This window comes from Petromyzon marinus, chromosome 44 (assembly GCF_048934315.1).
Source record: "Petromyzon marinus isolate PM22_M1 ecotype Great Lakes invasive population chromosome 44, UKy_Petmar_22M1.pri1.0, whole genome shotgun sequence".
Lineage (NCBI taxonomy): Eukaryota > Metazoa > Chordata > Hyperoartia > Petromyzontiformes > Petromyzontidae > Petromyzon > Petromyzon marinus.
The window spans coordinates 3,031,186-3,102,232 of NC_133710.1; the positions used below are offsets into that span (position 1 = coordinate 3,031,186).

The window sequence follows — 71,047 nt, forward strand, 5'->3', positions numbered from 1 at the left end:
GCGTTGTTGTTGTTGTTTTGCGTCTCAGTGGCTTTATTTCAACTCCCGGATCAATAAAGGTTAACGCAAACACAGCAACAACAAAGCGAATAACAATATGAAATCCAAAATGACGCCGCGCCGCCTTACCTGGCCGGAGCCATTAATCTCGCGACCATTGTCACGGTGGCAACGAGAGCAGCTCTCTCTCGAGAGAGGGAGAGACGGGGGAGACATTGACCGGAGAAATTGAATGATTAAGAGGATCGTGCGCACACAATCCCATTAGGGGTTGCTAATGCGCCCGCGGTTTCGAAGCACACATAGCCTCCGCTGCAATTCTTGTATCAAAGACATAAAACAGGTAATTGCTTAAAGTGTGTCCGTCAGTTTAAGGGGGTTCATAATGGCCGTGTCAGTGAGACGCCGTCTCCGCTGATGAACCAGCAATTCGCTTTTAAGCTACAATGGATTCATAACCGGCTTTCAGCCACTGCCTGCGATTTAACCGGGTTCTCAAGCAGCAAGAGGATGCTTCTAAGCCCCAGTCACTGATGGCTTGCGTAGAGATCCGTTGACTTAGACAAAGATCCATAAATAATTACATGAGAGACTCATAGACTTACAGACACTCATAAACTCACAAAGAGGCCTAAAGGCGTGCATAGGTGACTACAGACTCGCATAGAGATCCAGGGTTTCATATGGAGACCAATTCATTTACACAGAGACCAATTGATTTCTATAGAGACATACAGTCTTACATTGACGCTTGCTCAGAGTGAGTGATGACTCGAATGCAGCGAGTTGATCGTCTCAGCCCGGTCACCAATGACCACTCATTTTTATTTGTTTAGTACTGCTTTTGTGTGTTTGGTTTGTTGTTCTTCCCCTCGCACCTCCGATTAGCACGGTTAGCTACGTACGGCGCGAAAGAAGTTCAACATACTTACACACGCAAAACATTCCCATCCGCGGTAAGTTGAACGTTTAATTTAACTTGCTCAAATTTCATCTCGAAGGACGTAAAACGCCGCGCGTGGCTGCCTTCGTGGCTACCGCCTCGATCGCGGGTCGCGTGACGGGGGGGGGGGGGTGTTCACGATTTGGTGCCACTGCGTGAGCACTTCGTGCGCAACCAGGCCGATCTGAACACCGCGCAACTTCACCGCCTGCGTATTGTACACGTAAACATCTCCGGTGGCAGGTGCGTCCACGCGTGTGAGCAAGCGGCAATTGCACGCGACCGAGCGCTCAGATGCAGCTCCGTATCGCGAACTTCCGCGGGTTCGTATTGAGGTCTCGATAGAACGAGGCGATGACGAGATCTGCTCCTTTGGAAAATATAATTACGAGATAAACAAATAATCAGGCAGAGACGCGGAGGGCGTTACAGAGGGGCAGTAATCCGAACAGCTCCTGGCCATGACCTCTAATTGCGTCAGATCTGTGCAGCGACACCGGAATTAAATATGGCCATGCATAAATGATTAGCACACGCTTTTATGTGCAGATATAGATATGGATGCAACACGTGCCCATATACTACGCGAGGAGCGATGACAATGGTTCGTGTGGATTGTTGTATTACGGGACCGTGAGAGGTGACGGGGAGACTTGGGGAGGTCTTCATCCAGCAGTGGATTGAGTCCGGCTGCCGATAGCGATGGTCAGCAACACTGGGTTTGAAATTCCAAGGGATCGTCGGTTGGATCCGATCTCCCGGCACGGCAGCTGAGACCAACGGGACAAGTTTCTCAAATCCCCATCGCCTCTGCCCAACCCAGCAGCGCGCGCGAGCATCGTCGCAGTAAAGTCTATCGGCACATCGCGTGCGGTGGTGGGGTAAAGTGTGGGGACTCCCGCATCTTCCACGACGCCTGGCAAGCGTGCTAGAGGAGACCAAACACCCTATAGAACACCCCCCCCCCCCCCAGCAGTGGCGTGAGCAGGGAATTGCAGGGCTGCGCCGTTACCCGGTGTATATACGATGCATGTACGTGATACAGCTGTGTTTGTTTCATCTCTGCCGAATGGCCTTGTTTCCTAATCACGTTAACCGAGCGCTGGGTTATTCAACGCTATTTTAAGCATTCAATAAGCATACAACCCACCTCCCCCCGTGAGAGAGAGAGGAAGAGAACACGAGACGTCACGGCGCGTGCCGGGAAGGCATCATTGAATGCAGGAACAAGCGGCTTTATTATCGAAGATATTCCACTGGGAGCCCTGCAGGAGAAAGATGATATAGATAGCACGTTTAAGAGCAGTGATGGGGGCTTAGGCAGATCTCCACGTGTCTGTTGCCCGAGGCACTGCTAGGCGAACGCCTCCTCCCCGCGGCGTGCGGGCGACGATGATTGTTTGACCATACTTCACCGCGCTGGTCGGTGCAGGTTGGTGAAGGCGGGTAGCATAGGGGGAGGGATGGTGGTTTGAGGTGGTGATGGTCAGTGACGGATGAAGCTAGTGCGGGGCCTGTAGCATGATGTTATAAATGGACCCTAAATTAAAAAAAAAAAACTTAAATATTAAAACACAATTTTTTTTATCGCATAGTAAAGTAATTGTATTTTTTCATTTGCTATACGGACAGATAATACGACAAATGGCTAACCTTAAACACCCAGTCGTTCATAAAAGTTGAAGGCAGTATAGTACTATAGTAATAGAGCAAGTGCAGCATCACTGAAACTGAATTGATAGTTTAAAAGCATTTAGCGCGGGCCCTTGAAAGTGCGGGGCCCGTAGCTACATGTGTAGCTACTTGTGCTACTAGGATCATCCGGCACTGATTATGGTATCAGTGACGCCGGGGGTGATGGTGAGAGTGACGGTGGTGGGGAGCGGTGGCGCAGTAGTTAGCGCACTGGCCTACGCACCAGGCGAATAATTGAACTGAGCCTTGAATGAGTACCGGGCGCGGTGTGTAAACATCAGCACTGGGGAGACAAAGGCGGCCGGGCGCGGTGTTGGCCACCCACCCTCTCGTGTGCCCCGCTGTCCTTAATAGGTAATCGCCAACAGCACTTGCCTTAACAGTTTATTAATGGCTATCCGAAGGGGTCTCTGTTATTACTCGCCGCAGATGTTAGCCGTGGCTGGGAATCAAACTCAGGTGGAGCCGGTTCGTAAGGCAGGAGGCGCGACTCGCACCCGATTCCACTGCAGACACGTGCCACCCACCGCTCTCTTGATGTGCGGCGTCAACCTTGCGGGCACGCGCAGTGAGCAGTGCACCGCCAAGTGTCGGTCGAACGGCCCCGGGTTAAAAACGACGTCACGAACCAAAAAACCCCTCGTGCCGGATTCACCTCCAAGTGACCGTTTGTGAAACAACCCAGGGCGCTGCCGCCTGCTCGTACGCAGGGGCCCAAACGAGCAAGTGCGGTTTTCGTCCGATTGAGCATTCGAACATTGTTGGAAGAAACAAAAAAACGAATTTCGGGCCACATGGTGAGGATGGCCCCCCACTCCGCCTGGAACTCCACCGGGCAGCCCTTCCCACTGGGCGAGCACCCCGGGGCCGGCCCAGGCCACGCGGCTGGCGGGACGACGTCGCTCGGCTGGCCTGGGAACGCCTGGGAATTACCCAGGAAGAGCTAGAGTCTGTGTATAGTAGTGTATAGTGTAGTGTAGTAGTGTGTAGTGTAATGTATGGTAGTGTAGTAGTGTATAGTGAGGTGTATGGTAGTATATAGTGTAGTAGTGTATAGTGTAGTGTTTAGTAGTGTACAGTGTAGTAGCGTATAGTAATGTTGTGCTGGAGTCTGTCGCCAGGGAAAGGAAGGCCTGGACCACCACTACTCAATACGCCGCGACCCTCACCAAGACAAGCGAACTGAGAAATGTAAACGAATGTCAAGCCGATGGGCGTTTATTTGTGCAGGCATCGGTTTGTGCCCGGGCTGATGCCCATCACCGCAGGAGCACAGTCTATATGGTGAGCCCCGCTGAACGAGAACCTGGCTGGATTCCATCCCAGCATCTCAGCGATGCCAGATCGGTGTCTCTCATGACGCAGAAACTTCCCAAGGGAGTTGTGTATGGCTGGGGGGGGGGGGGTCCAGAAAATTGCAATCTCTTGAAATATGGCCTCCCTTACATTAATAATACACTCACTGCATTTTCTCGAGTAAATGTCAACAAAATAACCATTTTCGGGGTCTCAAGGGGGAATGGGGAGGGAAGCGTTGCCCCATCCCACCCACGGAACCCACCACCATTGTCTCAGACATCTCTGATACGCCAATTATGGATCGCCCGAGTCCACAAATTCATTCTGCAGGAGCCTCTCCGCGTCTCGCTGGCGTCTCCCGCGAAATCGATTCATTAATTTTCCCTCTCTCTCTCTCTCCCTCCGCCAGTTCCCACACGCGCGCTCCATCATAGTGTGTTTCCTGTGTATTAGTTATATATTATGTATTTATTATGTCGTATTCAAGAGAGGATCCATCTCAGCGGAGAGACTTTTCTGTGCCGTATTCATCCGCGGGTGGCGGCGGTGGTGGCAGAGTGATGGTGATTATTATTAGCAGACACAGGCGCCATGGGTTGACTGACTTGACTGACATCACTGGGCAGATGCCCCACCCGTGCGTGACCCGCAATCTGCCACCTCGCTCGGCCCTGCGCTCCGTTCGTTGTTGTTGCTGCGAGCGTCGCTCCTCCACTCCGCGTTGTTGGAGGGCGACTGCCTCCAACTGCCCAGTGGCGTCAGAGTGCACCTCGCCTGGCAATGCCCAGTGGCGTCGTCGACGAGCCTCCACCACAGAGGTTGATCTTGACCACCGCTGCTACCAGTCATCGGCTCCAGATCCTCCTGTACCACATCACCCCAATCTCTTCCCCAGCCCGCGCCCGTTTAGCCTCCTCGATCCGGCCAAATTGCTTCGGCAAGCGCACGTATCCGAGTATTACCTCCATCAACCGCCGTAACCAGAGTTGGCCTGATAACTTTAATCTGCATTGTCTTATGGCTGTTATTGTTTGACTTGCATCCCACTGGAATTATTGCACACAGCGTTGAAATGCGGTGTTTTCTTCTGGAAGACTTTGCTGTTTTTTCCAGGATTTTTCTGTTGCGCGTAGTCACTTTAAGATGTTTCTTTGTTCGTGTTTTTGTTTTGTTGCGGTTGCGCCAGAGTCAAGAGCCGCATGGCTCACAGGGTTATACCTTCTAATAAATGCAACTGAAACTATCATCATCACACAAAAAAAGATGTCATCGCCAGATGAAATCCATCATCGCACGTTCCCCCCATCGTCGTTATCTTACTATCCTTACCACGACTGCCGAATCATCATCATCATCATCATCCCACGGGGGTCCGCCTACAGGTGCCCCTCTCGCTATGGGGGGGGGGGTCCCCTTCCCCGCGAGGTCTCCAGGCGACAGCCCAGCGTCGGGGGAGCCGTTCAGGCAAAGCCGAGGCTCCATGATTCCCCACGAGGCCTATCGCGGGGGTAGGGGGGTCTAATTTATTTTGGCGACCTCTAGGGGAACAGAGCAACAGGCCCCTGTTGCTCTGTTCCCCTAGAGGGGGCCTCCTGATAAAGGGGACCTCCTGATAAAGGGGGCCTCCTGATAAAGGGGGCCTCCTGATAAAGGGGGCCTCCTGATAAAGGGGGCCTCCTGATAAAGGGGGCCTCCTGATAAAGGGGGCCTCCTGAAAAAGGGGGCCTCCTGATAAAGGGGGCCTCCTGATAAAGGGGGCCTCCTGATAAAGGGGGCCTCCTGATAAAGGGGGGCTCCTGATAAAGGGGGCCTCCTGATAAAGGGGGCCTCCTGATAAAGGGGGCCTCCTGATAAAGGGGGCCTCCTGATAAAGGGGGCCTCCTGATAAAGGGGGCCTCCTGATAAAGGGGGCCTCCTGATAAAGGGGGCCTCCTGGCTCTCCCAAGGTCTCCCGCGGAGACTGGAGGCTGGAGTCTGGCCCTCTCACGCCCTCTAGCGCCCCCTCTCGCCCACTGCCCGTGCCGAGTAACCCCCGACCCCACCTCGTGTCCCCTTAAGGGGCCGTCCATAAATGACGTCACGCACCTAGGGGGTGGGGGAGGGGGTCAGACATTTGTGACGATGTGTGACAGGGGGGGGTGTGAGAAATGTGACGTCACATCAAAATGCGCAACTTTAAATAAATATAGACAACACGTTCTACTCAATTAAATATACTTTTTAAATAAACGTTTTCTCCAAAATCAGAGTGCAGCGGCACATTAATTACGCACTACAATGACAATAGTTTAAAGCGATTTTAAGCATGTTTTATATATTGTTTTGGAGGGGGGGGAGGGGGCAGAGCGTTGTGACGTCATATTCGAGGGGGGAGGTCTGTCTTTTTGTGACGCCGTGTGACGATTGGGGGGGGGGGTCAAAATCGCGTGACGTCATTTATGAACGGCCCCTAAACCCAAAAACCCCACTACTCCATGGAGTCCCTTTCGCAAACGCGCTACATCCCCTTGTCCCCTCCCCCCCCCGAGTCCCCCTGCTCCTGATGGTGTCCCCGAAACTCGAGGGGGCGTGACCTCCCCCCGCCCCCTCGTAAGGCAGCGCGGCGAGACTGGGGGGGGGGGTGCCTCAGGGCGAGTTAGTGCGGGGCCCGTAGCGTGATGTCAAATAAATAAATAAGCACCCGGTTGCTCGTAAAAGTTGAAGGGCGGTATAGTACTATAGTAATAGAGCAAGTGCAGAATCACTAAATAACCGCCACTTTTTTCAAATTTTCTTGTTGCGGTTTTCACACCTGATGATGATTGCTTGTGTTGCAGTCGAAACGTCGTGAGAATTTTATTGTTTTATATTTTTATTATTGTATTGTTTCCCTTCTACGTGACTTTACCGAAAGAACCAAGAATGCGGAATTGATAGCTTGAAAGCATTTAGCGCGGGGCCCTTGAAAGTACGGGGCCCGTAGCTGCTACATAGTAGCTACTACACATGTCGCTACTACATGTGCTGCTACTATGTAGTAGCTACTTTATATGTAGCTACTTTTGCTACTTGGAGAATCCGGCACTGTACGGGGCTTCTTCTTCCCTCCCACACGAAGCTGGACTCTCACCGCGCACGAATTGCGGTGCGCGTGGCCGAACATTCCCCAATGTGGCAGCAGCAGCAGCTCCCTCGGCACGGCGAGTCTCGAGACTCACCACTGAGCCCCCTTGCCCCAGCCCACGTGCGCGACTGTGATGATGGTGATCAGTTGAACACGTGCTAGGCCTTCGCGACCAATATCATCTATAATATAGGCGGGGGGGGGGGGGGAGTTGGTGGGGTTAGATCGCGTAAATATATAAATGTGTCGTTAAACCCGCCACCACCCGACACAGCTAACTAGTAATGGTTTGTCACGTAAACAGAACGTGCTAATTTGTCACTAGTACAGCACACCGGTGTGTTGGAGAGCAAACCCACAACATTTACAATCTGAGTACGACGTTTCGCCAGTAATTACAACTAGCATCATCAGGCGGACATCCAGAATAATTGGCTGTGTCGGGTGGTGGCGGGTTTAACGACACATTTATATTTACGCGATCTAGTACAAAAAACCTTCAATAGTATACATGATTACGCAATATCTGTGTCCACTAGGGGCCACTATCGCCCCACGTGATCATCCCCCAGGGCTCCAATTCCAATTCTCCACTCGTTCGTGGTGATTCTTCAATGGGGGGCTTTCTGCGGGGGTCATGCCCCCCACCACCCTGCCCCCTACCACCCTGCCCCCTTGAACGAACTTCAGTGCCCCCCCTCCCCCACTATGGTACCCACCTCCCCCCACCCCCCCGCCCCCCCCGTTCCAAAATAACAGGTCATCACGGCCCAATGCCGATTGATGCCACAGGTTCACACCATCCATTTCTTCTTTCCCTCTGCCAGCCTGTGCAGCGGTGACGGGTCCAACGCCTTGCCCTCTGAGCCGGGAGTCGCACGCGTGGAGATGCTTCGAGGTGCATTTACGATCACCGTTCCTGAAGGGGCGGGCTATGTAAATGGGCCAAAACGTCAAGCGGCCAGCAACGAACGGCGCGATTTGAAAGTGCAATCCGACAGGAGTGAACGCGTTTCGGAGAAACTGAGCGAGGTCGCGCGAAATTGGGTGAAACAAGAGGACGGGAGAGGGAATTGCGAAGTTGAAGTTGTGCGAGGGAAGACGGAGACAAGAGAAGTGAGGTGACCTGTAGTGTGGTGAGTGAGTGGGTGAGTGGGTGGGTGGGTGAGTGAGTGGGTGGGTGTGTGAGTGAGTGAGTGGGTGAGTGAGTGGGTGAGTGAATGGGTGGATGAGTGAGTGGGTGAGTGAGTGAGTGGGTGTGTGAGTGAGTGAGTGGGTGAGTGAGTGAGTGGGTGAGTGAGTGAGTGGGTGAGTGGGTGGGTGAGTGGGTGAATGGGTGAGTGAGTGGGTGAGTGAGTGGGTGGGTGAGTGAGTGAGTGGGTGGGTGTGTGAGTGAGTGGGTGGGTGAGTGGGTGAGTGAGTGGGTGAGTGAGTGGGTGAGTGGGTGAGTGAGTGGGTGAGTGGGTGGGTGAGTGGGTGAGTGAGTGGGTGAGTGAGTGGGTGAGTGGGTGGGTGGGTGAGTGAGTGGGTGGGTGTGTGAGTGAGTGAGTGGGTGAGTGAGTGGGTGAGTGAATGGGTGGATGAGTGAGTGGGTGAGTGAGTGAGTGGGTGTGTGAGTGAGTGAGTGGGTGAGTGAGTGAGTGGGTGGGTGAGTGAGTGGGTGAGTGAATGGGTGGATGAGTGAGTGGGTGAGTGAGTGAGTGGGTGTGTGAGTGAATGAGTGGGTGAGTGAGTGAGTGGGTGTGTGAGTGGGTGAGTGAGTGAGTGGGTGAGTGGGTGGGTGAGTGGGTGAATGGGTGAGTGAGTGGGTGAGTGAGTGGGTGAGTGGGTGGGTAAGTGAGTGGGTGAGTGGGTGAGTGAGTGAGTGGGTGAGTGAGTGGGTGAGTGAGTGGGTGAGGGTGGGTGGTGGGTGGGTGTGTGAGTAGAGGAGTGGGTGAGTGAGTGGGTGTGTGGTGGGGGTGAGTGGGTGAGTGGGTGGGTGAGTGGGTGGTGAGTGGGTGAGTGGGTGGTGAGTGGGTGAGTGAGTGGGGGGGTGGTGAGTGGGGTGAGTGAGTGGTGAGTGAGTGGGTGAGTGAGTGGGTGAGTGAGTGGTGAGTGGGTGGGTGAGGTGGGTGAGTTCGTGGGTGAATGAGTGGGTGAGTGGGTGAGTGAGTGGGTGGGTGGGTGAGTGAGTGGGTGAGTGAGTGGGTGAATGAGTGGGTGAGTGGGTGAGTGAGTGAGTGGGTGAGTGGGTGGGTGAGTGCGTGGGTGAGTGAGTGAGTGGGTGTGTGAGTGGGTGAGTGCGTGGGTGAGTGAGTGGGTGTGTGAGTGGGTGAGTGAGTGGGTGTGTGGGAGAGTGAGTGGGTGAGTGGGTGAGTGAGTGGGTGAGTGGGTGAGTGAGTGAGTGAGTGGGTGAGTGCGTTGTGGGGTGCGGTGGTGTAGCGGTTAGCGCTACGCTGCGCTACGAACCCGGCGACCCGAGTTCGTTTCAAACTCACGGCCAACACCCGTGACGATTATCTGAACCTGGTCCTGGGCCTCCCCTAGGTCGACTCAGCCTCAAATGAGTACCTGGTGCGGTGTGTAAACATCGCCACTGGGGAGACAAAGGTGGTCGGGCGTGGTGCTGGCCACCCGCCCCCCTCGTGTGCAGTTCTGCCCTTCATAGGTGCTGCTCGCTAACAGCACTTGCCCCAACAGTCTGTGAAGGCTACACGGGGTGATCTTTGTCTTTGTTGTGCCCTGCGATGTGGCGGTTGAACGCTTTGGTGGATGAGACAAAACAGGCGGTCCTCAACATGGGTAGATACATCAATCCGTGACCGTCATGGGAACAGTGAGTTTCAAATGAAAGTTGATTTTGTTGTCGTAACCGGCGTGAAAACGCAAGTTACCAGGAAGAGTCTCATTTGCAAACGGGGGGGGGGGGGGGGGGGGTTGATCCGTGTCACCAAAACGACAAAAGCAACAACAAAAAATACGGACACAATGAACAAAAAAATCCCACAACCGAACCACGTGACGAAGGATACAACAAACACCGTAAGTGCTAAACAGAATTCCCTGCAGTGCGAATCACCTCCAGGCCGATTACAGCACAGATCACAAAACCAAGAAGCTCCACTGCAGTGGTCCTTCTGAACCCGAGATGCAGGCACGACCCCCTGGGGGTGCGAGTTGCCCTCTCTGGGGGTGCGAGATGCCCTCTCTGGGGGTGTGAGATGCCCTCTCTGGGGGTGTGAGATGCCCTCCCTGGGGGTGTGAGATGCCCTCTCTGGGGGTGTGAGATGCCCTCCCTGGGGGTGTGAGATGCCCTCTATGAGGGTGTGAGATGCCCTCTCTGGGGGTGTGAGACGCCCTCTCTAGGGGTGAGAGGCGCCCTCTCTAGGGGTGCGAGACGCCCTCTCTAGGGGTGTGAGATGCCCTCTCTGGGGGGTGAGAGACGCCCTCTCTGGGGGTGTGAGATGCCCTCTCTAGGGGTGTGAGATGCCCTCTCTGGGGGTGTGAAATGCCCTCTCTAGGGGTGTGAGATGCCCTCTCTAGGGGTGAGAGACGCCCTCTCTGGGGGTGTGAGATGCCCTCTATGGGGGTGTGAAATGCCCTCTCTAGGGGTGCGAGACGCCCTCTCTAGGGGTGTGAGATGCCCTCTCTAGGGGTGAGAGACGCCCTCTCTGGGGGTGCGAGATGCCCTCTCTGGGGGTGTGAGATGCCTTCTCTAGGGGTGAGAGACGCCCTCTCTAGGGGTGAGAGACGCCCTCTCTGGGGGTGTGAGATGCCCTCTATGGGGGTGTGAAATGCCCTCTCTAGGGGTGCGAGACGCCCTCTCTAGGGGTGTGAGATGCCCTCTCTAGGGGTGAGAGATGCCCTCTCTGGGGGTGCGAGATGCCCTCTCTGGGGGTGAGAGACGCCCTCTCTGGGGGTGTGAGATGCCCTCTATGGGGGTGTGAAATGCCCTCTCTAGGGGTGCGAGACGCCCTCTCTAGGGGTGTGAGATGCCCTCTCTAGGGGTGAGAGACGCCCTCTCTGGGGGTGTGAGATGCCCTCTCTGGGGGTGAGAGACGCCCTCTCTGGGGGTGTGAGATGCCCTCTCTAGGGGTGAGAGACGCCCTCTCTGGGGGTGTGAGATGCCCTCTATGGGGGTGTGAAATGCCCTCTCTAGGGGTGCGAGACGCCCTCTCTAGGGGTGTGAGATACCCTCTCTAGGGGTGAGAGACGCCCTCTCTAGGGGTGAGATGCCCTCTCTGGGGGTATGAGACGCCCTCTCTGGGGGTGTGAGACGCCCTCTCTGGGGGTGCGAGATGCCCTTTCTGGGGGTGCGAGGCGCCCTCTCTCCGGGTGTGAGACGCCCTTTCTGGGGGTGCGAGACGCCCTCTCTAGGGGGTGCGAGATGCCCTCTCTGGGGGTGCGAGGTGCCCTTTCTGGGGGTGCAAGATGCCCTCTCTGGGGGTGTGAGTCGCCCTCTCTAGGGGGTGCGAGACGCCCTCTCTGGGGGGTGCGAGATGCCCTCTCTAGGGGGTGCGAGACGCCCTCTCTAGGGGGTGTGAAATGCCCTCTATGGGGGTGCGAGACGTGGCCGGATTTTTTTAGAAGGTAAATTCGTCGAACCACGAATTAAGCACGGACAAGTCCAGTACAACTCACTTTGTTTCATCAAACCCTGTGTGTTTATTAACATTGTACTTCTTTTGTTTACGATTGAGAACCAAAGGGGTGCAAGACTGCAGTAAAGGTTAAGAACCACTACACTATACACTATACTATACACTACACACTACTATACACTACAATATACTATACACTACACTATATTATACACTACACACTACACATTACTATACACGACACTATACACTACACTATACACTACACACTACACATTACTATACACTACACTTTACGATACACTACACTATACTACTATACACTACACTATACACTGCACTATACGCTACACTTTACGCTACACTATACTACTATACACTACACTTTACACTACACTATACGCTACACTATACACTACACTATACGCTACACTATACACTACACTATACTACTATACACTACACTATACTACTTTATACTACACTATACACTGCACTATACGCTACACTATACACTACACTATACTACTATACACTACACTATACTACTTTATACTACACTATACACTGCACTATACGCTACACTTTACACTACACTATACTACTATACACTACATTATACGCTACACTTTACACTACACTATACTACTATACACTACACTATACTACTATACACTACACTATATACTACACTTTACACTACACTATACGCTACACTATACACTTCACTAAACCAACGGTTCTTAACCTGGAGTGCACGCACTCCCTGGGGTGCGAGACATGGGCAGATTTTTGTAGAAGGTAAATAATCTAAACAAATTAAGTACGGGCACTTAACGATTCAGAACCAAAGAGGTGCCAGGCTGCAGTAAAGGTTAAGAACCCACTGAGCGATAGACGCATGAGACGTTAAACAGGTACAGGGGACGTTTGCACAAATATGTAATTAAACGAGGATACATGTCAAAGGCAATTGCACGTACAGGTTATCATAAGTAATCTACAGTTTAGCATCGAATTGTGATGTAGATGAGTATACGGGTCTCTGTGTGAGTCAATGGGTCTCTGTGTGTGTCTACCGGTCTTTGTGTGAGTCTATGGGTCTCTGTGTGAGTCAATGGGTCTCTGTGTGTGTCTACCGGTCGTTGTGTGAGTCTATGGGTCCCTGTGTGTGTCTACTGGTTATGGGTCTTTGTGTGAGTCAATGGGTCTATGTGTGTCTACCGGTCTTTGTGTGAGTCTATGGGTCTATGTGTACCTATGGGTCTCTGTGTGAGGCTATTTGAAACGATGGAATTCCAGGTGTTTGGGGCATTCACTGAGTGAGATCCGCTGTGAGTCTTTGTTGTCATCGGTGCAGTGTTACTTTAGTGCTGTGGAGCGTCTCAGACTGAGGATTTTTTGTTCTAAATAAAAAAAACCTCGGATCGGTAAGGATCCGAGTTATGTGTGTGTGTGTGCACGTAAAGATGAACGTGACCCAATTAATCTCTATAACAATAGGTTTTACCCTTTCTGGCAACAAAGCAGGCGTTAAAACATCAAACAATATTTTTTCAAGAAATCTTGTCTGCATTAACCACACGTACTTGTGGTGAAAATACGAACAAAAACATGCTCTGACAGTATCTGCATCGTCTTTGAAACTGATTGGTCCAAACCAGAGACAGCTTTCTTTAGAGCCTCGTCTCAAGCAGCGTTAGACCAGAGGACAACGCCAAAAGGCGGACAGCACAAAGACAATGCCACTATCAGGACATTGACAGCTCGCGGCGAGCAGCTACATCATGGAACCTTATTTGCCAGTATCAAAATATAAGGATAAGTTTGACCCTTTCTGGCAATAAAACAGTTGTGTTACGATGTTAAAACACCAAACAGAATCATTTTTCAAGGAACCCTGTCTGCATGAACCACACGGCACTTATGGTGAACATGCAAAAACGAATCTCCTTTCGAGATTGCAGTAACCTTGGTAGTAGCGATAGACGAGTGATAAGGAGGCGACTGACCGCCTGTGAGCGAGCGACTGCAGTGAACCAGTGGCTGCTGGATCGCCAAATCTCCCTGACTTCTGGAGTTGTCGACATGAGCTCCTCACTCTCAACCCACTCCCCCCCAAACGATGCCCTACCCAGCCGACTCACCACCACCACCTCGGCCTCGAGTGAACCCATGTATCACTCTCAGAATTTTCTCACTGTCGGATTTATTACAGCGCAATGCGCTAACCACTGCCCTACCGCTCCCTACATATACGTAAACAAACACACACACAAAAATCCCCGCATAGCCTTTAACAGACTGTTGGGGCATATGCTGTCAGCGAGTAGACTCGGCAGACAATAGGGTTGTGTGGCCAGCACCACGCCCGTCCACCTTTTTTGGTGCCTTACCATACCAAGTAACCCGTTTAAGGCTGAGCCGACCTAGGGGAGGCACGGTGACCGGTTCAGATATTCGTCACTTGATATTGGCCGTGAGCGGGAAATCGAACTCGGGTCGCCCGGTTCGTATAGTGCGGTGCGCTAACCACTCCCCACACATATCTACACATACATCTGGTACACACACACACACGCATGCAGCTGGGAAATGTATGAAATGTTAATGCTCGATTTCCGAGTGCGTCACGCTCTGTTTTAAAAGTACATTTACAAATACAGAAGAGTTTTTTTTTTATCCGGGCAGTCGGGGTCACGGAGAAGCGGGGGTGGGGGGTTGATGGGGGGAAGAAAGAAGGGAGACGCATGGAGGACTGGGATGAGGAAGTGGTGATGTGGAGTGGTGGATGTCACATTGTGTGTGTGTGTGGAGCGGTAGTGTAGCCGTTAGCGCGCTGCGCTATGAACCCGGGTTCGATTCCCGCTCACGGCCAACACCAGTGACGATTATCTGAACCGGTCCCGGGCCTGCCCTAGGTCGACTCAGCCTCAAATGAGTACCTGGTGCGGTGTGTAAACATCACCACTGGGGAGACAAAGGCGGTCGGGCGTGGTGCTGGCCACCCACCCCCTCGTGTACCGTTCCGGCCTTCATAGGTGCTCGCTAACAGCACTTGCCCCTACAGTCTGTTAAGGCTATACGGGGGATCTTTGTCTTTGTGTGTGGAGGAGGCTCGTGAAGGACGCTGCTGGGCAGTTGGAGACAGTCGTCCTCCAGCAACAAGCTTAGGGCGGATGAGCGACGCTCACAACAACGAGCGGAGCGCCGGGCGGTTAAAGCGCAGCGAGGTGACACAGTGGGGGAGCACAGGTGGTGCATCTGCCAGTCATCTCATACCCACGGCACCTGGGTCTCTCCAGTGACCTCCCGTCAGCGAACCTTCCACACTTAACGTGGCCTCAAGGTGCACCTAGCCTGGCACAATCGCTGTGGTGACATCACTGCCACTCAGTGACGAATTGCGGCTTTTTTTGTACGAGTGTGTGAGAGAGCGTGTGAGTAATTACTGCTGATTGTGAGAGAGTATGGGAGCGTGTGAGTAATTACCGCTGTGTGTTAACGTGTGAGGGTGTATATGGTTGTGCGTAGCTATGTGTGAGAGGTTGCTGGCGTGTGTTTGTGCGTTTGTGTGGCTCTGTGTACCAGTGAGTCCGGCTGCGCACAGTGGTTAACGCACTGCCTTACGAACTCAGCCACTTGAGTTCGATTCCTGGCTACGTCCATGCATGCATATACAGGGTTCTTCAACATTTTTTTAAACACTTCTGAGAATTTGCAACAACAACACCACGTGACATGTGCTGCCTCCTCCGGGCTCTGGAGACCACGTGGAGAAGATTCCAGGCCACGTGTTGACAACGATGGCGAACAAGTGGGAGACGCTTTGACTTTTTGAAGCGATTAACATGACACTTGTTATCATTCTGCAGTGTAGTATCCGTTCTTTTTTTTCCCCCATATAGTGTTAACAATTTATTTTGAAGCACCCTGTATATGTATATTGATCTTTTTTTTGCCCCGTACATAACCAACCGTGCTAATCGGAGGTGCCGGGGAAGAACAGTAAACTGAACACGACACATCAGTGGCGAGTGACATTTCCTGAACATCTCCAGAATCTTCCCCGAGGTAAATGCAGACTTAAATGAGTACCCGCTGCAGTATGCAAAACATCACTCCTGCGGACACACCAGTCAGAAGCGGTAGGCTGCAGGTCTAACAGCCTCCTTGCCGCGTGGAGGAAGGGTTGGCAAACTTGCCACCGGGGAGACAAAGGCGTCCGGGCGTGGTTCCGGCCACTATGCCCCCACCTCTTCGTGCACCGTGCAAGCCTAAATAGGTGCTCGCTAACAACATATAGGATCAGGGGGTGGGAAAGCGGTCTGTGCGGGGGGATTGTAAACACAGCTTGCTGAGCGCAGGCCCAAAGGCCGGAAACGCCAAGCGGCCTGCAACAAACGGCACGCTCAACAGTCGTAATCGATACGCGTTCAGACCTCTTTTGATTTTAACGAAGTTACTCTAAGACGTTGGGAAAAGCGACGATGGGAGGGAATTCTCGGGTGGAGCAGCGCGAAGGGAGAAGCAGAAAGAGAATGGTGTGTGACCTGCAGTGCGATGAGTGGGTGAGCGATTGAGTGGATGAACGAGTGGGTGAGTGAGTGGGTGGGCGAGCGAGTGGGTGAGCGATTGTGTGGATGAACGAGTGGGTGAGTACTTTTGTGAGTGAGTGGGTGAGTGAGTGGGTGAGCGAGTTGGTGAGCGAGTGGGTGAGTGGGTGAGCGAGTGAGCGGGTGGGTGAGCGAGTGAGCGGGTGGGCGAGTGAGTGAGCGAGTGGATGAACGAGTGGGTGAGTGCTTATGTGAGTGAGTGGGTGAGTGAGTGGGTGAGCGAGTTGGTGAGCGAGTGGGTGAGTGAGTGGGTGAGCGAGTGGGTGAGTGGATGAGTGCTTGTGTGAGTGAGTGAGCGAGTGGGTGAGTGCTTGTGTGAGTGAGTGGGGAGCGGTAATGAAGTGGTTAGCGCGCTGCGCTACGAACCTGGCGACCCGGGTTCGATTCCAGCTCACGGCCAACACCAGTGATGATTTTCTGAAACCGGTTCTGCGCATCCCCTAGGTCGGCTCAGCCTCAAATGAGTACCTGGTTCGGTGTTTAAATATCGCCACTGGAGAAACAAAGGAGGCCGGGCGTGGTGCTGGCCACCCACCCCCTCGTGTGCCGTGCTGGCTTTCATAGGTGCTCGCTAACCGCACTTGTCCCAAAATCATGTTCAGGCTATACGGGGGGTCATTGTGAGCGAGTGGGTGAGTGTGTGGTTGTGACCTACAGCGTGGCCGTGGTTGAACACAGAATGGTGGATGGGACGAAAGCGACAGTGTCTGCTGAACCGAGTCCTCAACAGAGGAGAGGTGGCACGGGGACAGTGGGTCACGGTCTGCGTGTGTGATGGCACTGCGGCGAGGGATGGATAGGGGCGATCAAAACTTTTCCGTGGGCGTTGATCGACAGCATCATCGTTACCACCGCCACCTCCATCAGCACCATCATCATCACCACCACCGCCGCCACCTCCATCAGCACCATCAAGATCATCATCGCCACCGCCAACCACCTCCCCATCAGCAGCAGCATCGTCAGTGCCGAGAGCCAATCACGTGCGCGGGGCGCTCGGAGTCTAAGCGCGCGGATCGCTCCGCTGGGGGCGCGGAGCGCCGCGTGCGAGTGGAGGAGGGCTTCGAATCGTCGCGCAGCCGCCCACGCTTCGAGGGCACGACAGGAGGACACCCACTCCCTCCGCCTCCTCCTCCCCCCCATAGAACCACGCTCAGTTGTAGACACGTGGTGCACTCTTATTACAACTTAGCACAACTCTGATGGTGCTGTTTGTTGCCGGACGATTATTCGTGTGCTAGCCATTAGGTTTGTTTAAATATATATATACACACACACATACTGGTATATACTAGACACGCAGCTATAGATACATACGCACAGATACCCATACACACCGATTATATACACACACACGCCGAAACATCTACACCGATATACATACACCCAGCCGGACGCGTAAATACACTCACACACACACAGCTGCCGCAACCTTCAGCCGACGCGACTTTCCAAGTAAGTCCGCGCAAACACACACACACACATTTATAGATACGGATTATATTTTGTTCAGCAGTCTGGTTCGGAAGCTAAACGCCAATGTCGATGTCTGCTGGCCACGACGAGAGGGCTTCGTGAGAGAGAGAGACAGTTCGTGTGGTGGTGCTGCTGTTCATCCTCCGTCGAAGGGGGGGAGGGGGGTACAGGCTGCGGTGGGTTTACTCCGTGGTCCAATAGTTAAAGGTCACCCGTGCAGCCTACACGGGCGCTGTCGGGGGAAAGTGCTGTTCGCCGGAGAAACGATCATTCGGAGCGCAGCGAGGCTGGAGCGTGAGAGCGTGGATAGATCACGGATTGTGATGATGCTGGCAATGGTTAATGATGAAGGCACTGCATTGTTACTGTTATTTGTGTTTGGGTGCCACTGTAGCGAGATGTTAACTACCTCGCCTGGTGTGCAGGAGGTCGTGGATTCGATGCCGCACCTGACGCCTGCTGAATATTTGGAGTTTGCGGTGTCTTTCTCCCCGTGGTCGCGTGGATTTTTATCCGGTTTCTCCGGGGGTTCCCTTCACATTTATAAACATCACGCGCTTAGAGTATTTGTCTGCTCAGAATTCCCACGCGATAAGCCACTTCGTTGAACTATCATTTGTGGCCAGGTCGCTTCTGAAAAATAGCTCCGTCCAGAGTGGGCCCTACCCGGTAACGTAAAAGTAAAGTTTAGTTTGTTCATCTCTGCTCACACAGTTCCGTGAGTTTTATGGAGATATACCCAAGTTTGATAACTGTAGATTTTCCACACTGCTGTTCATTGTTATGCCCATTCGGGGAAGGCTGAGTGGGGTTAGCGCGCTGCGCTATGAGGCACGGGAGGCGGGAGAGAGACCCTCACAAAGCCCGTGCCAGCATCAACCACATGCCTCGTCTGCCTGATCACTATTGGCTTTCACGTGCGTATATTGACGACGATACCAATGCGGTAGAGCGAACGATCGCTGCTGATTGTTACGCTCAACGGGTAACGTCAGCGGCGATTGATATCCGAGTCGATCCCAGGCTCGTCTGTTCTGCCTCGTCTCTCCGCTCAATCCGTCTTCGTTAGCGGAGTTTCATTGTGTACGTACGGTGCGTTGAACTTATTTCGCACCGCACGCAGTCCACCGCGCAAATCGGAGCTCCTGAAGGCCGAGCCGCTTCTGCTCGAGTTCGGCGAGCCTGGAAATATTGCCGCACCACGGCACACCACATACAGCGATACCTCTCGCCATGGGGCTTGTGGGCGACTGAGAGCCGCGTGCCACCTACTCCCGTCTACCAGTCTACCCGCAAATGATTTCGACGACGAATGGAGCCCCGTCCTAAACGAGATGAAGACGCAGAGAGAGAGGTCGCCTCCTCGTGCCCACCACACCCGTGCCTCCGCACAACAACATTTTGTACGCATCCCGTCAGCCACGTTGGCTCCTCCGAGAGTGCAGAGAGAGAGAGTTCCACACGAGCACAACTCTGGGCCGGTTTCGACCATTCAGTGTCTCGTCAGCAGAGCCAGGCTTGCTTGCACCAATGCTGGCGAACTGTCAGAATATTGACGTGGGGTCTTAAGTTCAACGCGAAACTAAAAACTACGTCAGGCGCGTCGTTCATTCATCGCGTACGTCGACAACACGTTCAGGAGCTAGATACCAACATCGATGTCTGCTGGCCAAGACGAGAGGACTGCAGTAAAGAGTCCGCGTCGTTTTGCTATTCCGCCTCCGATGAAGAAGCGCAGACTACAGTGGTTTTACTGTCTGCTCGATAGTTTGGGTTGCGTGGCCACAATCGCACTACTCTGGCTTGTCTTTAATGTATCTCGGTGGGTCTCTGGGTATGGCTATATGCATCTCTATGGGTCTCTGTGTGTCTTCCGAGTCTCTGTGTATCTCTATGGGTCTCTGTGTGTCTTCCGAGTCTCTGTGTATCTCTATGGGTCTCTATGTGTCTCTGCGCTATCTCTACGTGTCTCTGAATCGTTGTGTATCTCTATGGGTCTCTGTGTATCTCTATGGGTCTCTGTGTGTCTCTGCGTATCTCTATGTGTCCCTGAATCTTTGTGTATCCCTATGGGTCTCTACGTGTCTCTGAATCGTTGTATATCTCTATGGGTCTCTGTGTGTCTCTGCGTATCTCTATGTGTCCCTGAATCTTTGTGTATCTCTATGGGTCTACATGGGTTTACTATACGGGTCCACAGGTTCGGTAGCATGGTCACAATCGCACTACTGTGGTTTGCGTCTCTTAATTTACCATTCATGAAGGAGACGCGCGCATCGGTCCCGTTGGTTATTCTAAGCACGTAGTTGGCATTAATTCTACAAAGTTGACAACGAATCGATTCGTTTACCGAGTATCGGAAGTCGCTTTTGTGTAAGCGATGCGTAATTGGTGCCGTCCCTGGCCAGACCAGCGCGTGTGTGAAAGCGATTAACGCCAACCCCAGACACGTGGCTCGGTCTCTGCCCGGTTGCAGAGGCAATGAACGCGGTATTTACTCAGACAAAAATACTCGAGTTCTTTGCAATCGTTAATATTAAAACCCCGGTTGAAATGGGTTACCGGTTTTCGGCAAGTAAAGAAAACTCTCTTAATAGATTTGTGTAAATATGAATGTGTTCGTTAAATCCGCGACCACCCCGACACTAGTCAAATTAAAAAGGTTCGTCACGTGAACAAAACGTGCCAATTTAGTTACTAGTTCACCAAGCACCGACGTGTTGGAGAGTAAAACCCACAGCATTTAAAATTCGAGTACTCGTATGTCCAGCAATAAACTTGACACGTTCACTTTAAACACAGGGGGCCTGAGCGAGCGACTTATTGTCCAGGGCTGCTTCTTTGCCTTTCAACAGAGAACCGAGGAGGGGTAGAAATCGACCACGCGGTGATTTCTGCCGCCGTGCCGTGTGTACGTACGGATCGCGCGATCCAATCGGTGCGTTCATGACAAGCGTTCCACTGGAAACGGTTACCGGTTCGCGGCGATCGAATTTGGTTTTGTAATTGGGCCAGTGCCGGATTATCCTCATAGTAAAAGTAGTATATTGTGAAAAGTATAAGCGTACACGTATGTGAATAGCTTATTGTGTATTTTGTGATTGTATCTGTGAATAGCATGTTGTGTATAGTGTAATTGTACACTATGTGAATAGTAGATTGTGTGTTTTGTGATTGCATCTGTAAATCGTATATTGTGTTGAATAGTATATTGTGTATAGTGTCATTGTACACGTGTGTGAATAGTTTAGTGTTTTTTGTGATTGTATCTGTGAATGGTATATTGTGAAAAGTGTAAGTGTACACGTGTGTGAATAGTAGATTGCGTATTTTGTGATTGTATCTGTGAATAGTATATTATGTATAGTGTAATTGTACACTATGTGAATAGTAGATTGTGTATTTTGTGATTGTATCTGTGAATAGTATATTGTGAAAAGTGTAAGTGTACACTGTGTGGATAATTTATTGTGTATTTTGTGATTGTATCTGTGAATAGTATATTGTGAAAAGTGTAATTGTACACGTATGTGAATAGTAGATTGTGCATTTTGTGATTGTATCTGTGAATAGTATATTATGTATAGTGTAATTGTACACTATGTGAAATGTAGATTGTGTATTTTGTGATTGTATCTGTAAATAGTATATTGTGAAAAGTGTAAGTGTACACTGTGTGAATAGTAGATTGTGTATTTTGTGATTGTATCTGTGAATAGTATATTGTGAAAAGTGTAAGTGTACACTGTGTGGATAATTTATTGTGTATTTTGTGATTGTATCTGTGAATAATATATTGTGAAAAGTGTAATTGTACACGTATGTGAATAGTAGATTGTGTATTTTGTGATTGTATCTGTGAATAGTATATTATGTATAGTGTAATTGTACACTATGTGAATAGTAGATTGTGTATTTTCTGATTGTATCTGTAAATAGTATATTGTGAAAAGTGTAAGTGTACACGTGTGTGAATAGTAGATTGTGTATTTTGTGATTGTATCTGTAAATAGTATATTGTGAAAAGTGTACACTGTGTGAATAGTTTGTGTATTTTGTGATTGTATCTGTAAATAGTATATTGTGAAAAGTGTAAGTGTACACGTGTGTGAATAGTATAGATTTTGTATTTTGTGATTGTATCTGTGAATAGCATATTGTGAAAAGTGTACACTGTGTGAATAGTAGAGTGTGTATTTTGTGATTGTATCTGCGAATAGTATATTGTATATAGTGTAATTGTACACGTGTGTGGATAGATCGTGTATATTGTTCTTGTATCCTGTATTAGTATATTGTGTATAGTCTAATTGTACAGTGTATTGTGTATAGTGTAATTGAACAGTATATTGTGTATAGTGTAATTGTACAGTATATTGTGTAATTGTACACGTGGACATCTGTGAAAAAAGAGCTTCATAGCTCATCGGATTCCTCCCAGTATGAAGACATTCTGATTGCTTAATAGTGTACTGTGTACGATGGTACTCTACGTGTGTAGAGTACCTTGTGTATATTGTGTTTGTTTATGATGAACATAGGAAACATTAAGTACTGGGCGCCGCGGTGGTGAGATGTTAACTCCCTCGCCTGGTATGCAGGAGGTCGTGGGTTCTATCCCGACCTTGACGCCCGCTGCTGCTGTATATTTGGAGTTTGCGGGTTCCATCTCCCCCGTGGTCGCCTTGTTTTCTCCGGCTTCTCCGGTTTCTCCCTCCACAATTAGAATCAACATCACGCGTTTCGAGTATTTGGCTGCTCAACATTTCCACGTGATAAGCCACTTGCCTTGAGCTGTCATCTGTGACCAGGTCGCTTCTAAAGAAGAGCCGGTGTAGCTCAGTGGGGCCTTAACTGGTAAAATAAAAAAAATGTTTTTTTTATTTACTCGAGGGGACGATTTTCGATCGTGCAAACTGCGTTTTTTTCTGTTGCTGATCGCACGCAGCCACTGCTGAGCTGTGACAATGATCGTTGTCGCGTTTACCGTTTGCACACGCGCGACTATTTCTTTGATTCGGAATCACATGTTTTTGTTGTGTACACCGCATGGAGGAATTCGATGAGCTGTGGACCCTCTTTTTGCACAGATGTCCAGTGGCTTTTGGCTGTGTCAGGTGGTGGGAGCGTCTTACGACACAAAGATGTGGGCAGCTAATTGCGAGTTGATGTTTTTTTCGCGAGCATATTTGTAGAGTCACGGGGGATTCTGTGACGGGGGGGGGGGGGGGCATTTAAACCGACACGCGATTGGCTCACAAGTGACGACGTCACACTTACACCCCCCCCCCCCCCGTCTATTTAAGACCGAAACAGGAGGGGAGGATTTCTCCCCAACTCTGGCTGTCCCCTGATGATGCTCGTTGTAAACTACTGGCGAAACGTCACGCTACTTAGTGCTGTACCAGTAACGAATTGGCACGTTTTGTTTACGTGACAAACCTTGCTGATTGGCTGCGTCGGGTGGCAGCGGATTTAACGACACATTTATATTTATGCGATCTAACGCCCTAAAAAAAAACCCTTATGGATATTATTCGTCGCGAAAGCGTGCTACGTGGGAGAAGATCCCGGGGCCGGCCCAAGACACGTTGCTGGGGGGACGACATCGATCGGCTGGAACACCTGGGAATTCCCCAGGAAGAGCTACACAGTCTGGGTATCGTAGTGTATAGTGTATAGTAATGTATCGTAGTGTAGAGTGTATAGTAATGTATCGTAGTGTATAGTGTATAGTAATGTATCGTAGTGTAGAGTGTATAGTAATGCATCGTAGTGTATAGTAATGTATCGTAGTGTATAGTAATGTATCTTAGTGTATAGTAATGTATAGGGTATCGTAGTGTATAGTAATGTATCGTAGTGTATAGTGTATCATAGTGTATAGTGTATCGTTGTGTATAGTAATGTATCGTAGTGTATAGTGTATAGTAATGTATCGTAGTGTATAGTAATGTATCGTAGTGTATCGTAGTGTATAGTAATGTATCGTAGTGTATAGTGTATAGTAATGTATCGTAGTGTATAGTAATGTATAGTGTATCGTAGTGTATAGTAATGTATCGTAGTGTATAGGGTATCGTAGTGTATAGGGTATCGTAGTGTATAGTGTATAGTAATGTATCGTAGTGTATAGTAATGTATCGTAGTATATAGTGTATAGTAATGTATCGTAGTGTATAGTAATATATAGGGTATCGTAGTGTATAGTAATGTATCGTAGTGTATAGTAATGTATCGTAGTGTATAGTAATGTATCGTAGTGTATAATAATGTATAGTGTATCGTAGTGTATAGGGTATCATAGTGTATAGTGTATAGTAATGTATAGTGTATCGTAGTGTATAGTAATGTATCGTAGTGTATAGTGTATAGTAATGTATCGTAGTGTATAGTAATGTATAGTGTATCGTAGTGTATAGGGTATTGTAGTGTATAGTGTATAGTAATGTATCGTAGTGTATAGTAATGTATCGTAGTGTATAGTAATGTATCGTAGTGTATAGTGTATAGTAATGTATCGTAGTGTAGAGTAATGTATCGTAGTGTAGAGTAATGTATCGTAGTGTATAGTGTGTAGTAATGTATCGTAGTGTATAGTAATGTATCGTAGTGTAAAGTAATGCAGTGTATAGTAATGTATAGTGTATTGTAGTGTATAGTAATGTATCATAGTGTATAGTGTGTAGTAATGTATCGTAGTGTATAGTAATGTATCATAATGTATAGTAATGTATCATAGTATATAGTAATGTATCGTAGTGTATAGGGTATCGTAGTGTATAGTAATGTATCGTAGTGTATAGTAATGTATCGTAGTGTATAGGGTATCGTAGTGTATAGTGTATCGTAGTGTATAGTAATGTATCGTAGTGTAGAGTAATGCAGTGTATAGTGTATAGTAATGTATAGTGTATCGTAGTGTATAGTAATGTATCGTAGTGTATAGTGTGTAGTAATGTATCGTAGTGTATAGTAATATATCATAATGTATAGTAATGTATCGTAGTATATAGTGTATAGTAATGTATCGTAGTGTATAGGGTATCGTAGTGTATAGTGTATAGTAATGTATCGTAGTGTATAGTAATGTATCGTAGTGTATAGTGTATAGTAGTGTATAGTGTATAGTAATGTATCGTAGTGTATAGTAATGTATCGTAGTGTATAGTAATGTATCGTAGTGTAGAGTAGTGTATAGTAGTGTATAGTAGTGTATAGTGTATAGTAATGTATCGTAGTGTATAGTGTATAGTAATGTATCGTAGTGTATAGTAGTGTATAGTAATGTATCGTAGTGTATAGTGTATAGTAATGTATCGTAGTGTAGAGTAACGTAGTGCTGGAGTCTCGTCGCCAGGGAGAGGGAGGCGTGGACCGCCACTCCTCAACACGCTGCCGCCGCGACCCTCACCAGGCCAAGCGGGCCGAGAAACGAGCGAACGACCCTCGCCCACAAAAGCTCTCTTATCGATAACATCGGTCGCGAAAGCTGACAACCACGCGTTCAAATCACTTCCGCTGCCACCTTTGCCCCCTACCCACCCCGCAGCCCCTCCCCCATGGAGGGCTCCGGGCTGGGCCGCGTGGCCCGCACCCCCAAGTGCGCGCGCTGCCGCAACCACGGCGTCGTGTCGCGCCTCAAGGGCCACAAGCGGTTCTGCCGCTGGCGCGACTGCGCATGCGCCAACTGCCAGCTGGTGCTGGAGCGCCAGCGCGTGATGGCCGCGCAGGTGGCGCTGCGCAGGCAGCAGCAGCAGCAGCAGGTGAGGGGGGAGGGAGGGAGGGAGGGCGGGGCCCTGGCGTGGGAGGGGAGGGGGAGTCTAAAGGTGATACGGGTCTGGGGTAGGGGGTGGAGCCTAAAGGTGATAAGAGGCGGGGCTTCTGGGGGAGGGGGCGGTTCCTAAAGATGAGAAGGGACGGGCCTGGGGGAGGGTTGGAGCCCAAAGGTGATAAGAGGCAGGGCCCCTGCGGGAGGGGGCGGGGCCTAAAGGTGATAAGGGGCGGGGCCTTGATGTTAGGGGCGGGTTCTGGCGGGGAGGTTGAGGAGCTGGGACTCATGTTAATAGGGGACTTGACTGGTGAAGGAATAGCAGCCAAAGGAGAGAGAGAGAGATAGACCGACCGACCGCTGTGCAAAGACAGCCATGCAAACGCGCGGGGGTTGGATTGTGGCATCGCGACACCGCCCAGCGGTGGCGACGGCATGATGGCCCTCGTCCAGCATTGGATAGACCGCGGCTCTCGCGGTGTTGCTAATGCTGCGGCGTTTGTGCTTCAGTCGAGAACTCGTCACGTGGACGCGGCTGCCGGTGGGGTCGTGACCTCCTGTCGCTCCGCGGGTCCCGCACGCGCGGCCCGGACCCCAGGCATCGTGGCGCGGAGCATCCTGGAAGGTGATGATGGCTGCTGATGATCATCATCGTCATGATCATCAGCAGCAACAGAATGTAAATGCATCCTCATCAGCAACATCATTATACTCGTCACAGTAAACATCAATAAGAGCATTGTCACCAGCATCGTCTTCATCGCCATCACAGTGAACATCAGCAACACCAATTGTGCTGTCATCATCACCACCGTACAAATGAAGAACCCAACGGTCACCATCCTCGACACTGCCAACATCACCATCACAATTTAGCTCCACCACCGCCGTCATCGCCACCACCACCTCCTCCTCCTCCTCTCTTTCTCACCTTGCAGGTTATCGTCCCCCTGCCCCGGAGGCTGACTCGCATAGTGGCTGCTCCGGGGCTTCATCCACCTCCTCCTCCTCCTCCTCCTCCTCGTCGTCGTCCTTCCCTCCCGCACTCAGCGAGAGGATGCGGAAGCGCCGAGCGTTCGCCGACAGAGAACTGGAGTCGGTGATGATGGAGCGAGAGAGACTCCACAACCATCATCAGCATCACCTGGTGGACAACCAACCCTGCAGACCCATCGCCCACCTCCTCCCAGCGATGTGGCCACTTGGGGCTTCTGCAGTATCTACGGCCACCTATTTACAGTCCTGCTTGCACGAACATTTTCAACAGCAACAACATCATCAGCAGCAGCATCATCATAATCAGCAGCGCCCATTACCTCTGGACCTCACGATGCCCAAATCGTGTCCTAAAACGCTCAGTGCTCCTCCGATGGAGCTGTGTCCAGTGATGCACTCGTTACCACTGACATCATCAGCAGCAGCATCATCAGCAGCAGCATCAGCATCATCACATGTGTTGATGTCAAATATTCAACCTCTGCCGCGGATCGTGTCAAGTGAAGCAGACACAAGGAACGCTTACTTCTTACAGCTGGAACGTCACCTTCATCACCACCAACACCACCTTCATGATGCTGGTCACCACCATCATCAGCACCAGCGTCAAGATGATGATCGTGATGGTCATCAGCAGCAGCAGGACCTCGGTGTCACCTGCACCTGCCCAAGCGCGCGGGATTTGACCACGCTTGACGCGTGGAGGTCACAGCCACTGGGTCATCACGACCTCTCCTCGGCCTTCAAAAGGTTTCCGAACTCGCAGAGCGCGACGGTCAAGTCGCCAACGGAGCGCGACAGAGATGAGGAGGAGCAGCATGATGACGCAGATGATGAGGTGGCTGTGTTCGCGACATCTCAAAGCAAGAAGTCGGCCTCTGTCCGGCGGCCTCTCCCCTTCTCTGTGGAGTCTCTTCTGCAGGCGTGCTAGCAGCGTGCTGGCAGCGTGGTGGCCTCGTGACGGCCTCGTGACGGCCTCGTGCTGGCCACGTGGTTGGCACGCGCTAGCAGCTTGGTGGCCACGTGGTTGACACGTGGTTGGCACGCGCTAGCAGCTTGGTGGCCACGTGGTTGGCACGCGCTAGCAGCTTGGTGGCCACGTGGTTGGCACGCGCTAGCAGCTTGGTGTCCACGTGGTTGACACGTGGTTGGCACGCGCTAGCAGCTTGGTGGCCACGTGGTTGGCACGCGCTAGCAGCTTGGTGGCCACGTGGTTGACACGTGGTTGGCACGCGCTAGCAGCTTGGTGGCCACGTGGTTGGCACGCGCTAGCAGCTTGGTGGCCACGTGGCTGGCACGCGCTAGCAGCGTGGTGGCCACGTGGTTGGCACGTGGTTGGCACGCGCTAGCAGCTTGGTGGCCACGTGGTTGGAACGTGGTTGGCACGCGCTAGCAGCGTGGTGGCAACGTGGCTGGCACGCGCTAGCAGCGTGCCGGCCGCGTGGTGGCCGCGTTACGACCTCGTGCTGGCCGTACGCGAGCTGTGCGATGGCCGACTCTGGGCGCGTGCTGGCCACGTGCTAACCCGAGCGCGCCACGTCCCCCTTCCTCTTGTGTGCGACGCCGCGTATCCGAGCGCCACATATCCGCCCTCACAGAGTAATTGACCCCACCCCCCCTCGCCGCATAGGCAGTGCTGCATCAGCTACGGTTGGTGTTAGCGTCGCTCTGCAGAGATGTTCACAGACCTGACCGCGTCTCGCCCAGCGATGTCTCATCTTGCGTCCGTTCGCTGACTTCCAGAGCACGGTGGTGTGCGATGCACAGCACGGAATAGTAATCGTTCGCGGCGTCCCTTTGCGGAGAGCATACCAAGATAACGCAGCAGACAATTCGCCTGCACACACCTGTCTCGCCACGTAAAAAAAATAAAATTATCGGGCCTTCTTTGAGTACTTTTCTTTTCAACAGCAATTTGTTTTTAACGCGAGCAAGAAAAACTATGGACCAATTGCAACCATTCAGTGCCTCGTCAGCACTGTCTGACTTTCTTGAATCAGTGCCTGGTAAAGTGCCAGATGTGCATGGGCACGGGTCCTCCCCTTTTGTCTTCGATACGGGCCCTATATTTAAATCGATTTGCTCTTTAAATGCGTCCAGTAACCTATTTTTCGCACGCGGGCTGGGTGGGGGGGGTGTAACTATCAACGTGTACCACCTTAACCCGACGAGTGTTTAACATTCCTGCGGGATATATTGCGCTCCGGGCCGCTGGTATGCACCGCGATAGGTGGCACGTGTCTCGCAGTCGCCACAGCCCATCGCGAGGAGAGGGTACACACACACACATACCTGTCAACCCATACGGTTTACCCCGTATTGGTGTCCAAACGGCGTACGGCCGTTTCAATACGTGTCTCTTTGTGTTTCTCCCATGTGATGGGATTTTGTAGGATGAACATTGAGACTTATAAAAAACCAATAAGGTCTGAATTTTGATTTAAAGCTTTCGTGACTGCAGTAATTCATATTCTTAGTTCTTTCGGTAAAGTGACGTTGAAGGGAAACAATAAAATAATAAAATATATAAACCAATAAAAATTCTCACGACGTTTCGACCATAACACAAACGGTCGTCTTCAGGTGTGTCGGTTTGCATACATTTATTTTTAAACGGTGTATTTATTTATTTATAAAAACGTTAGCGCCACGCGCAGCGATTTGGCAGTTTATTTAGAAGGATTAGTCCATCTATGTTCTGAAAAGAGGAGGGGGGAGACGAAAAATTAATGTTTGCTGTCTGAAAGCCACTGTACGCGTGAACAATCAATTAAGACCTAAAATGGTTTATCAAATCTTTCCAATGATTGCTAAGCCAGAATCCATCTTCTCGGTTGAAATTGTCTCTGTGCTTGTATATGTGGATAGCCTCATGAACGAATCTCTCATGGTAGCCAGATGGCTTACAAAGAACCTCTGTCTTGGAAAAGTCAATGTGATGTTTAAAAATAAATAAATTTATGCAAACCGACACACCTGAAGACGACCGTTTGTGTTATGGTCGAAACGTCGTAAGAATTTTTATTGTTTTATATATTTTATTATTTTATTGTTTCCCTTCAACGTGACCTTACCGAAAGAACTAAGATTATAAGGTCTGAATTGGTCTGTAATAAGGTAGGGCACTGATAAAGGGTATACTGGAGGTGGCGTGCCGGATGCAGAAATATTTCCCAGGGTGTCGACACGCACGGAGAGAATCGCGTGCGTCTATCTGCGAGGAGCGGTGGTGTAGTGGTTAGCGCTACGCTGCGCTACGAACCTGGCGACCTGAGTTCGATTCCCGCTCACGGCCAACACCCAGTGACGATTATCTGAACCGGTCATGGGCCTCCCCTAGGTCGACGCAGCCTTAAATGAGTACCCGGTGCGGTGCGTGAAAACATCGCCACTGGGGAGACAAAGGCGGCCGGGCGTGGTGCTGGCCACCCACCCCCTCGTGTGCCGTGCCGGCCTTCATCGGTGCTACTCGCTAACAGCACTTGCCCCTACAGTCTGCTAAGGCTGTTGTGTATCCGTGAGTATGTATGTATATGTTTATTTTGCGTGTGTGTAAGGGCGTAGGTCTACTGTATGCTTGAATGAGTGAACGTTGTACATACAGTATGCATATTTAATAGGTGTGTAAATATCGTTTTTATTCGGTTACCGGTAAGCGAATGAAAACCGGTTAAACCGGTTAGTGCCGGTTTATCGCGCGCATATATGCATGTTTAGAACAATAAACGTGAATGGGGCTTTTTTGTGCCTTTTACGCGCAAGACGCGAAGGCAGCTGCCACATCGGCCAACCACCCCACTGGACGCACAACCCAGACGTCTGTGATCCGTAGTCGATGTCTCGGCACGGCAGTCGAAACAACGGAGAACGCCCCTCCTCAACACCCCTGACCACCCCCCCACTCCCCCCGCATGGCCTCTCTGTCCTCCCCAGCAGTAGAAATGGGTTCAGCAGAGTTGGCTCAGTCGGGAGGTGGGGGTAAAATGTGTGTGGGCCCACGTTTTACCAAGACCTGCGGTCAGCGTGAAAGAGTAGGCGAGCAAGTGGCGGTAACAGGCACTTTCAGGGCTGCGCCTGTACCACCTCTTACTCGTGAGTACTGCGCTAACAACGTGAAAGATGGTCGGAACAATGATGATGAGCGGCAATGATGAGTGTGACGATGATGGCAATGATGATGAGTATGGTGATGATGATGAGTTTGATGATGATCACACCGTCATTCATCTCCGTTAATCGCTCACTGATCGGATTCCTTAAATTCCACGTTGCCATGACGGCGGCCCGTCCATCATGGATGGGATTTCTCTCCGCCGGTGACAGCAGTGGTGAGACGAGGGGGTGGGGGGGGGGGGTGGAAGGTATGCCCAATGACGTCACAAGGCGGCAATTAACCCGGGAAAGTGACCCCTAATTAACGAGAGCCGCCTGAATTACTAGGAACTGTACACACGTACAGACAAAGATAGCCCCTGTAGCCCACACGGGATGTTGGGGCAAGTACCGTTCGCGAGCCCCTATGAAGCCAGCCACGGCGCATGAGGGTGCCGCCATTTGCCACTAAAGTGACGGTGACATTACCACAGCGCTCGTGCCAGGCTAGGTGCACTTTAATGCAATCGCGAGAAGTGTGCACGGTTCGCTGACAACATAAAAGACAAAGCTCACCCGTATAGCTTCAAAGGACTGTTGGGGCAAGTTCTGTTAGCGAGCACTTAAAGGGGTGGTGGGTGGCCAACACCACTCCAAGGCCGTCTTTGTCTTCCCAGCGCTGATCTTCACGCGCCACACTCAAGACACAGACACACCACTTCATAAAACCCCCGAGATCCTCACGACTTCAAGGCGCCACTCACTTCTCCCTCTCGTGAGCCCAACCGGTCGTATTGAGGTGCCCGGAACGCGACGACGTCTCCTCGTGCTCTCTCTGCACGTTCGCCGAGCGGCGCGCGTCACAATGGACACGTGACTGGCAAGGGGGGCGGGGCGGGGGGTGGGGCGCCTTTGACTTTGCCCGCGTGATGTTTGCTGATTGCGCCACACTCGTCCCAAGCATCAGAATATTTAAGATTGGGGGAATCCGATGGGCCATCGAGCTCTCAACCATCGGACGCGTCTCGTACGTCCGCGTCCCTCCACAGGCCATGGAGATGTAGGTATTTGTGTTTTTGTTGCGCGTTTTTTGTGTGTGTTGCGTATTATAATTACAATCGCAGTTTGTGTCAACGTGCAAGCGGCGCGCCCGTCTGCACGGGCGTCGCTCTCACTCTGCCAGAGAGAGGGAGGGAGACGGGAGAGAGACGGAGAGGAGGCACAGACGATCGTGAAGCCAGCAGCTACGCGGTGAGCTGGTGCTGACCAACTTTTGAACCCCCGGGGTCCCGAATAAACGGAAGTCAAAATCGTAAAATTATTGAATTTCTTTTTGGCGACTCCGTCCCACCGCGCACATAAACGCCGCGACCCGCCTGGCGCGGATCGTTCTGTTGTCGTGTCGTGTCCAAGCGCAGCAGGAGCGAGGACGAATGCGCACAAGAGCTGAACACGCGAATGCACTCCACGCTCGGGTATGGGCAGGATCATAACAAGTCTCATCCAAAGCTGCTCAAACTGCCTACACGACCTAAGTCCTTTATTTGTCATCACGGTATGCATAATAATACAGTGAAACTGCTCTCTTATCTTCATTATTATTTGTGACCTACCAATGTCTGCAGCCAGGATCAATCGATGACAAACCTATTACCTGCAGATATTTACCAGATGAGATGCGTTGCACCGTTAATTCCTCCTGTTTGATAATACTTCTCTTGTCCGTATGCATCTGTGCAGATAGGTTTTTTTTGTGGTTAAGCCGTGGTCCCCACGTACCGCTCGTATCAATGCGGATAAGAGGAGCGGCGACCCACTACTCTGTAGAGTAACATTGGTATATACGCTTGTTACAATGTGAACAGCGCATTGAAAACGCGTACTATTTTCTGTACTGTTTACAAAGTGTGTTCACAAATCCACACTGAGAAACACGATGATCGACAGCGGGGTGTAAATTATTGTTTCGATAGTGTATTTAAATAGAGGTACTGCAGGTAAGTAGTTTTCAGTTTTAAAGGCATACTCTTTGGTTCTATTCGGTAAAGTCACGTAGGTAAAAAATAAAACAACACAAATCACGACGTTTCGGCCACAACACAAGTAGCCTTCATCAGGTGAAGAAACAGGACTGTCCAGAAGACAGCGCTTGAGTGAACACTGCCAAGCATGGGCCGCGTCTTTTAAGCTGTGTGGGAGGAACAGAGCGCCTTGACAAAGGAGTTAACATATAAATTAGCATGTAACTGTTACATATAAATTAGCATGTAACTGTTACATGCTAATTTATATGTTAACTCCTTTGTAAAGGCGCTTTGTTCCTCCCACACAGCTACTTGTGTTGTGGCCGAAACGTCGTGATTTTTGTTTTATGTTTTACCTACGTGACTTTACTGAATAGAACCAAAGAGTATGGATCCTTGCAGTCACGAAAGCCTCAAATCTAGAATTTAAAGGCATAGTTTAACAAGACAACACTTGCCACCATCCTTCAAACCCATTGGTGAAAAAGAGCAAAGTTTTAGTTTACATTATAAATATAATGTTTACATTATATATAATATATAATATAATGTTTACATTATAATATAATGTTAATGCGAGAGCCGGGAGCTTATGGGACCCCGGGGTCCCACCATAAGGTTTATTTGCCCAAGCTCTGTGGTCGTCTCTACACTGTATTGAGGCGTTATGGGTCAATCGATTTCGTGTTTACATTGTTGGGAGGAAAACGGAGCACGCGGAGGAAGAAAAAAAACCCGCGCACGAGAGAGTTCAACGTGGAACCGAAGCCAACATCGAACCGAGAGAAAGGGGGTCCTTCGTTTAAGACGCAACTGGCTACTAGACCGGTATTGATTGGGTAAAAGCAAAAAAAGACCTGATCCCGCCAGCGAGGCAATGAATGGTCGAAACCGGTCCGGAAGTTGTGCTCGTGTGGAACTCTCTCTGCACTCTCGGAGGGGCCAACGTGGCTGATGGGATGCGTACAAAATGTTGTTGTGCGGAGGGACGGGTGTGGTGGGCACGAGGAGGCAACCTCTCTGCTTCTTCATCTCGTTTCGGTTGATGCTGACCCGGTGCCGTGTGAGGGTCGCACCCGTCTCTCTCTCTCTCCCTGCCTCTCCCGTACCGCCGACTGTCTCGCTTCCGATCTCACCGAAGATCATCCGCCTCCTCTGCACTTCAAAGCGCAGGGATCTTCTCGAAGCCGCGACCAGAGCGGACTCGGGGTCTCGCGGTGTGAGACGGCGGTGGTGGGGGTAAGGGAGGAGAGGGTGGGATGCGTGGGGATTGCGGAGATGAAGGTCGGATACGGCGAGCTGTGTTTGATCTCCGTGATTTGTGCCCTCTCGGGGTTCCGATCAAATATAGGGGATGCAATGAATAAGTAGACAATCCTGCCCTCGTGCTTTTCCCATATCCGTCTCTCCACATGAAAAGAAAAACAGTTTTTTTGTTTTACCCATCCCATCAGTCGCACCGCCTTCCAGGAGTGATTTACTTCAGCACCCAACTGTGGACCGGTTTCCACATTCAGCGCCTCATCAGCAGCGGAGTCGGGCTTTGCTTGAACCAAGGGCTGGTGAACTGCCCAGATGCTCATAGGCAACGGCCGCTTTCGACATTCAGCGCCTCTCCAGAAGCAGTGGGGCTCGCCCGACGTGCCGCTGCCGGCGAGCGAGCTGCTCTTGTTCCAGCAAGCGGAGACTCCGTGTCTCCTTGCCCGCACGCACGCGGCCCCGCGGAGGGGGAGGCGAGGGAGCTTCCATCCCCCGCCGCGATAGAAGCGATTCCCGCGGGGTTTCCATTCTCTCCTCCACACCCCTCCTCACACCTCCTCGTTAATTCATTACCCCCCCCCCCGCGCGCGCGCGCCTGCCCTCCTCATTAACCTGGCCCTGATGGTGACCTCGGCCGCGTCTGCTGACGCCGAGGGCCGCCCACGCACCTTGAGCGACGAGTCGTGCGCGACCGGTCGCTGAGCGAAACTTTGTCGTGCACAAGATATGACCTGTGTTGTCACCACCATCAAAACAAACAAAGACAAAGATCCCCCGAATAGCCTTCAACGGACTGTTGGGGCAAGTGCTGTTAGCGAGCAACTATTGAAGGCCGGCACGGCACACGAGGGGGTGGGTAGCCTGCACCACGCCCGACCGCCTTTGTCTCCTCTAGTGGCGATGTTTTTTTTTTACAAATCGCACCAGATATTTATTTGAGGCTGAGTCGACCTAGGGGAGGAGGGTCAGGACCGGTTCATATAATCGTCGCTGGTGTTGCCCGTTAGCGGGAATCGAACTCGGGTCGCCGGGTTAATAGCGCAGCGCGCTAACCGCTACACCACCACTCCCCACTATCACCACCATCACCACCACCACGATCACCGGAAATACCGCCGTGATCACCACCAACAAGCATCATCACAACAATCACCATTGGCGTTTTTTATGCCTTGTTTGCAATATGTTCTCCAATCATAATCCTCACTTTCGCTAAATATTTAAAAGATAAATTTGTAATATACTCTACATTGTCATTTGTCGCCATTTGTGTTTTTTCATTGTGTTTGCCAGGGAACCGATGGTTTTGTTGATGAAACTCGATTCAAGGGCTTCTTAGCTCACAGGGTACTTCAAAATAAACTGACCTGAACTGATCATGACCAACACTGCCATCATCATCATCACAATAATCACCATCATGACCAACACTGCCATCATCATCATCATCACATGAATCACCATCATGACCAACACTGCCATCATCATCACAATAATCACCATCATGATCAACACTGCCATCATCATCATCACAATAATCACCATCATGACCAACACTGCCATCGTCATCATCATCACCACAATAATCACCATCATGACCACCACTGCCATCATCATCGTTACAATAATCACCATCATAACCAACACTGCCATCATCATCATCACAATAATCACCATCATGACCACCACTGCCAGCATCATCATCACAATAATCACCATCATGACCACCACTGCCATCATCATCACAATAATCACCATCATGACCAACACTGCCAGCATCATCATCACAATAATCACCATCATGACGAGCACTGCCATCATCATCATCACAATAATCACCACTGGGACTGAATGAAGACGCAAACAGAGCTCACTTAGACTCAGAACGTTGACTTATTTGACACATATGAACTTCTTTCGCAGCGTACGTATCCAACCGTGCTAATCGGGAAGGATGACAAGCTGAACACACAAAGCAATGAGTTTTCAGTTTAGATTTAAAAGTGCATAGCTACAGTGTCGCCTTTTCCCGGTACTTATTCAGCACCTTCTATTTCAATTACGACGTTAATTTATTGCACGCTGCACGCGCCCGATGATTGCTCAAGCAGTCACGCGTGACGCAAGAGCGCCGATTCGCCCTGGCGCTCGTTACTCGATGCTAACCAGCACCACCACCAGCAGCAGTAGCAGCTGCACGTGGTCAAACACACGGAACGAGCCCACAGTCCTTCATCGATCTACTGCTGGATGAGGGCCTCTGGAGCCACGCCGTTTCGGTCGCAGGGGTTATTTTGACCAGACGTTACCACGCTGGGCCACGCACGTTGGTGAGTGCAGGCAGCTTAGGCATGGGAGTACAGTCCAGCACAACAATGGATTGTGCTGCGATGCCCTTTGCTGCCCCCGACGTGACCTATAACACCTGTTATGCACGGCGTGCTACTATCCAAGCCCTGTAGCGAAACCTGCGTAACGTTCAACAAGTTACCCCGCGATGATGATGATGATGATTATCTGGTCCCTGATTTTTACCGACCACACACGGGGCTTGGGCAGACGAAAGCCCCATCCTGCATCTTAATTTCTGCCCTTGTTTTTGTTTAAATCAAACTACAAACACAACACTGCGGAGTCCTTAGCCACGTGCTCAACTCATCAGGCGGGGCTGTCACGGGTTCCGACCAAATTAGGCTCAGGTGTTCGCGTCTCTCCCCCCGACCCCATCTCCCTTTCCGCTCCCCGACCCCGCCACCAATCGCCCTCCCCGTGATTAAAGTCCCGGTTCGATCCTTGTTTTGACATCTGTGTCTGCGCGCGTCGCGGGGGGTCAGTGAAAGAGGAGGGGTTCGCGTTTCCCCCCGCGTAACGAGGGGCTGCACGCCACGTGGTACCGCAGCGGCCTGTCACTCACACTCCCATTCGCCGGTCCACTCTCGTCGCTCAACTCACGCTCGCCCCATTGAGTCGCTCACCGCTCACTCGTCAACTCGCTCATCCGCTCAATCGTCAACTCGCTCACCCGCTCATCGTCTTGCTCGCTCGCTCGCGCACTCACTCCATAGGAATGTTAAAACGTACATACAATAACATTCCAGAAGCCTCTTTACCTCGAGGCATCTGGCATTCAAGCACCATTGGTCCCAGCAAGGCTGCCCGACCATGCAGATGAGACACTGAATCGTGGGACCTCCGCGTTGCCAGTATCAAGATATAGCCACAGGTTTTACCCTTTCCGGCAATAAAACAGTTTGTGTTAAGATGTTAAAACACCAAACTGAAACCTTCTTGCAAGGAATCATGTCTGCATTAACCACACGTACTTGTGGTGAACATGCAAACAATAAACATGCCCCGGTAGTATATGATGAATTTTCATTTAAACTGATTTAGGCTCTAAAGAAAGCTGTCTGGTGTGGACCAATCAGTTTTAAAGACAATGCATCATATACTACGAGAGCATGGTTTTCTTTGCATGTTCACCACAAGTATATGTGGTTAATGCAGACATGATTCCTTGCAAAAAAGTTTCAGTTTGGTGTTTTAACAACTTAACACAAACTGTTTGATTGCCAGAATGGGTAAAACCTCTTCTAAGACATTGAATGTTGAAGCGAGATCAGAGTTTTTATTTTGTTGAACCAATGCTGCTGAAAATGACGTACTCCCAGAAGGCCAACGTGGCTGATGGGGTGTGTAAAATACTTGCATTCTGTGTGCGGGGAGACAGAGAAGCGTAGTGTTTATTCAGTTATTGGTCTCTCGGATCAATCTGTTTCATCGGCATTTATTTAGAAGCAGGTAATCCGTGGATCGGTGTTTTTTCTCTGAGTCGCATCAGCTGCTGTGCGGTTGCCTGCTGATGCCTCATGGCACGAGGTCCTCGCTCGACCCCGCAGGGCCCCCCCCCCCCAGCTCCCCCAAACTCGCTGGCTGAGTGGTGTCGGGGCTGACCCCTCGCGAGGTGACTGTGGGGGGCGGGGGCCTGACTGTGGGGGCTGACTGTGGGAGGTGACTGTGGGGGGGTGACTGTCGGGGGGGGGGGGGTGACTGTGGGGGGGGAGGGTTCACTGTAGGGGGGGGGTGTGGCTTTTCCCGATCACTCGCGAACTTTGGGCGCAAAAACAACAACAAAAAACAATAACAACAAAACAACAACAACGACACAACAACACCACCTCGCGCGCGCGCGGTCACCTCGATCGGAGCGCATCCGCGTGAAGGGGACATCGCGACGATTCGAGAGGCGTTCGACACGAAGACGAAGATCGCCTCCCGCGCATCGCCTGAACGGACTTTTGGGGACAAGTGCCGTGAGCGAGCAACTTTCGGAATGATTGCGCGGCGTACGACCAACACCACGCCCAAGGCCGCCTTTGTCTCCCCAGTGCTGCTCTTTACCCACCTCACCGCACCGGGGACTCATTTTGAGGCTGAGTCGACCTATGGGAGGGCCACGACCGGTTCAGATAAATCGTCACCTGGTGTTGGCCGCGAGCGGGAATTGAACTCGGGTAGCTCGTAGCGCACTGCGAAAATCGCTGCACCACCGCTCCCCACACAAAGATTAAGATCCCCCGTATAGCCTTTACAGACGTTTGGCGCAAGGCTCAGTCAACGTATTGGATATAATTGGGATAAAATAAATACAAATTTGGAAATAAAATAAAACCCCCCTAAAAAACACAACTCTACCCCTAACCCTAACCCACGTGTGCGGGAATGGTAAGACCATCTGTAGATGCCACGTGCTCCGGTTCGCTCTCACGAGTCCCACGGGACTGGGGGCTTCGGGGAGGGAGCCCCGGGGTTCAAAGAGACGGGGGTGGGGGGGGGGGGAGATGAGGGGTGGAGGAGGGGGGGAGATTATCACTAAAGGATACATTCACACATGACACACAGACAGATACACACTCTACACGCACGCACGCACGCGCGCGCAAAGACAAAGATCGCACGTGTAGCCTTAACGGACTTTTGGGGCAAGTGCTGTTCACGAGCACCTGTGAAGCCAATACGGCACTCGATGAGCTGTTGTGGCTATCATCACGCACTGCCTTTGTCACCCCCGATGGTGACTTTTTCACATCGCACCGATGCACTCGTGTAAGACTGCGTCGACCTAGGAGACACTGAGGACCCGTTTAGATATTCGTCACTGATGTTGGATATCCGTCAGAGGGGTGCATGCGTGTGTGTATCTCGAGTAGGTGCGTGTGTGTGTATATCTCGAGTGGGTGCGTGTGCGTACTTCGAGTGGGTGTGCGTGTGTGTATCTCAATTAGGTGCGTATGTGTGGGTGTATCTCGAGTGGGTGCGTGTGTTTGTGTGTATCTCGAGTGGGTGCGTGTGTGTGGGTGTATCTCGAGTGGATGTGTGTGTGTATCTCGAGTGGGTGTGTGTGGGTGTATCTCGAGTGGGTGCGTGTGTGTGGGTGTATCTCGAGTGGGTGCGTGTGTTTGTGTGTATCTCGAGTAGGTGCGTCTGTGTGTGTGTAACCCCAACAGGGGAGCGATAGTGTAGCGGTTAGCGCGCTACGCTATGAACCTGGCGACCCGGGTTCGATTCCCGCTCACGGCCAACACCAGTGACGATTATCTGAATCGGTCCCGGGCTTCTCCTAGGTCGACTCAGCCTCAAATGAGTCCTGGTGCGGTGTGTAAACATTGCCACTAGGGAGACAAAAGCGGTCGGGCGTGGTGCTGGCCACCCACCCCCTCGTGTACCGTTCCGGCCCTCATAGGTGCTCGCTAACAGCACTTGCCCCTACGGTCTGTTAAGGCTATACGGGGGGGATCTTTGTATTTTGTAGCCCCCAACTGAGAAGTGTGCAACGTAGCACGGACGGAGATGTCCGCTTTCCAAAAGAGAGACACGGGGAGAGGAACCCGAGGAATGGAGAGCACACGCAGATTCGAGAAGACGTTGGCTGCTGAGAACAGTGAGTGGGGCTTGGGCCGGACGCGTCGCGGCCAGGAGGGACGTTGGCCGATGGTCGAGAGTAATAACGGAGCGGCAGCCAAGGGATGGAACGCGTCCTGGAGGAGGTCCACCGAGGAGATGCAACCACGAGAGTGCCGGGTGGCTGGGTTGATGGTCACACCGCGGGATCGTGACAAGTGGTGGCTGCTTGAGCAGGAGGCCTTAATCCAGCAGTGGATGAAACATGGCTGACGATGATGGATATGTTTGAGCGCATTTGAGAACCCGCTTTGATCACGATCGGCCACGTGGATTCGAACCGAGGTTCTCAGCGGTGATGCGAGCCGCCCAGGACCAATATCCTCCCCAACGCCGCGCCCTCAAAGGGGCTCACGGAAGACGAAGACCCCCTTTAACCCCCTGGTAGGGGCCCCCTAGGGCAGCTGTAGAAATCCGGGCAGCCAGACGCCGCGGCTTGGAGAGACGGGAGAAATCCGTGGACAGCTCGCAGCAGGGGTAAGAGCCCCGCGTGCGTTTCCTAGATGGATGCAGCGACCCCCCCCCCCCCCCCCCTCCTTGTCAATTCACCGCTGGATGAGCACGGGTAAATTTGCCGGTTTCAGCTATAACTTGCCACTGATGTGAGCCGTGAACGGGATCGAACAACTCTGATCGCTGAATTCTTAGCACAGGGTGGCAACCACGTCGCCATAATTCAGCCACAGTGTTTGTGAATGCTGGAACTTCCAGGATTTCTAATCTCTCTCTTGGAACTTCCCCGGATTTCTAATCTCTTTCTATCTCTTTCTCTTGGAACTTCGCGGATTTCTAATCTCTCTCTCTTTGAACTTCCCGGATTTCTAATCTCTCTTTCTCTTGGAACTTCGCGGATTTCTAATCTCTCCCTCTCTCTTGGAATTTCCCGGATTTCTAATCTCTCTCTTTGCACTTCCCGGATTTCTAATCTATATATCTCTCTCTCTCTTGGAACTTCCCGGATTTCTAATCTCTCTTTCTCTTGGAACTTCCAGGATTTCTAATCTCTCTTTCTCTTGGAACTTCCAGGATTTCTAATCTCTCTCTCTCTTTTGGAACTTCCCGGATTTTTAATCTCTCTCTCTTTTGGAACTTCCCGGATTTTTAATCTCTCTCTCTTGGAACTTCCTGGAATTCTAATTTCTCTTTCTTTCAACTTCCCGGATTTCTAAATCTCTCGAGCGGAACTTCCCGGATTTCTCCGCCTGCACAGTAATGCTCGTCAGATGTGCGGGCACGGGCCGCAACTTCACAAGGCTCCGGAGCTGTCATGACTAATTGGGGGGAGGGGCGGGTGCTTGGATGGAGGATGAAGGGGGGGAGGGGAGATGCGGTTGTGGTGGGGGGGGGGGAATTGAGGGTGGGAGGAATGTACGGGGGGATTCCTGAAGGCAACAAAGAGACGTGGTGGCGATGGTGGTGGCGGTGGTGGTGGCGGTGGTGGTGGTGGTGGTGGTGGCGGCGGTGGTAGTTCCGTGCGAGATCCTTCCAGACCGCAGGGCGAATCATTGCACCGGCCGACTAAACGGAGCTCGCAAGCCCCTTGGTCAGTCCACTGCTGGATGAAGCCGCGGTGTAATGGTGAGCAGCGCGATGGATTTGCTATCCAGAGGGCTCGAGTCTATCTCCGGACGCGGCAGCTGAAACAAAGGGCCGCGCGGGGGGGGGGCGTTTATTAAATGCCCCCCCCCCCCCACCCTCTACTTCTATCCACCCAGCAGAAGCAATGGTAACGACGAAGGCGCCTGGTAGGTCACACGTGGTGGGGCAAAGCGTGGTAACTCCTTCCTCTTTCAAGACTTGTGGTCAGCGTGGAATAGAAGAGGGTCCCGTGTGGGAGGAGACGACGGCTCGGCATTGGATTATGAGTCTAAGGGTCACGCGCATAAACGCGCACACACCTGTTCCACGTGACCCCTGGCGTGAGCCCCCCTCCTCCAACCCCCACCCTCCATCCCTCCCCCCCCCAAAAAAAACCCCTGACCTCATCTTCCCGGTTCGACCCCTGACACCGACACACAGCGGGTGCCGAACGCTGAATTATCAGCATCATCATCTGCATCGCCGGCAACAATAACACCACCACGTGGCATCAGCATCGTCACCATCGCCACCATCGCCATGAACCATGTTATAGCCAATGCTGGATGAGGACCTCCCACACACACACTCACACACAGACACTCACACACACGCTCACACACACTCACACACTCACACACACACTCAATAACAACAACCGCCATTCGTCACTAAGTGGCGGTGACGTCACCACGACGCTTGTGCCAGGCCATGTGCACCTTGAGGCCACGTGAAGTGTCGAACGCCCGCGGGCAGGAGGTCACTGGACAGATCCAGGTGCCACGGGTCGACTGACTGAGATGACTGGCTGATGCACCACCTGTGTCCCCTACTGTGCCAACCTGCTGTGCTTTAGCCACCCGGCGCTCCGCTCGTTGTTGTGAGCGTCGGTCCTCCGCCCTCCGTTGTTGTTGGAGGGCGACTGCCTCCAACTGCCCAGTAGGGTCCTTCACGAGCCTCCTCCACAGAGGCCGATCTTGACACAGCTGGTACCAGTCATCAGCAAGTCCACTCAGCTCCACGTCCTCCTGTACCACATCACTCCATCTCTTCTCTAGCCCGTGCCACGCCCGTTTAGCCCCCTCGATCCGGCCGAACAAAAGCTGTTTCGGCATGCGGTGGCTGGGCATGCGGGCTACATGACCCAGCCAACGCAGCCTTGCCTGCCGGAGGAGCTCACCGATGGGACCTTGCTCAGATCTTTCAAGGATTTGTGAGCTCCTCACACAATCCAGCCTGGTTAAACCCAAGATGGATCGTAGGCAAGCTAGCCTAAATGTTTCTAACCGGCGAAGATGTTCCATTAGGGGGGGTCCACGTTTCGCAAGCGTAGAGAAGGGAGGGAATGACCGTGGCCGAGAAGACCTGAAGCTTAGTGTGGAGCGACAGACCAGGTAGTTTCCACACAGCGTTACGCAACCGATGAAAAGATATTGCCTCTCGACTGATTCGGAGTGAGACCTCTGCTGTTAAACTGGAGCCGGTCATTAGCACACTGCCCAGGTATGGGAAACTCTCCACTCTCTCCACAACTGCCCCATCACCGATTGGGAGTTGTGGGGGTGGAGTGTCCGATGGTACAAAATACCCAGGCAGGTGCTTAGTTTTGGTGGGGCTGATGGTAAGGCCCCATCTCTTAGTGGCACGCTCCAGTCTCAGCAGCAGCGTCTCCAACTCCTTCTCTGAATGAGCAGCTATTACCAAATAATCGGCATACATAACGTGGTTGAGCAATAGGGAGCCATCCCTTGCCCGCACCCGGGCATCGATCAGCCTCCCATTATATCTGTACCATATGGAGATTCCCCTGGTACAGCTATTGAAGGCTTCACGAATTACGTGGTCAAAATAGATGTTAAATAATGTGGGAGCCAGAGGACATCCCTGTCGCACCCCAAGGTGTACAGTGAATGGCTCTGACTCACGGCCACGTAGTTTTACCCGGGCCTGCTCACCATCATGAAGGTCCTTAATGATCGTGAGCAGGGGGTCAGGGACTCCAAAAGCACGAAGAACAACCCAGAGCCCAGGCCTACTGATGGTATCATAGGCCTTGACCAGGTCAATAAAGCAGAGATATAGGTCTTATTGGAATTGCCTACACCTCTGCTGTAGCAGACGGACAGAAAATTTGGCATCTGTGCAGGACCGCCCTTTCCTGAAACCGTATTGGGGCTACACAAGCCTCTCCTCAGCGTGCCTGGCAAGGCGATGTTGAATAATCCTTGCCAGGACCTTTCCCGGCACACTGAGGAGTGAGATGCCCCTGTAGTTGTTACTGTCTGTGCGGTCCCCCTTCTTAAAGAGGGGGACCACCAGGGCATCTTTCCAATACTGCGGAACCCGTCCAGTAATCCAGACTGTTGTTATGATGTCATATAGGGTAGTCTGTGCACAAACGCCACCCTCCCTCAGCATTTCGCTTGGGAGATCATCTCTGCCCGGTGCCTTTCCTGGTCTCAGACTCCGGATCGCCTTCAGTACTTCCTCAACAGATGGCACCTCAGCCAGCCACTCACAGGGGGTGACTTCGAACCTCCGAGCGAAGGCTGCGGTAAGCCTCCTCATTCTCTGACGTGGGATTCTGTAGCCGATGACAGTGGGCCTGTCGCTTTTTCTCAACTATCCTGAACACCTCCTCTGTCAGCCAGGGTCTCTGGGGAGGTCTGGACCGCATACCCAAAGCAGCCATTGCAGCTGCATGAGTCACAGTCCTAAACCTCGCCCATTTACCCTCAACATCAGGAGGAGTGGGGGACGATGCCAACCCCAGCCGCATGCGATGATGAAATTCTCGCTTGCAACTTTCATCAGCTGAGACCAGGCCTCTTTAGGTTGGAATGGGGTCCTGGGTGTACACCCACCACCGGAGTGGAAGAATTGCAGGCGCATCTTACAGATGAGTAGTCGATGGTCAGAGGGCAGATCAGCTCCACGGTAGGTACTGGTGTCAAGGACATGGGCTCGCATCCGCTGGTCCGTCACTATGTAGTCCAGCAGATGGTCTTGCCTGGACCCGGCATGCATCCATGATGTTGTGTGGATGCGCCGATGCCGGAACAGCGTGTTGGTAATTACAAGCCCATGGGCTGCACACAAATCTAGCAGCCTCCTGCCGTTGTTATTGAGCTGATCTGGTCCATGCCCTCAAATCACTCCAGACCAGGTGCCAGCATCATGACAAACTCGGGCATTGAAGTCACCCAACAAGATGACTCTATCCCGAGGGGCCACTTTTGCCAGCACCTGTGACAGGAGGTCATAGAAGGCATCTAACTCATCGGCTTTCCCTGCATCCCTCCATCGATTTGCGTCTTCGGTGGGGGCATAAGTAACCACGACCACCACTCCTCGCCTCCGGTTGATGGGAAGGCGAGCCCAAAGTAGCCTGGGGCTTACAGCTTCCCACACCTCACCGCCACGCTCCCACGCCCCCTTCATTCTTTTGTTCAAAAGAATAGCCACACCCTTTTGTTTGGCAGTCTGCTGCCCCGAGTAGAGGACTGTCCACCCCTCATGGTGGCAGGAACCAGAACCGGTCCACCGGACCTCCTGAATGCCACAGAGATCCAGGCGGTACCGGTCCAGCTCCCGACAGGAGTGGCAGCCTCTCCTCCGCAGTGAGCGTTCGAACATTCCACGTGGCCACACGAAGTAGCTTTTCGTTGTTTCTGGAGGAGCCCCAAGGGTAGCGATTCAATCTCCTGGCTCCGCCAATTGGGGTTTGGCCAGGAGACGTCATAGACGCCTGTCCCCCCGGGGTCTCCGGCACAAGCTTATTAGTTACATATTTAATTTGACCACCACAATCACCACCACCACAACCACCACCACAACCACCACCACAGCCACCACCACAACCACCACCACCACAACCACCACCACAGCCACCACCACAATCACCACCACCACAACCACCACAACCACCACCACAGCCACCACCACCACAACCACCACCACCAACACATCCACCACGGCTTCTGCTAAAGGAATAACGCGGGTTCCGTGACACCTGATCCTCACCCCTCACTCACTCCGCTCACAAGCCCTCACTCTTCGCCTCCTCACTCACCACTCACTCCCTAACTCACCCCTCCTCACTCCACCCTGTTCACGAGTTCTCACGACCCCTCACCCTGTACCCTCTCACTCACCCTTCAGCCTCTCACTCACCCCCTCACTCATCCCTCACTCACTCACCCTTCAGCCTCTCACTCACCCCCTCACTCACCCTTCAGCCTCTCACTCACCCCCTCACTCATCCCTCACTCACTCACCCTTCAGCCTCTCACTCACCCCCTCACTCATCTCTCAGCCTCTCACTCACCCCCTCACTCACCCCTCACTCACTCACTCACCCTTCAGCCTCTCACTCACCCCCTCACTCATCTCTCAGCCTCTCACTCACCCCCTCACTCACCCCTCACTCACTCACTCACCCTTCAGCCTCTCACTCACCCCCTCACCCAACCCTCACTCACCCCTCACTCACTCACCCCTCAGCCTCTCACTCACCCCTCACTCACCCCTCACCCCTCACTCACCCCTCAGCCTCTCACTCACCCCTCACTCACCCCTCACTCACCCCTCAGCCTCTCACTCACCCCTCACTCACCCCTCAGCCAACCCTCACTCACCCTTCAGCCTCTCACTCACCCCTCACCCCGCACTCACTCACCCTTCAGCCTCTCACTCACCCCTCACTCACTCACCCCCTCACTCACCCCTCACTCACTCACCCCTCAGCTTCTCACTCACCCCCTCACTCACCCCTCACTCACTCACTCACCCTTCAGCCTCTCACTCACCCCCTCACCCAACCCTCACTCACCCCTCACTCACTCACCCCTCAGCCCCTCACTCACCCCCTCACTCCAACGATTAGCAGGGTTGGCTACGTACGGTACAAAATAAATTCAACATACATACCCCCTCACCACCCCTCACAACGAACATCTTCCTCACTACCCCTCAACATCCCTCACTCCCTCACCAACTTGACCATACCTCACCCACTCCTCACCATCCTCCTCACCACCCCCCTGTGGCTAAGCGCCTGCTGTGTGTCTTCACGATTGCTATTCACCATCCTTCCGTGGTCGCTAAAATAGAGTACCACTCAATGATTCTGGGTCGGAAACTCAACAGTATCGACTGACCCGCGGATTAACCGCTCTCTGGCATAGTAACGTGGAATATCCAGGGCTGTCGACACGTGTTCAAATAGTCCGTGGAAGCGTTGAAAGATTAATTATTTATTAATTTCCCCTGTTGGGGGGGGGGGATCAGGAAAGCTCTGGGATCGATCTGGGTACTGGAGACCCCCCACCCCTCCACCCCCCCCCCCCCCCCCCCCAAGAAACCTTCACGAAGTAACTCGGCCCGTGCCGGCGGCGCTCGTGGTGATTAGAACGTGCGAGTTGTAATCCACACGATCGCGGGTACAATTACTCTCGCGAAGGCCACCGGTGTTGGCCCTCGACGATGAAGCGCCGGCGCTGCTTGGCGAGCTCACACGAGGGGAGGGTGGCGTGCGGTGAGCCCCCCCCCCCCCCCTACCGGGCCCATCTCGCCTTTTAGTCTCAACACTGCCGCGGTGCTTGCGCGCCGCGCGCGGATCCCAGGATTCCGCATGGACGGAGATGGGAGACAGAGAGAGAGAGAGCCAGGAGCGGTTGAGAAATTCGCCGCTGGTGTTTGGCGTGAGTCGGAGGCGACGCGCTCGCCGCTTCGCCAAGCGGGGCCAAGCAGGGCCAAGCGGCGGGCATCATCGCGCGTTAATTGCGGTGGCGTGGCATCGGTGGCACGGCTCGTTGTTCCGCGGTGGAAAAACAAGCGGGTGCCTCCTAAGCCACTCTGGGCTGGCTCGGCGCACGGGGCCGTGGCACGGCTCGGTCGTGCAGTGGGAAAACAGGCGCAGGCACCTCCCATGTAGGCTGTCCGAATGTGCAGAGTTAAAGGAGCGGTTTACGTAAGTCGGCTCCAATTCACGGACCACCAATTGATGGCGTTTGTTGTGGAGGCCGCGTGGGTGGGGGCCGTGATTGGGGGCCGTGGGTGGGGGCCATGAGTGGGGGCGTGGGTGGAGGCCGTGTGTGGGGGCCGTGTGTGGGGGACGTGGGTGGGGGACGTGCGTGGGGGCCGTGGGTGGAGGCTGTGGGTGGGAGCTGTGGGTGGGGGCCGTGGCTTGGGGAATGGGGGGGCCCTCCCCCCCACCACTCCCGCCCTCCTGTGCGCCCGCGTTGGACCCTCGTGCGAGGTTCAGAGTTTTCTGGTCGAATCGAAGCCGGGGGGGGGGGGGGGTTGGGGGGAGGGGTGATAAGATGGGAGGGGGGGGGGTTTCTGTGGGGGGTTTGCATGATTTGTGTGCTGCAAGGTGCTCGCTTTCGTCCATTCCGCACTGGTTTTCATTTCTGCTGAAGCGCGATTGTTTTGGCTCCGATTTCTGTTTGCTTCGCCGGCTGCCCTTGCGTTTGCGTCATTTGATTTTTGCCATTTAGGTGAGCCACGTCACTCTTTTGCACAAGGGCTCCGTCCTGCTTTCTTTAGATCTCCCCTACTTACACAAAATCGACCTGAACACCCGAGTTGAAACGCAATCGGTGCGTGTGTGTTCGTGTTCCTGTTTCGCGTTGAAGGGGGGCGGGGGTGTGGTGTGTGTGCGTGTACACGCTCGTGAGCGGTGGGGCCGATTGCGTTTCAAGTTGAGTTTTCAAGATGACTTTGTTCGCCCAGGGTGAGAGCTCAAGAGAGCGGGGACGAGTCTCATTTTGCCCGAGTGAGCCGGGTCACCGCAGTGACAAAAGCAAGAGTCTAATCACAAGTGCTGTGACAACGAAGAAAGCAAATACATACTCTTTGTTTTTTTCGGTCAAGTCACGTAGGTATAAAATATATACCGACAGAACCAACGAGTATGGATTCCTGCAGTCACGAAAGCTTGACATCAAGAAAGCAAATACAGTTTAACACGTAGGCTTTCGCGACCAGTATTAATCATAATAAAGGCTTTTGGGTTATATCGCGTAAGTATAAATGTGTCGCAACCCTCCACCACCCGACACGGTCAATCAGCAAAACAATGTGTCACGTTAACAAAACGCCAATAAGATACTTCTTCAGCACACCACATGAATGTTGTGGATTCACTCTTCAAACACGCCGGTGGGCTGGAGAAGTAACTTATTGGCGTTTTGTTAACGTGACACATTTTTTTACTGATTGGCCGTGTCGGGTGGTGGAGGGTTGCGACACATTTATATTCACGCGATATAACCCAAAAGCCTTTATCATGAAAGCAAATATAATTCGGGGATAAGCAACACAATACAAATGAGAGAAAACATTAAACAAAAAGAATGCACGACCTTCTTAAGAATACTAATACATTTTACTTGTAAAACAAAGTATATTCTCAAGGTGTGTAGAGAGAGAAAGAGATAGAGGCCGGACCTAATTCTGCCGGTCACGGAAACGTGGCCACTCTCTGCTGGCCCCCTCCTCGTGTGTGCGATGCTCGCTTATCAGTAGCACGGAGAGAGCCAGGACAGAGGGTGGGGGGGGGGGGATGGAAGCTTTAAGCGGCTTAGCGGGTGAGTTGAGACAAACTCTAAACACCACTGCCTCTCCCTCCCTCTCTCAAGCACGATCCTTCGACACCCACGCGGCTCATCACACGTGGCCACTCGTATTTAAGCCGTCGCGAACGCAAACCCTACCTAAACAACTTACTCACAAAAAAATATGCCTTCATGTTTTACGAGTAGCAATAACAACAACAAAAAAGTATTTAGAGAAATGGAACATCTGCACTGAGATTGCATGCAGGAAGCACCACCACGCGCGATTAAATTGAACTCGGACGAGGTGCCGCTGGTCGAGCAAGATCTCAAAATTGTCCCTTCCTCGCCGTCCCGATCCAATCCCTTCTGGGATCGCGCTGCTGTTGCTGCTGCTGTGGTCACCATCCTAATGCGCCATGGTGGCTAGGAGATGTTAACTACCTCGCCTGGTATGCAGGAAGTCGTGTGTTCGATCCTGATCCTGACGATTGTATATTTGGAGTTTGCATGCTCTGCCCGTGATCGCGTGGATTTTTGTCCAGGTCCTCCGGGTTTTCGCTCCACCTTCAGAAACGATAGTTTAGAGCATTCGACCGCTATAAATGTCCACATGATAGGCCACTTCGTTGAGCTAGCATGTGTTTGCCAGGTCGCTTCTGAATGAGAGCTACACAACTCAATGGGCCTTACCTGGTTAAATAAAATTTAGTTTTTAGTTTTGCTGCTGCTGTGCCAACGGAGTGGAATAACGCGCACGTCCAGGATAATAAACACCTCCTCATTCGAGAACCCGAACATCATCATCGCACCTCGTCTTAGCTCTCAGAGTCCCCCTCGAACACACAACAGTAGCGAAACCATCAACCGCATCAGATCATCGACAGGCCGATGTTGCGCATCTTCGTCATAGAGAATGAACGGCAAGCCTGTTGGCCACGAGCCTCAAACTATGGACCATATAGTTTAACACCAATATCATCCAGAATATCAATTTTTTTTGGGAAAGATCGTGTAAATGTATAAATGTGTCGTTTAACCCGCCACTACCCGACACAGATAATTAGTAAGGTTTGTCACGTAAACAGAACGTGCCAATTCGTTACAATATTTTCAATCTGAGTACGAAACGGAGGATCAGATTGTAATTGATGTTGATTTAATCTCCAACACACCGGTGTGCTGTACTAGTTACAAATTGGCATGTTCTTTTTACGTGCCAACCCTTACACATTGGCTGTGTCGGGTGGTGGCGGGTTTTAACGACACATTTGTACATTTACGCGATCTAACACTAAAAAAATTGTCTTATGATATGGACCATATAGCAAACCACCGTTAACTCTGCGCTCCTCCTAAGGATGAGGAGGAATATAAAAGCGACACCAACAGCCCTCCGAAAGCCCTCTCGTCGTGCCCAGCAGACCTCCACATTGCTCCTGCCATGCGCACGACGAGAATAGACACATCGGAATTGGCGACGGAGACGTTGAAGCACCAACGTTTTGGAACACCCCCTTTGGTTTGCTCCCTTCACGTCGTGACACTTTGCTTCAACAAATATCCTGCCGCAGAAGATTAGTGCTGGATAGATACACATTTGCAAATGTGTGAATTCCAACTTTGAGCCTTACCCATGTACTCGATAGTTACATTTTTACGTGCAATTGTATTGAGGGACTATGTGTTGTCTTCGTGTCGTCTGGGAATTGTTGTTTTGCTGCCTTGCCCAAGCTTGCATTTAGTGCTACACAAATCATCAAAAAATGGATGTACTTATGCAATTTGTACTTACATACTTTATTGATTGTATTTACTTAGTTTTAGTATCTTTCTAAGCTTTTCTATACGTTGGACTCCTACCAGGTTTAAGAAAAAATTGTTGTTCTAACTTTGTAACCCGCCCCTACTGGACATATCCCCCCCTAGGTAGACTCGGCCTTAAATTAGGACCTGGTGCGGTGTGTAAACATCGCACCTGGGGAGACAGAGGGCGGCTTCGCGCAGTGCTGACCACACCACGCCCTGCTATGCCCCATTGGCCTTCATAGGTGGTCGCAAACAGCTCCAACAGCAGGTTAAAGGCCATACGGGGCACGTTTTGTTGCTTGTTGGTCTGCTCTGCGTTGGTTTCCTCCCGGTTCTCGGGTTTGCTGCTATCGCGAAACGCACCTCATTGTCTTCGGTCTCAGTGTGGCTTTCTTGGCCAAAGCATGAAATCATCAACCTGTCTGGAGAGACGCAACTCGAGAACAGCGCAATGCGCTAACCACTGCGCCACCGCTCTGCGCGTTCACCCACCATACACAGCCCCCCCCCCCTCCACTCACACCCTGCGCCCCCCACTCTCACACCCCACGCCCCCCGACCCCCCCCCCAACACCCCCCCCCCCCCCCACACACAATCACGCACGCGTGGGCGCCGCTGCCTCAATTGAAGCGAATGAGAGCTCAGCCTCGGGTTTCACTTCCCTCCAATTAAATAAACGACGGAGCGACTGAAGGAGTGGGATGGGGGGTGTTGGGGGAGAGCGGGGAGAGTGTTGGGGAGAGCGGGGAGAGAGTTGGGGAGAGCGAGAGAGAGTTGGGGAGAACGGGGAGAGTGTTGGGTAGATCGGGGAGAGTGTTGCGGAGAGTGGGGAGAGTGTTGGGGGAGAGCGGGGAGAGTGTTGGGGTAGAGCGGGGAAAGTGTTGGTGAGAGCGGGGAGAGTGTTGGGTAGAGCGGGTAGAGTGTTGCGGAGAGTGGGGAGAGTGTTGGGGGAGAGCGGGAAGAGTATTGGTGAGAACGGGGAGAGAGTTGGGGGAGAGCGGGGAGAGTGTTGGGGGAGAACGGGGAGAGTGTTGGGGGAGAGCGGGGAGAGTGTTGGGGGAGAGCGGGGAGAGTGTTGGGTAAAGCGGGGAGAGTGTTGCGGAGAGTGGGGAGAGTGTTGGGGGAGAGCGGGGAGAGTGTCGGTGAGAGCGGGGAGAGTGTTGGGGGAGAGCGGGGAGAGTGTTGGGGGAGAACGGGGAGAGTGTTGGTGAGAACGGGGAGAGAGTTGGGGAGAGCGGGGAGAGTGTTGCGGAGAGTGGGGAGCGTGTTGGGGGAGAACGGGGAGAGAGTTGGGGAGAGCGGGGAGAAAGTTGGGGAGAGCGGGGAGAGTGTTGGGGAGAGCGGGGAGAGAGTTGGGGAGAGCGAGGAGAGTGTTGGGGAGAGCGGGGAGAGAGTTGGGGAGAGCGGGGAGAGAGTTGGGGAGAGCGGGGAGAGAGTTGGGGAGAGCGGGGAGAGTGTTGGGGAGAGCGGGGAGAGTGTTGGTGAGAACGGGGAGAGAGTTGGGGAGAGCGGGGAGAGTGTTGCGGAGAGTGTTGGGGAGAGCGGGGAGAGTGTTGGGGAGAGAGTTGGGGAGAGCGGGGAGAGTGTTGGGGAGAGCGAGGAGAGAGTTGGGGAGAGCGGGGAGAGTGTTAGGGAGAGCGGGGAGAGTGTTGGGAAGAGCGAGGAGAGGGTTGGGGAGAGCGAGGAGAGTGTTGGAGAGAGTGGGGAGGGAGTTGGTGAGAGCGGGGAGAGTGTTGGGGAGAGCGAGGAGAGAGTTGGGGAGAGCGGGGAGAGTGTTAGGGAGAGCGGGGAGAGTGTTGGAGAGAGTGGGGAGAGAGTTGGTGAGAGCGGGGAGAGTGTTGGGGAGAGCGAGGAGAGAGTTGGGGAGAGTGGGGAGAGAGTTGGTGAGAGCGGGGAGAGTGTTGGGAAGAGCGAGGAGAGGGTTGGGGAGAGCGAGGAGAGTGTTGGAGAGAGTGGGGAGAGAGTTGGGGAGAGCGGGGAGAGTGTTGGGGAGAGCGAGGAGAGAGTTGGGGAGAGTGGGGAGAGAGTTGGTGAGAGCGGGGAGAGTGTTGGGAAGAGTGAGGAGAGGGTTGGGGAGAGCGAGGAGAGTGTTGGAGAGAGTGGGGAGAGAGTTGGTGAGAGCGGGGAGAGTGTTGGGAGAGTGTTGGGGAGAGTGTTGGGGGTAGCGGCACCTGCCGCGTGCAGGGGCGCGTAGCCGCGATGATTGCCCCCCCACCCCCCCCCCCTCACGCTGCCCCCTTCTCGAGTGTCCCCTACAAATTGCGGCGGTAACTCGATGAGCGGAGCCATCGGCCATGCGTGCCACGGAACCCAGCGAGCGGTCACAAGCAATCACAGCTCCGCGCTGCGTGTGCGGGGTGCACGCAGCGCGTGCACGGCACGTCGCGTCGACCCACTGCTGGACAAGGGCCTCACAGGGGTCGTTTGACCATACTTTACCACGACGGTGTTCGTTTCCTGATCCACGTATTCCTTGAGTATGTCCCTCGAAAACACGGCACGGCAAACGCGTCAGCAAGGGCACGACCCACACCCGACCATTCGCCCTTGTGTTTCTTTTTGAGAACATGGGTTTCCTGTGTGAGTCTGTGGGTCTCTTTGTGAGAGTGTCGTTCTCTGTGCGTCTATGGATCTCTCTTGAGTGAGTTTACGGCTATCCGCGACTTCCACCCCGGGCTATTTCTGGAGCCGTCCACTCACCAACCTGGGCATTGAACGTTGCTCATCAGCTCCCTACCATGGCAGAGGAGGAGTGCACCTCCAAATCGAACGCCTTCTCTACCTCGCTTCTTTTGTTCCAGTTTCTGCTGCGAGTGTCCGTTTCGCTGCGCGTCACAGCCGAGTTGCCAAATTGGAGTGGAATTGCACCTGCGCCGCCGTGATTCAGGTGAGAGTCACTTGGGTTGCGCCGGGCTTGTGTGTCGCTCTCATTAGCCGGAGGACATTTCACGCCAGCGGAATGCTACTCAGAGTAATACAACTCAATCCGAGTAACGTAATAGTGAGAATGATTTCTAAAGGAGTGGGTGGGGAGACAATCACGCGCTCTCCGGTCGCTTTTGTTTTCCCATTGCTCACGTGGACATCGTTACACTCAATCCCGTACCGTGCAATTATTTTAGGCTGAGTCGACTCACGAGTGGAGAAGGCAGAGTTTGGATTTTGCCAGATGGCACTCGCGTTTGTAACGTAAAGATTTTGTTTTATCGGCCATGATCTATTCACTGCTGGGTGAAGGCGACGCCAAGCCGTCGCCCTCTCACTCGGTCTCATGATGCAGCAAAGATTTAGCGTTAACAGACTGTTGGGCTAAGTGCTGTTAGCGTGCACCTTTAAAGATCGAAACAGCAGCACACCTGGTCGCCTTTGTCTCCCGAGTGGCGATGTTTACACACCACACCAGGTACTCATTTGAGGCTGAGTCGACCTAGGGGAGGCCCAGGACCGGTGCAAATAATCGTCACCGGTGCTTGGCCGTGAGCGGGAATCGAACTCGGGTGGCCGAGTTCGTAGTGCAGCGCGCTAACCGCTACCTCCACCACCACCTCCACCACCTGCACCACCACCACCTCCACCACCTCCACCACCACCTCCACCACATCCACCACCACCTCCACCACCACCTCCACCACACCACCACTTCCACCACCACCACCACCTCCACAACACCACTACTTCCATCACCTCCACCACCACCACCTCCACCACCACCACCTCCACTACCACCTCCACCACCTCATCCACCACCACCTCCACCACCACCTCCACCACCACCTCCACCACACCACCACTTCCACCACCTCCACCACCACCACCATCATCACCACCCCCCACCACCGCCAAAGTGGAAAATCTCCAACATTGCTCACATACCAACCACCACTATACCAGCATCACACGCCAGGCAGTTTTATTCAAGAGGGCACGGTGGTTTAAAGCTGTCGACGATTGCTTCAGATCGCTTGCTTTGAGCGCCGCTTTATCGAGAGTGCAGTGGCTACACGGAACGAGGAAGAATGACGACTCTCGGGCAGATGGCGAAGTTGACTGACAGCACTTAGCGACTCGAGTCCAAACGGTGGAGCGACACACGCGGGGCAGTCACCTCGCTCTCCAAATTGTATTTTGAAACAAAAGTTCAGAGGATGGAGTGGGGGGGGGGGAGAGGCGCCTTACAATCCGGTAGTTGTCCGTGTTTGTGTGTGCCCAGATCTGTGTGCATCGGGAAACCGTGCACGCATTTGTGGAGGGGGGAGGGGGGGTAAGTTTTACTTTCCGAAGCGTCTTATAATCCGGATAATTGATCGATGTTATTGTCAACGGGGGAAGCTACCGTCGTTCAATTGGTTCGCAACGCCCGGGCCGATCCCGGGCCGATCCCGAGGTCGCCGTTTCTATTCGGAACGGCGCGGCAGTTGAACCGATGGTGGACTTCCCACCCCGCACCCCGCACCAAATACCCAGCAAGCAGTACAACAAACGCGTAGACCGCAGTAACGCCGATCAAGCAGCATGTCGAGAGTGGTGGGGCGAGGTGTGGGTACTCGCGTGAGAGAGTGGGCCGACGTACCCTCCTAGAGCTCCCTCGAGTGGCGGCCAATCTGCCAGCAGTGGCGGGAGCAGGCAAAATTGCAGGGTTTGCGCCTTTGCCTATGTGTGTATTGAGTGCCAATGTGTTGTGATAATAGGACTGCAGTGCCAAGGGTCTGTGCGACGAAAGTGGACGGGCAACATTGTTGAGAAAAGCGTCCGGTGTGCGTATCTGAATTCGAGAATTCTTCATCGTCGTCGTCGTCGTTGTCATCATCACATCGGCAGTGGTCAATCCACTGCTGGATGGAGGCCCTCCACCCAAAGCCAGTGTCATCTCTCAGGGTGCCCAGCCCCTGCTGCGCCCGAGCGCGCGCTCCCCGCTTATCGTGGGCACGCACAAGCGAGCTGATTTTATGCATCAAAAATAGACCGATTTCAAATGTTCCGATGTTTGTTACATTTCGGAATGTTTGTGAAGTGTAACCGTGTGTATGGAGGCACTGTTAAGAGATGCATTACCGAGGTTGTGTTATCTGTCAATGTATTTTTGTATCAAGCATGCAAAGAACAAAATATTGTTTCTTGTGCCACCCGACACCCGCCAGTTTAAATAGTACTCCGTTTTCAAACTTTGGGGTGGAGCAGTGGCGCAGTCGACGAACAGCGGTTGTGATACCTGAACCGGTCTTGGGCGTCCCCTGTCACAAACGCGCACTGACCAGCGCGGTGAAGTATGGCCAGATAGCTCCCCACGACCCGCACATGCAACGGATTGAAAAAAAAAGAAAGCGCACGTGTACACGTGTATAACACTCGTCTCATCTTGGCAGTCTGTATCAGTGGCTATGACTCAATGAATAGTATGTAGTGTGCGCGTGACCTTTTATCCACAGCCCTTGAGAGAGGGATACTGAACGTGGTTTGCCCGGTGTGCGCATATTTTCCAAGTCGCCGGTATAGGCTGGAATAATATGCACGTGACCATGTAGCCACGACCATAACGAGAAGAATACTGGATGTGGTGTGCTAAATAACCCCCACGAGCCACGCGGGAGTTCAGAGGGCCATCATCCAGCAGTGGATTGACAAAGTGGCCGCGCACGAACACATCCGCGCCTTATCAATTCGCTGCGGTTCCGGATCAGGGAAGCCACGCGCGATGATTCCAGGCGGATCGTGCGGCTATCAAAAACGATCTCTCGTGCCAGCTGAAACTCACTCGCGTAACTCTCTATCTGTGGTTTGCATCGACAGAATTTGTTTAAGAAAAGACTTAACAAGGAATACAAATGAAGTGATATGAAATGCGGTTTGACGACACCGTTTGCATAAACGGATTCAACAGGTTTTGCCTGTACGTGATCGTTATCAGCCAAATATCAATCCACTTCTGAATGAGGGCCCCCCATAGCCATCTTCGCCTCCTCTGATGGTCTCGCGATGCAACACAATCAATCGAGTCCCTGCACGCGAGCCGATTTCATGGCTCCATCTCCGCTACGGTGGACGTTCACTCGGGCGTGTTCTCCTTGGCTTGTCACTCCGTTATGAGTCTCGACCACCGATAGTTATCCCTCGTAGCCACGCCGTGTCCTGGCCCAAGCACATGTACTTATCTTTAGGAAAAATCATGTCTCTGATTTGCATTTGTTCTATGAGCCACGTCTTCCTCATCCCGTTTTCTCAGTGTAATTCAGGTCACGTATCTCTCCACACTTATCTAAGCACTCTTCAGTTATCTTTGTCCACGAATTCTATTCAATCTTGATTTGAAGCTTTCGTAACTGCAGGAATCCATACTCTTTGGTTCTTTCGGTATATAATTTATACCTACGTGACTTTACCGAAAGAACCAAAGAGTATGAATTCTATTCAGGTGAATTTCAGCTGACTTCCGTGTAAGACTTGCGTCGCTATAATTATCTAGATTTTGTGGAGGTTTTTTTGCGATTAAAAATGTTTAACAATCCCGTAGATTACGATAAGCAGAATGTATAAACAATAGGTATTTAAATTTATAACGCGGACAGAATATTTTCACGCTCGAACAGAGAACGATTCAGAGGCGCGAGGAGCCACCAACAAGTGGGAAGCCAGCCACGCGGTTAGTCGACGTCAACAGTTGCCCAAGATCTGCAGTCATCGATGCTTTCCCACCTGATGATGGACGCTTGTGTTGCGCCCGAAACGTCGTGATTTATTTTATTTTATACCGACGTGACTTTACCGAAAGAACCAAAGAGTATGGATTCCTGCAGTCACAAAAGCTTCAAATCAAGATTAGTCCTCTATCCGTGAAGTTATCGGCTAGTCCATATGTGGGAGGAAACCCGAATATCCGCAAATATCCAACGCGTGCGAGGGGAAAAGTCTAACCCACACAGATGGAACGGGCGGAATCCACATTTGTTTGCTGAACTGCCTTTGCCTGACGAGCCAGAGTTATGGCAACGCCTCGACAACCATGGAGCGTTTTCACAACATTTGCGTGATCCACTAACCCTCGCCGCCTTCACAGTGCTGGATTACGTGCGAACGCCACCACCACCCTGCCAACAAGGACACGGATGAGGCTAGCACCACGTCCGCCCGGCCGCCTTTGTCTCCGCAAATATTCGTTTTTTTATTCTTAGGCATTCTGAACAATGTGCGCGTGTTGAGAACACACTTGTAATATGAAATCAGGTCGAGTCGATGCGGACAGTGAGTGGGACTGTTCTGAGTTCGAGTCATTGATTCACGTGAACATTAAATCGGTGTTGCCGTCACATTTTGCACTATAGCACCACCTGCTGTTCTTCTTATATCGTCGCCTGCATCATCATCACCACCCTTAAATCATTGTGTTTCAGCCATACGCACACACAGCACGATGACCGTGGCTCAGTGTGTATTGTTTGGTCACCATCGTGATTATGATCATCATCTTTAGTATATTCATGATCAGAATCGTCACCCACCATCATCATCAACACCCGCGCCATCACCACTGCCATCACCATCATCATTACTACAACCAGCATCACGACCATGAATTACTCTTACTAACAATCATCGCTAATGCTGCAACCACCATCGTCAAAAGACAAAGACTACCATCACCACCAATCACTTCCACACAACAATGCCATTCGCCACTAAGTGGCGGTGACGTCACCACGACGGTTGTGCCAGGCTAGGTGCACTCCGAGGCCTCGTGAAGTGTCGAAGGTTCGCTGGCAGGAGGTCACGGGACAGATCCGGGTGCCATGGGTCGGCTGACTGAGATGACCGGTAGAAATGCACAACAGCTGTGCCCCTTGCTGTGCCAACTAGTTGCATCTTAGCCGCCCGGCGCTCTGCTCGTTGTTGTGAGCGTCGCTCCTCCGCCCTCCGCTGTTGCTGGAGAGCGACTGCCTCCAACTGCCCAGTAGCAGCAGCGTCCTTCACGAGTCTCCTCCAAAGAAGCCGATCTTGACACCGCTGGTACCGGTCGTCGGCAAATCCACTTAGCTCCACATCCTCCCGGACCGCATCAGCTCTATTTCTTCTCCAGCCCGTGTCGTGCCCGTTTAGCCCGCCTCTATGCGGCCAAACAGAAGCTGCTTGGGCATGCGGTGGCTGGGCATGCGGTGGCTGGGCATGCGGTGGCTGGGCATGCGGTGGCTGGGCATGCGGTGGCTGGGCATGCGGTGGCTGGGCATGCGGTGGCTGGGCATGCGGTGGCTGGGCATGCGGTGGCTGGGCATGCGGTGGCTGAGCATGCGGTGGCTGAGCATGCGGTGGCTGAGCATGCGGTGGCTGAGCATGCGGTGGCTGAGCATGCGGGCTACGTGATGACACAGCCAGCGGAGGAGCTCACTGATGAGAATGTGTCCAGATCTTGCAAGGATTTGTGAACTGCTAGGGCACGCGGTGGCCCCGGGGGTGGGGGGGCACGCGGTGGCCCGTGGGGGGTCACGCGGTGGGGGGGCACGTGGTGGCCCCGGCGATGGGGGCGGCACGCGGTGGGGGGGGGGGGCACGCGGTGGGGGGGGGGGCACGCGGTGGCCGGCGATGGGGGAGGGGCACGCGGTGGGGGGGGCACGCGGTGGGGGGGGCACGCGGCGGCTGGCCACGCGGCTACCGCAGAGCCTCGCCTGCCCGCGGGAGCTCCCGCGTCTGTCAGCGACTCGCCACCCCCCCCCACCGGATGTTTACACCGGAAGTGGGGCGTGTCCCGGGGCGTGGTCACATGGATGACGCACCCGCCACGCCCCCTGACGACGGAAGCGGCGTGGGGTTCGAACGGCGGCCCTCGGACTCGAGGGGTCTCGATCGCAGTCGCCGACAAATAAACAACAACAATAACAACAACAATCGGCAAGAAGAAGAAGTGGTAAACCACAAGTGAACAACTCCCACAGGCGAAGCGGCGCGTGGAGCGGCACCGCGAGGCGGTGAGGATGGACGCGAGCGACAGCGGCGGCGTGGACTGAGCAGGAAGAGTTGAGGCGAGGGTCGAGGTTAGCGCCACATCACCATCATCATCAGCAGCATTCACCATCAGCATCATCATCAGCATCATCATCAGCAGCCTCATCATCATCAGCCTTATTAGCACCAGCCTCATCAGCATCAGCAGCACCAGCATCATCAGCAGCAGTCATCATCAGCACCAGCATCATCAGCAGCATTCATCATCAGCATCATCATCAGCATTCATCAGCAGCATTCATCAGCAGCAGCCTTATCAGCCTTATTAGCACCAGCCTCATCAGCATCAGCAGCACCAGCATCATCAGCAGCAGTCATCATCAGCACCAGTATCATCAGCAGCACCAGCATCATCAGCAGCATTCATCATCAGCAGCAGTGGTATCAGCATAATCAGCAGCATTCATCATCATCATCAGCAGCGGTATCAGCTGCAACATCCTCAGCAACATTATTAGCAGAAGACGCCGCATCATCATCGCCAGCATCATCATCATCACGAGCATCATCATCACCAGCATCATCATCACCAGCATCATCATCACCAGCATCATCATCACCAGGATCATCATCACCAGCATCATCATCACGAGCATCATCATCACGAGCAGCAGCAGCATCATCATCACCAGCAGCATCATCACCGGCATCGTCATCACCAGCATCATCATCACCAGCATCATCATCACCAGCATCATCATCACCAGGATCATCATCACCAGCATCATCATCACGAGCATCATCATCACGAGCAGCAGCAGCAGCAGCAGCATCATCATCACCAGCAGCATCATCACCGGCATCGTCATCACCGGCATCATCATCACCAGCAGCATCATCATCACCAGCATCATCATCACCAGCATCATCATCACCAGCATCATCATCACCAGCATCATCATCACCAGCATCATCATCACCAGCATCATCATCACCAGCATCATCATCACGAGCAGCACCAGCAGCATCATCACCAGCATCATCATCACCAGCATCATCATCATCATCACCACCAGCAGCATCATCACCAGCAGCATCATCACCAGGATCATCACCAGCATCATCACCAGCAGCATCATCACCAGCATCATCATCACCAGCATCTTTAGCAGCAGCAACACCAACATAACCAGCATATTCAGTATAAGTAACAGCAGCATCAGAAGCATCTTCAGTATCAGTCGAATTGCCATCAGCAGCATTTATCGTCAGCAGCGGCATTATCATCAGCATTATATTCAGTAGCGTAAGAAGTTAAAACTTTATTCGCATTATTATAAGCATCATCATCATCCACACGATCAAATGTGCCATCAGCACCATCACTGTCGTCATGAGCAGCATCAGTATTAGCACCATCTTTAGCAGCAACGTTGTCATCATTAGTAGCATCATCATCAGCATCATCATCAGCATAAATAGTTACATCTTTATAAGCATTATCATCAGCAGGATCATCAGCGTCAGCATCATAATTAGCAGCAGCTAAATCAGTAACATTATAAGTGGAATAAAACATCTGTAGGATCATCAGCAGCCTGTGTGTCTACTTGTGTGTGCAGGCTTCTGCAGGAGTATGCAGGGAAGATTGGAGGTTCTGGCCTTGGCCAGCATCAAGCGAAGGAAGCCATGGCCTCAGATCAGATGGATGGGCCTGGTAGGATGTCGCTTTTGACACAATACTTACTTTTTCCCCACCATACAACCGAACCGTGCCGAACCAGTTCGGCGCGGCTCCAGAGGCACCCGGTTTTTAAACTTCACAAGCCGAGCCGTGCCGTTGAGGTCACATGCGCTGGACGTGTCATTGTCCCAGTCCCTGCTTCGTCCCGAGCCAGGTTCAGTTTGAATGTCGCGGTGTGGTACCGGCATCGCTCAGCGAATAGCCAGTGGAAAACCACCCGTGCCGTGCACTCTGGTGCAAAAGGCTGGATGTATCGAGCTGCGTGGATTTTGTTTTGGTACTTAACTCTCAACCTTTGGCATGGGAGTGGAGGCCACGTGGCTTATGGGTGAGATTACTGAGCTGGTGCCGTGGGGAGCCAGGTTTCAGCCATCCGGCCTTGTGTAATCATGATGCTAAAGTTTAGCGAATTGATAAAGACTGCACTAAAATGTCATCACGAAAAAGGTTGGGTAAAAATATCAGCTCTGAGAATTGAAAAGTATAAAGAAGATTTATTTGTAATTATTTTACGTTACGCATAGCAATCATCGCCTCCCTCTTGCGAAAATTTGGCAGGACCCTCCTGACAATAGTCATGAGATTCAGTGGGGCTTTCCAGGCTAAACAAGCATGATGGTAAAATAATACAGCGTACTTTTGACGCCATGCAACAAACATCTCAGTGTCTCTGACACAGCCATGATGAACCACCCGCGAGCCACCCGACCACGTCCAGGTTGCGCCTCGCCGTAAACCACGGCTAATCTCGCACCGTTCTTCTCCGTGCGCCACCACCGGTGCCACCGCCGGTACCGGCACCGCCAGGACTCGGAGAACCTGCTGCTGCTGGACGAGCGCCGCGCCTCGGTACTTTTCCTACCGTCGGGACGCACGCGGCGCCGAGTTCCACGCCTCCACCCGCTGCTCCCGCGCGTCGTCGCCATGGCGCCGTCCAGAAACGGCAAGTCGCAAAGCGCCCACACTGCTGCCGGCGTCATTGGGTGCCCAATTTATTTGGCACCTCTGATTTCATGGCTGCTGGATTAAGCGAATGCCAGATCTTGGGGTGCCAGATGGTATGGGTGGTGGATTTCACGGGTGCCAGATTTCATTGCTACCGGATTTTGCTGGTACCGGTTTTCGTGGGTACCAGATTCTTGCTGGCACCGGCTGATGCTGTGGTTTGTATTCTCTGTCCGTGTGTGCGTGTGTGCGAGCGTAGGCGCGTGGCTCGCCGGCGTGCTGGTGAGCGGGGAGTTGTTCCTGTGGCACAAGGACACGGACTCACTGAAGACGGCACCCGCCCACCCGGCCGTGCTGGCGCTCACGAGCAGTGCGGGCGAACAAGGTGCCGCGCCTGGCACACCACTCACCGAGAAGTGTAACGCGGTTATCTCTGCCCTGATTTCTGTTTGGCTGCCTTTGCTGGTACATGGTGGTTTTTTGCTGTTATTTCTATATGCTTCAAGGCTGTACTTGGGTGTACGTTATTGCTCTTTTTTGGTGTCCCGGGTCACTCATGCAAACGGGACTCATCCTGGTCTCCCGAGTTGTCGACACCTGGATAAACTAAATACACTTGAAGCTTGAAGTGAATGCCAAAGGGACAGGATGGCTGGGTTAGTGTTAGCAGTTGTACAGGACCAAGAAACGTAGCCATGGCAGTACCGATGAGTCCTAGTGCAGTCTGAATGCTCATCTGAATTCTCGCGCAACCCACTTGCTGTACTGTCATTTCCCGGCCACCTCGTCTAATATATTAAGTGTTGTTGGCTTGAGTTGCGAGGTGGCCAGGAGATTATAGTAAGATGGATTCTTGAACCTTTGCAAATGTTTGCCTGGGGGTCCTGCAATCGCCACACGCCTCATAGTTACATGTGACTTGATGTTACCCATCTGCTCTGCTGAGGATTAGGATTTAGATTTGTAGAGCATTACGATTAATTAATTACAAAATCGCCGACAAGGAGGCTACTGAACCGATTGGGAGTTGCATCCGATTAGAAGGTGAGGAAATCTCACACAACGAGGATAAGGCATTGCAATTAAAACAACACCGTTCGCTAAATACGAACAGACCGCAAGCGTTTGAATTTCCTTTTGCTCCCAGGCTCGACCGCCCGTCTGTGGGTGCTCCCCTCGGACGAGGGCCGGCGCGTGCTGCTTGGGGGGTCCCCGGACGGGCCCCTGCTGTGGGAGCTGCGCGGGGTGGAGGGCCCCCCGCACGCCGTGCCGGGCTCACTCCTGCTTGGCCACTGGGCTCAGCTGCCTCCGCCTAGCGACGTGCCGCTGCCCGGCGCCGCCGACAAGGAGGCCGCGGCGCACGCGGTGTTCTTCACAGATCCGGTGAGCGCCGGCGCTAGAGTTAGAGAGCGTTGGGAGGCCTTCATCCAGCAGCAGGTTGACATAAGGGCTCTCTCCCTGTGCTATTGGCCTCATGAGTCGGAAACATCTGGAATTCTCGCAGAGCAGTCCTACTCTTTGTGTTGGAGAAGAGTCCACGAAAGTGAAATATCACAGAACTGCCTTTGAGATCCCTGGACGTCGCTTATCTGGAGCGCTGAGCTGAACAATTAAAATTCTGCACGTGTGGAAAAAGACAGAGCACAATGCACAGCTCAGCTGCTAACGATTAGGCTGACCGCAGCATTAGTTCCTGCACGCACGTGCGTGTGCGATTGAGGGCTCAGAGAATGGGTTGCTGCCACTCGTGCTCACGAGCACAGCTCGGCTTCTTGCACAGCGGAGCAGAGGTCAGGTGCTGGCCACAGTAATTGGTCTTATTAGCTTGTTTGCCAGTTAATTAGTCCGTTAATTACATGGGGCATGCCTGACCTCAGCCTTCTGTCAGAGTTCTTTATATCAACATCACTTGCTACTTTTCTATTCCGACTTTGTTTTTTAGGAAAACCGAGTCACAAATGTTGCTTTGAGTGTGTGAATGTGTACTGCCTCCTCCACGATGTCGCCCCTCCGGTCCCCGTCGCGTGCAGGAGCTGGGCGATTGCTGCCTCTGCTCGTTTGTGTTCAGCGCCGGCGAGAGTCTCATCATGTCGAGCCTCCTCCTCCGCTGGCTCGACGGCTCGGACGCGCTCTTCAGGTGAGCCGCGAGCCTCCTCCCTCGCTCTGCCGCCAACCTCACAGCCCGCTGCGGGGCTCCCACGCTACCGCTCACCACGCGGCTTGCGTGGGTGAGTGAAAGATGAGTGGTGTATATGGGTGAGTGAAGGGATGTGTGTTGTGTGTGGGTGAGTGAAGGGTGAGTGGTGTGTGTGGGTGAGCGAAGGATGAACGGTGTGTGTGGGTAAGCGAAGAATGAGAGGTGTATGTGGGTGAGCGAAGGAATGTGCGTTGTGTGTGGGTGAGTGAAGGGTGAGCGGTGTGTGCGGGTGAGTGAAGGGTGAGCGGTGTGTGCGGATGAGTGAAGGGTGAGCGGTGTGTGTGGGTGAGTGAAGGGTGAGCGGTGTGTGTGGATGAGTGAAGGGTGAGCGGTGTGTGCGGGTGAGTGAAGGGTGAGCGGTGTGTGCGGATGAGTGAAGGGTGAGCGGTGTGTGTGGGTGAGTGAAGGGTGAGCGGTGTGTGCGGGTGAGTGAAGGGTGAGCGGTGTGTGCGGGTGAGTGAAGGGTGAGCGGTGTGTGTGGGTGAGCGAAGGACGAGTTGTTTACTACAGAGCATGACCGCCGCCTCTGTCCATGCCTTCCCCAGCGTGGCGCCATTCAGTGCCACGTGGCACGGGTTTGCCTGCGCACTGGGCTCCCTCTCCCCCGCGTGCGAGGCCGTGAAGTCGCGCGGTGCGTACGTGGCGCGTCTCTCCAGCGAGGGGCACGTGCTCGCCATCGCCGTCAACCAGAGGCACCCCCAGGTGAACACCGGGCCGCCCGTCATCCTTCTGCGTCATCCTCCACTTTGCCGCCATCGTCGGCAGTGATCTGTCCACTGCTGGATCTTGCACTCAGCTACAATATTTGTATAGATGCGCACGTTTGTGTAGTTCTGTGCTTGAAAGCATGTGTGTATGTGTATAAGCTGAACCATTCCTCGGCCTTGCCTCGGTCAACTCAGCCTCAAATGAGTACCTTGTACGGTGTGCAAACATCACCACCCAGGAGACAAAGGTGGCCGAACGTGGTGCTGGCCACCCACCCCCTTATGTGTCGTGCCGGCCTTCATAGTTGCTCGCTGACAGCACTTGCCCCAACAGTCTGTCAAGGCTATATGGGGGATCTTTGTCTTTGTATAAGGTGCACCTAGCATGGCACAAGTGCCGTGGTAACGTCACTGGTTGTCTTGTTGTATACGTATGTGTGTGTATGTCTGTGCATGTGCTTGAGTGTGAGTGCCTCATGTCTTCTATTAACATTTGCCCTCTCAATCCCTTAAGTACCATGTACTTTGCTAATCAGATCAAGGGTTCGTGAAATGGGCTCTAATATCTCATTCAAAGCCCTTAAGTTAGCTCACTGCCGTGTTGCAGATCACTTCACTTGCAACTGCATTTAACTCGTATATCCTTGCCTATTTACATTTTATACGAAAGTCTCCCAATATCCGTTTCATGTTACGTAACATAATTGTAATTGTATTATGATCAGTCAATACAAATCTATCCTGGCCAACTTGCGCTCAAGGGAATATTTGATTTAACATCGATCTACGTTTGTACAATATTTTTGTTCCATTTGTTCCAATTTCTATTTGCTTGATTTGCTGTACTGGCATAGTTTTTTTTTTTTCATTTTGATGACCCCAGGTCACTCATTCTTGCAAATGAGACTCTGTCCCGGCCTCCTGTGGCCTCACCCGCTTGAACAAAATCAACGTAAATCCTCGTCCCTGCCACGCAGGCCACCCAGGTGCTGTTCACGTCTGCGACGGGCGGCGTCTCGGTGTCCTCCCACCTGCAGGGCTGCGGCTTCCGCGGCCCCACCCTGCTGCCCAAGTTCATCAGGTGCGGTGCTGCCCGCCTGCCCACCCGCCCGCCCGCCCGCCCGCCCGACTACCGGTGCCGTCACCGCCCACGTGCCATCCCGTGCCGCGGACGACGGCGCGCCCTGAGCCGCCGAGAAGCCAGCTCGCCCCCGCGTCCGCCGCTGACTTCACCGTGGAACTGAAATACGGCCGGGAGGGTCGACACGGAGGGCGGGCGGGCGGACACTCGGAGCGTTGGATCGGGAGGGGTTGATCCGGCTCTGAAGGTTGACATCGGAGAGCGGGGGTCGGGGCAGGGTCAAAGAGAGTGGGTTGACATAGGAACGATTGACACAGTGAAGGTGGACACATCACAAGTTGAGGGTCAACCGTATGATGCTGTGAGGATCGACCGTGAGAGTCAGTGAAGGTGGACACACAGAAGGCTGACTGCGGGCGCCCGCTGGTTGTGCTAGGTGGGCGATGCGAGCTGTTAACTCCTGACCGCGTCGCCCATCGGCGCGTCGCCCCTTCCCCGTGTCATGCCTCCCCGTGCCGCCCCTCGCCTCAGGTCGTACTGGGTGAGCGACGCGAGCTGGCTGAGCGGGGACGCGCTGCTCGCGTGCATGCTCAAGCGCGGCGCTCTGCTGCTCGTGTCTCGCCTCGGGGAGCCCCTCTCGCTCTCCACGCACGGCTGCTCAGTGGAGTTCGGTCCGGCCCTCTTCATCCCTCTCCACCCCCTCGTCACGTACAGGTGAGGTCTTCGTCGTCATCAGCCGTGATCCAAACATCGCCATTTATAAAGAGCCTGTGATGCAGCACTCCTTACCAACGCAGGGCTGTTCGATGGATAACTGAGGCCTACCACTGCAAAGGGGATATTTTCAACCTGGAAATGCTGTGTTTCTGGCTTTATTCCACGAAGTCACTTCCGTCACTTCAAGAACCTCTCTATGTAGTCTGTGGATTTCAATGTAAGCCACTGGGTTTCTCTGTAGTCTATGGTTCAGACTGAGACCATCCTCTTGCCACACTCGAGAACCCGGTTCAATGATGGGCAGCTGAACCCTGGATATGAACCCAGGATATGAACCCAGGATCTCAGTAGATCTCAGTGGTGCCGGCTCAGCATCCCTGACACCTGGACCACTCCACTCTCTCCTTCCCCTCTCCTCTCCGCGCGTGAAAGTGCAAGTGGTAGTGCCGACGCGACGGCGTCGCACGGCTCGGCCGCCTCCGAGGCGGACGCCCTGCGCCAGCGGTTCTCCGTGAGCGCGCACCCCCGGCTGCCCTTCCTGCTTGCGTCCGATGGTACGGGCGCCGTCTCACTCGGCTCTCCCGCACGCACTCTCCTGCCTCGCCCCGCTCATCTCGGGGTACGTGGTGACGGCGATGCGTTTGGGCGGTGAGTGGTGAGCTTTGTGGTGTGCCGCAGGGTACGTGGTGACGGTGATGCGTTTGGGCGGTGAACTGGCGTCGGCGAGGCTGGTGCAGGCTGCGCTGGAGGACGTCCACCGCACGCTCGAGGACGTCCGCATCGGCCTGGCGGCATCGCGGGTGCGGCGGCGCGGAGCTTCCGCACCGCTCTTCACCCTCACCGGGCACACTGCAGTGACATTCACCAGGCTCACCGCAGTCGCGCTCACCAGATAGACACACTCACCAGATGAGCACACTCACTCTAGAGTAGGCTTTCATCCAGCAGCAGATGGATCGTGGCTAACGGTGACGACGATGCCCCTGACAGCTTCCTGGCGAGGCGGTGCTGCTACGGAGCCTCTCGGTGCTGGGCGCGCCGCCCCCCGATGAGACGGTGACGGCGGACGCCGCGGCGGCGCCGCCGCCACTACCGCCGCCCCCCTTTCTGCAGCAAGACCCCGACGAGTGGCCCTATAGGGGCCACCGAGCTCTGCAGGTGAGCAGCCCCCCGCCACCAAACTACGACCACGACTCTCGTGACCCGCTTCGCTAGCTCAGCGCCCTCTCCGTTTTGAATCGGTCGTTTCTCTCAATAATAATTATGATCATTGGTTATTATAAAGTACAAAGCCAGAGCGATTTCCTGCTGCTCAAACAGACACTGAGGCATTGGTGCTCATCTCCCGTATACAGCCCTTAGCCAGCAGTGTAAATTACACGTTCATATGGCGGGGACAAGCATATCGATAGGACAACCACTGTTGATTTCCCCACAAAGTGGTACCGATATTGTCGATCATGGATGGATGATGGGCTTCGAGGGCGTTTTTAGGGGGTTTCCCACCTTCAGGAGGCAGGATGTAGGGGCAACCGCTATTTCTCAAGGGGCCCTATTGTATTAGTGAACCACAAAGGAAGTAGTCAATTACGATTCCAAGTTTTCGCGCCTCAATAAACTATTATCCACTTCGTCGCCCCGGCTCTCCTTTTAACACTGTCCGCCGGTCGCTAGGGCGACGACCTCTACGACGACCTTTCGGACGAAGAGGAAGGGGGGGCGGGGGATGCGGGAGGAGGGGGGGGCCCCGACCCCCACCCGTACGTGCGCATGGAGCACGGCCGCGTGGAGTTTGCGGGGATGCACGAGGAATCCCGGACCGCCGAGGGGGAGATGGAATTGACGGCGGCGGGCGGCACCATCACGGGCGGCGCGGATCTCTCGGCCCGGCTCTCGTTCGCTCAGCGCCGGCTGCTCGTCGCGTGGCACCTGCTGCTCACCCTCAGGTGAGGGGGGGGCGCTTCCTCCGGGCAGTTAGCGATTAGCAGACACGTTGGTGTTATTTAGTTTTGGCTCTTGATCAATGAAGTGTGTACGTGTGGGTTTGTGCGGTAGCGCCGTGGTTAGCGTACTGTGCTTCAATTCCAGGGACGGCTCCCTTTCATCAGGCCGCACTCACCAGCGTGGCAATTAAGCCAGCTCCTGTCTAGCATACCGATCCCTGTAAATTATCAAAATTATATATATTTTCTTAAGCATACATGTAAACAAAATCTCCCGCATGTCTTTGTCTCTGCACCTTGCTGTCCAGGGATGTCGACTTCTGGGACACCTGGATGACCTTCACCGTAAAGTGCGTGGCTCGCCTGTCGGTGCTGCTGCAGTTCTCCGATCGGCCCCGCGGCAGCGCCGGCCCCGCCGGCAGAGCCGCGTCACGCTCCATGCGCCGCGACCCCTGGCCCTTCGCGGTGCTGCAGCTCTTCCGGCGCTGCGCACTGGTGCTCTGTTGGCCCGGCGAGCCCCTCCCCCTGTCTCTCCACTGCAGTCACCGCCGGCGCCGGCACCGCCGGGCCCTTCCGTACGGCGCTCGGCTGAGCCTGGAGGTGGCAGCGGCGCTGCTGGGCGGGCGCGCCGACACCGGCGACACTCGCTCGCGCCTGCGGTCGCTGCTCGCCGCTCTTTCCTTGCTGTCCTTCGCCGAGGCGTGGCTCGACCGCGCGTGCGGGCTGGTGCTGGCACCGGCGCCAGATCCGCCGGTCCACCCGCCGCTTCCCGAACCGTGCCTTGCGCCACCGGTAGAGCCTCCCGGTGAGGACGATGAAGTGCCAGCGGAGGTGGCGATGGAAGAAGCGATGGCAGATTCCGTACGAGAGGGGCTTGGCACTGGTGCGGAGCTCTACGCGTTGTGCCATGCACCGGCAGCAGCAGACCGGCGGGTGGCGCCGACTTTTTCCAGGCGGGTCACGGTGGTGGGGCCGGAGTGGCTCAGGTCCGTCCTGCACCTCCCCGCACGCAGCGCCGGCAGAGAGAGTAGCCGGCCGGCACACAGGTGCGTAACGGGAATATCCGGTTACCACTCGCTGAGCGACGTGGCGGCTGTATTTCCGCGTGTCTCCGTGTCTGCGTGTCTCCGTGTCTGCGTGTCTCTGTGTCTGCGTGTCTCTGTGTCTGCGTATCTTCTACTGCTTCTGAAGTTGCTTCACTCGAGTCTTTGACCACATAAGGAAACATATAAATAATATTCACGAGACATAAACAACTCTATTTCTCTCGACAGGGGCGGTAGCTGTGACGCAGTGGTTGAGCCACTGCCCTATGAATCCCGTGCCTTGAATTCCAGTCCTGGCCACGGCTAATATCAGTGGTGGAGAGTGATGTCCAGATCAGTCCTGTACATTCCTCCCCACCTTTCACCCTTCCACACTTCCTTTACCCACCCAGTTCTTACATGGTTAAACAATTTGCACTGAACACGTTGGCTTTTTGCGGCCATCATTATGATTCATATTTGATTCCTTGGTTAGGCCACGGATGTGATCTGGCCAAATTTATGTCGTTCAAACCATCCACCACCTGACAGCCAAACGAATTAAATTGTCACATCTACCAGCATCGAACACGGTAATTATTCTTAATAATTATCAATGCTTATCATTGCAGCTCACTCATAGGTAAGTTGAACAATATATCTCACTACCGCATTAATTTCCCGATTTTAATTCTTCCCAGGGCTGCCCGTAAGAAAATCACCGATACAGGCAGGCTCAGGGTGTAAATGTTTGTATTCAAATATTTTACGCGGACATTCCCTTCAGAGGTATTAACATCTCGTTTGCAATTGCGACAGGTGCGCGCATCTCTGCCGGAGCCGGCAACAAATTCTCGTGTACCGTCTCCATTGACGTGTTCCTGACAGTAGGTTCCCGTTGAGTTCATCGCAGGGGCTTCGCTGTCTCTGTGCGCGTCCAGGCTCGTCACCTGCTGGAGGCTGCTGTACAGACACGTTTTGCAGTTCCAGCAGCAGC

The 71,047-nt window shown here is 53.0% G+C and overlaps 2 protein-coding genes across 5 annotated transcripts in view; both read left to right on the forward strand.

Annotated features, from left to right (window-relative positions):
- Positions 1-15,038: 15,038 nt before the first annotated feature.
- On the forward strand, positions 15,039-28,374 carry LOC116951985 (uncharacterized). 2 transcript variants are annotated; one of them, XM_076073932.1, is made up of 4 exons: positions 15,039-15,694; positions 25,265-25,478; positions 25,994-26,108; positions 26,422-28,374. In XM_076073932.1, the coding sequence occupies exons 2-4, from the start codon at positions 25,275-25,277 to the stop codon at positions 27,408-27,410; spliced, it is 1,308 nt and encodes a 435-aa protein (XP_075930047.1). In that variant the 5' UTR covers positions 15,039-15,694; positions 25,265-25,274; the 3' UTR covers positions 27,411-28,374. The 2 variants fall into 2 exon arrangements, with proteins under 2 accessions (XP_075930047.1, XP_075930048.1); XM_076073933.1 differs by lacking the exon at positions 15,039-15,694 and adding an exon at positions 17,280-17,691.
- Positions 28,375-59,368: 30,994 nt separating this feature from the next.
- The window catches only part of CPLANE1 (ciliogenesis and planar polarity effector complex subunit 1), a 49,133-nt gene continuing 37,454 nt past the window's right edge, over positions 59,369-71,047 (forward strand). For 2 of the 3 annotated variants that reach the window (XM_076073934.1, XM_076073936.1), the window contains exons 1-15: positions 59,370-59,780; positions 61,314-61,408; positions 62,243-62,378; positions 62,640-62,765; positions 63,528-63,763; positions 64,411-64,517; positions 65,123-65,279; positions 66,262-66,365; positions 66,897-67,079; positions 67,515-67,636; positions 67,761-67,882; positions 68,073-68,240; positions 68,757-69,028; positions 69,334-70,071; positions 70,992-71,047. The exon at positions 70,992-71,047 is cut by the window's right edge and continues 147 nt beyond it. In XM_076073934.1, coding sequence (XP_075930049.1) covers positions 61,328-61,408; positions 62,243-62,378; positions 62,640-62,765; positions 63,528-63,763; positions 64,411-64,517; positions 65,123-65,279; positions 66,262-66,365; positions 66,897-67,079; positions 67,515-67,636; positions 67,761-67,882; positions 68,073-68,240; positions 68,757-69,028; positions 69,334-70,071; positions 70,992-71,047 — 2,608 coding nt within the window. In that variant the 5' untranslated portion in view covers positions 59,370-59,780; positions 61,314-61,327. Of the gene's footprint in view, positions 59,781-61,288; positions 61,409-62,242; positions 62,379-62,639; positions 62,766-63,527; positions 63,764-64,410; positions 64,518-65,122; positions 65,280-66,261; positions 66,366-66,896; positions 67,080-67,514; positions 67,637-67,760; positions 67,883-68,072; positions 68,241-68,756; positions 69,029-69,333; positions 70,072-70,991 lie in introns of all 3 variants that reach the window. The other variant, XM_076073935.1, reaches the window with a different exon arrangement.

What these genes read in the sequence shown, in the direction of transcription:
- LOC116951985 (XM_076073932.1), top strand. Translation starts at nt 25,275, where the DNA reads ATGGAGGGCTCCGGGCTGGGCCGCGTGGCCCGCACCCCCAAGTGCGCG. An exon ending in GGCAGCAGCAGCAGCAGCAG is followed by an intron (nt 25,479 to 25,993) that starts GTGAGGGGGGAG and finishes TTTGTGCTTCAG; the next exon opens with TCGAGAACTCGTCACGTGGA. An exon ending in GGCGCGGAGCATCCTGGAAG is followed by an intron (nt 26,109 to 26,421) that starts GTGATGATGGCT and finishes CTCACCTTGCAG; the next exon opens with GTTATCGTCCCCCTGCCCCG.